General features: G+C 31.5%; 4 protein-coding genes across 5 annotated transcripts; 3 read left to right on the top strand and 1 right to left on the bottom strand.

The window, feature by feature from the left end:
* Positions 1-3091: 3091 nt before the first annotated feature.
* Positions 3092-18949, top strand: LOC140054944 (MOB kinase activator 2-like). Of its 2 annotated transcripts, none has more exons than XM_072100085.1 (5): positions 3092-3232; positions 12595-12749; positions 13552-13648; positions 14142-14266; positions 15360-18949. In XM_072100085.1, exons 1-5 carry the CDS (start codon positions 3216-3218, stop codon positions 15629-15631), a joined length of 666 nt encoding a protein of 221 aa, XP_071956186.1. In that variant the 5' UTR covers positions 3092-3215; the 3' UTR covers positions 15632-18949. The 2 variants fall into 2 exon arrangements, with proteins under 2 accessions (XP_071956186.1, XP_071956185.1); XM_072100084.1 differs by lacking the exon at positions 3092-3232 and adding an exon at positions 9870-10017.
* A 571-nt stretch (positions 18950-19520) lies between these two features.
* Positions 19521-28008, top strand: LOC140054873 (uncharacterized). Its single transcript, XM_072099972.1, has 2 exons — positions 19521-21808; positions 26294-28008. The coding sequence occupies exons 1-2, from the start codon at positions 19928-19930 to the stop codon at positions 26501-26503; spliced, it is 2091 nt and encodes a 696-aa protein (XP_071956073.1). The 5' UTR covers positions 19521-19927; the 3' UTR covers positions 26504-28008.
* Positions 28009-29505: 1497 nt separating this feature from the next.
* Positions 29506-38675, bottom strand: LOC140054416 (uncharacterized). The gene is made up of 5 exons (XM_072099392.1): positions 38524-38675; positions 33231-33374; positions 32475-32559; positions 31972-32015; positions 29506-30750 (listed from the first exon to the last, which is right to left on the bottom strand). Exons 1-5 carry the CDS (start codon positions 38585-38587, stop codon positions 30554-30556), a joined length of 534 nt encoding a protein of 177 aa, XP_071955493.1. The 5' UTR covers positions 38588-38675; the 3' UTR covers positions 29506-30553.
* A 153-nt stretch (positions 38676-38828) lies between these two features.
* LOC140054343 (lipase maturation factor 2-like) lies at positions 38829-57310 on the top strand. Its single transcript, XM_072099295.1, has 14 exons — positions 38829-39002; positions 42186-42445; positions 42836-43087; positions 44392-44544; positions 45069-45198; positions 46371-46502; positions 46960-47065; positions 48069-48168; positions 49558-49743; positions 49983-50037; positions 52910-53023; positions 53919-54009; positions 55445-55556; positions 55982-57310. Exons 1-14 carry the CDS (start codon positions 38909-38911, stop codon positions 56129-56131), a joined length of 1935 nt encoding a protein of 644 aa, XP_071955396.1. The 5' UTR covers positions 38829-38908; the 3' UTR covers positions 56132-57310.
* Positions 57311-63791: the final 6481 nt, after the last annotated feature.

The following is a 63791-nucleotide window of genomic DNA, read 5'->3' on the forward strand; positions in this document are numbered from 1 at the left end:
AACTAATATAAGAAACTTTAACAGCTTTAAAGTTAAACAATATTGTATATTGTTTAGAGCCGCAAAATTTACAAGAAATTAAGTCACAACACTTATGGAAAAACAAATTTATAACATCAATTGAGGGAAAATCTCTATATTTCAACACCTGGTTAAACTCTGGATACAAAAGAGTAAATTATATAGTCGTTAATAACAGGTTATTGACTGCAGCAGAAATTATTCCAACTCTGTCGAATAAACAGAATGGATTAATTGAATACTTTGCAACAATAAATGCAATACCTGATATATGGAAAGAACAAATAAGGTTGGAAAATGCACGCATAGATATACAATTAAGAGAACATAATATATTTCATAATAGGATAAGATCGTCTTACGATTATAAGCAGTTTATAAATGGTATATGTATTATTCCAAATCCACAAATGAAATTGGGAAATAGAATTTATAGATGAAATTATTGACCGGAATGAAATATGGAATAGAAAAGTATGTAGAATGAAACACATGGTAAAAGTAGCTCAATTTAATTTTAAGTTGTTACATCAAATCCTTATATGTAAAAAAAGACTAAAAAGATGGAAATTATCCACAACAGAAAAATGTAATAAGTGTAAGAATCATATAGAAAATGAAAAACACTTATTAATTGCATGTAAAACTATTCAACTGGTCTGGAAAAAGTTTAAAGATATGCTGGTTCAGTGTCTTCCAAATGAGGTTACAGTACAGCAAGACTTCCCAAAGTGGGTTAGTGTAATTTTGGGAACAACAAACAAACTTGTAAACGAATTAATTTCAGTTTTTACTTTTTGTATATATAAATCCTCCATAATATTATAAAGAACTAGAAACGACAGAAAAAAAAAAGAATCTGCAAATATTTGGGGGCTATTTAAACCTCAATTATAAACCTCATAAATAATGAGTATTGATCAGAAATGGAAAAATAGTAAAGACAGGATATTTGACCTATTGAATTATTAAAATATATATGTGCTGGAGATCTCTATCCCTACGTTTTACAATTGTATTTTATATTAGTGTGACATATGCTGTATAAGTTTTAATATAAATGTGTAGCCATTTTTTATTTCAAGTGATTTTAAATGTAACCCATGATTATGTTTTTAGACAATTTTAATAACTTATATGAAATCTGTAATTATTGGTATTTATTTTTTAATATTAGGCCTATATATATTTTTCTATATTTGCAATATTTATATTGTATACATGTCAATGTTATCTGCATGTATTTGTATTTCTCCAATATATATTTTTCTATATTTGCAATATTTTATATCGTAAATACAAATTGTAAGTAGTAGTTGTACCAAGGTGACATCGGGTATGAAGCGTCTCACATACGCACAGATCCAAAATCGCATATTGGACTTGCACAGTGTAAGGACTCTAACCTTATGGTTTTCATTAAATATATCATTGCATGCTATCATTCTAAATATCTAACTTTCAAACTTTTGCATTTCTCTTTTTTCATTTCATCCTTTTTATCTTGGTGAAAAGGGAGGATACTACATTTTCCTCCCCTGGGGGTATAGCCTCTCTACTCGAACACAAATAAGATCACAAATAAGATAGTTTAACAAGAAAATTTTAATCATGTATTTTACCGCCATTTTTTATTTTTATATTTTAATTAACATCGTATCTAAAATTTTAATGAAAACAAATATGGTTAATACTGAATTCAAGCATCTTATTATGTAAATATACATGTATTTTGACTACTTTAAACACTTACATTTATTTGTCACATATGTACTTATATGTATATAATATATTCACCAATGAGAATTTAAATAAACGTGAGATGAACTCACACAAGACAAAAAAAAAAGAAAACCTATTTATGACGTTTTTAAAACGTTAATATTAAAAGTTATTTAACACAAAAACGTTATAATATCTAAACAAAGACGTTTTTATTATGTTTCTAAAACGTAACAATTAATCGTTTTTTAAACGTTTTCAAAACTCCATAAACGCGTTTGTGAAAAGTTATATTAAATCATAATAAATACGTTTTAAATAACGTTTTATTGGAACAATATTGCGTTACTTATACGTTTAAAAATCGTTTTTAAAACCTTTCCATAAAACGGTTTTTAACGTTCGCAAACTTGACAAATCCATGTTATTAAAACGTATAATTATAACTTTCTCAAAACCAAACAAATACTTTTTGTGACGTTTATTTAACGTTGTATTTTCGTAACAATATAACGTTATTTACGGTATACGTTTAAAAATCGTTTTTACGCTACGAAAATACGTTATTATAACGCTTGCAAATCTCCACAAATTCACGTTTTTAAACGTATTAAAACATGTTCAAAACCAACCGGATACCTTTCTATATCGTTTTTTCAACATAAAATTGTTAGCTGGGGGTTGTCAAGATCACCTATTACAAATTAAAACCTAAAGAACAAAAGTCATTATGATTATTTGTCCCACAAAAACATTAAAATGAAGATTAATAAAATCAGATTTTTAATAATTGTGCAGTTTTAATAAAGTTATTCATTTCTGTAAAAAAAACCCAAATAAATAATTATTTAACTTATAAAATGACAAACGAAACGGTTAATTTTAACCAGAAACACCAAATTGTCTGTATTTTTGCTTTAAATTACATTTTGTTTCAGGTAGACCTAAATAAATTTTTTTTTCGATCCAGTTTTTGGACTAAGTGAATAACTATATTACGTGAAATTAAAATGGAATATTCAACAAAATATGTGGAAAAAATATGGTGAAAATTATATCTTGCAGGTAGGCCTAATTGGTTTTATTCAGTTACGCTAAGCATGGCTCCGGCACCGTATGCAGCAAAATAGTATAGTAACTATTTCAAGATGACGATTTGATGACATGGAAGTTAAAATTCAGTTTTTGTGAAAACTAAACATTTAAAAATATTATTAATGGTCTTTCCTCCCCCAGGAGTTTCATTTATTTGACTCAGTCTTTCATGAACCAAACGCTAACACAGAAGTCAACATACGTGCCACACAGCGGCTGTACACATCGATACTACCAGCTACCTTATTTTTGACCTTCAACAACAATAAAAAGTAAAGTCAACAGAGAGGAGACGGAAAAGGGAAAAAGGGCCATCAAGAGTGACATTAACTAGTGTTTTTAGACTCAATATAAATCAATCAATATAAAATAAACCAATGATGGACTGGATATGGTAAGTAATGCCCCAATATACTTTGCTTAACCCACCGTTTGACCAACTTCGAGTTATGCCTAGCCCGGCCGCCTACGTACCTCTAGCCTAGTAGGCTAACTAAACTAGGCTAGGCCTAGGCTAGCTAGCCTAGGGTAGAGGCCTACGCCTAGTAGGTAGGCCGTAGGCCTAGTAATACTAGGCCTAGGCTAGGCATAGACTGCTAGTCCTACTTCGTACAGCCTGGCTGCCCTGACGTTTGAATAGGCCTTCTCTTGATGAACCCCGGCATAAACTTTGATTGACTGAGGTGAAGTCTAGGCCGGGCCTAGCTGGCAGTATGGTATGATTCTGCTGAGCCATATGACCGGTTGGGCCGCCGACAAGTTGAGCCGCCGGTAATTTCTATGAAACGGCCAGTGCGTCTTTTACGACATTTCGCGTAGTGATTAGAGTGTTTGTCCTAGTACATAAGTTCATGGTCTTTAAGTTTATTTATTGTGTCATGAAAATAAATAATATATAATTACATACTACAATTTTGTTGGCTTGAACCGCAATAACAACACAGCAAAGGAAAGTACAGTAGTCATATTTAATAAATTAATTGTTTTAATCTTTCAAGGTAAAAATGTGTAGCGTGTAGGCCTACCACGTAAAACTCGCGTTGTCTCTCACTCAGGACTAATAGAGTAATGATATTCTTCGAATGAGGTTAAATAATTATTATTTTTTATCTATCGGTACTATCTTTTAATAAAATAATATCATATTTTATTGAATTTTACAATGTTAATACACAAAATATTTAACTAAAAAATGGTGATTTTATGTAATTATTTTACCGAAAAATGGAGTAGGCTAGTTCATACAACTGCCGCCTGAGGGGGCAACATGTTTACGACATTTTTGGCTAAAAACGATCATTTTCGGTGATGTTTTAGGCCTTATATTTTGGAATCTACAAGTCAGATTTTCATAATTATTTCTTTAATTGTAATATTTAATAATATATACTAAAAACCGTGATATATAAACTTTTGAATATACATCGTTATCCCTAATATTAAATAGAAACGAGCACCGGCGAAAGTTAGCATTTGGCGTTTCATAGAAAATAACGTTTTTTTGGCGGCGGCTCAACTTGTCCTAATCCTCTGCTGATACCTCCTACACAATTCATGACAGTTTACATATTTTCTTTAAGGTCATAATGGCAGAATCTTTTTCTGTGTGAGCATTTTTTTACATACATGTTTGTCGCAAATTAAAATATAGTTTTACTTTTAAATACTAATTAATTAAAATGGAGTGGCTAGTAGAAGAGCGAGGATAATCATGTCACATGGTTTTGCTTCTGGTTTGACTTTTTGTTAGGCCACTTTTCATCTCATTAATGATTGAAATTGTCTTAAGGGAATTACTCAAAATTGTTAATAATTTAATAGTCAACTAGCTTTGACTGTGTTTACATGTGTTGTATGCAGTGCGCACAGTAACACCGACAGCACATGTTTGGACAAGAAAACAGTATTATTCACGTAATCAAACTGGTTGATAGCAGTTTGAGCATTGAATAAATAATGAAAAACAATATTAGTACTGGACCTTTATAGACCTACTGAACTAATTTAATTTCAAAAAAACAATTTTATTTTATTGCTTTTCATAACTTCACTAAGTAATGCTCCCACATCGCACCAGCATGTACCCCACGAGCTACTAAAAGTAAATTTGCATTTAATGTTAAAATTTGGTAAAACAAGATTGACTGTAAAAAAATTACATTAAATTTTATATTACTCAAAATAATTCCTTGCCTAATGCTATAAAAAGTTCCAGTATGGAGGAATTTATTAATTGACAGGGATATCTTTTTTTGTCTATCTCTATCCTAATAGTCTTGGCTGCACAGTCAAAATATTTTAACCAAGATAACATTTCAGACATGTACAGTAGTTCTGCCTTAAAGGTCGCATGTTTCGCCCTCCACCCAAACCTACAGTAGGAAGAACACTGAACTACTAGTCCTACAGTATTAATTTATTATTTTAAATAAATAAATTTTTTTTTTATTTTTAAGACACACTTGTATGTTTAAACTACAATGTCTTACATAAATATTAGCATTAAATCCCGCTATGTTTCCAAAATACCAAAAAGTTTCCACTGAAAAATATTGTCAGCACACTCTTCTCTGCAATACGATCATTAATAATATTTTATTTCGAAATTTAAAAGAAATTATAATTATTAGGAGTTTAAATAATATTAATAATAACTAATTAATTAATTCACAATACCAAAAGTCATTAAAAGAATTCTCAGAAAAAATGTGAATTGCTTACTGTACTAAGTCTCCTGGTAGGAGTTTCTAATTGTGGAAAATCCTGTCTTTATCTTTGTTTCTGTATTTTTGATGTTTTTCAAAATAAGTTCAAATCGAATTTCATGCTGTGGGTGCAAATTTCTCTGATTGTTTTTTAATAGAGAGAAATGGCGAACCCCGATGACGTCACTCAAATTTCACCGAGTGGGTATAGATTGTAAACAAACCATTTCGCCACATGTTTTTGTATGGGAAATTCCGATGGGTTGAGTTAAAAAAGTAGGTAGAAAAGAACGTTTAAAACACACATAATAGCAGTATCTTTTTTTTTTGCAACCCCTTAACAATTTTAATGTTATATGGACAAATCTTAACATATTTTATTTTAATTTGGATTGAATTGAATTAAGACGCGTTTTTGTTATATACAGTACCCAGCTACTAGGCCCTAGATAGTTGGCCTGTATATGCTGTAGTACCTCGAGTACTCGAGCCTAGCACGGATCAGGGATTATCGGTTATTATAATAATAATAATAATCATAATAATAATAATAATATTGGAAATTCGTTATTGCATACTGTACTACTACTACTACTTTAGCTAGGGTGCTGCTAAGCCTCTCCTACAGTAGCTAGGTAGTAAGACTAAATAGAGCATCTCTAGTAGTAGATGTAGGCCTAGCATTAGTTTGGGTAGTAACAAAGTGCGAGGCAGCGAGGCACGCGAGGCAGGGAAGGCATGCGAGGCAAGTCAGAAATTTTTGCGAGGCATCGTTTTACCATCATCAAAAAATGCGAGGCATCATTTTATCATTTCTCAAAATTGCAAGGCAGGAAATCACCGAAATTGAAGTAGCCTAGGCCTAGGCCCGCTAGGCTAGTTTCCTTTTGCACCTGCCTTGTATTTTAACCAACTTTATCCTGAATACCACAGCTTAGAATTAGTAGGCCTACTTTAATGAAGAAAAATCACATAAAAGTAACAATAAATCCATTAAATTGGTGATTTTACAGACGTTGTTTTTCTCGCATTTCGCACACTCAATGTTCAATATTTTGGTTTCTATGGAACGCCAAAAGAGCAAAATTAATTAGAGGGCTAAAAACTCTGTAGAATCCATTTATATTTAACGCATTATTTGGTGAAAATCAAGTACAATTTCAATAGATTTTGTCACTGTCAGTAAGGAAAAATGTTACTGTTGATAATGTACACGGTTTCGTTAACCTTTTAAAGAATAAAATAGAAAAAATTCATCATAATATCCTTAGTAGGATGCCCTAGGTCTAGACTAGGTAGTTAGTGATGTTGATTTAGGATCGATTATTATTCTTTGAAAACAGAACAGTATCAGCAGTAACATATTACAGCATTTTTATTGACAAATTAACAAATATATTGAAATAAATTTTCACCAATAAATGCATGAGAAATTGACGCATTCCACTGAGTTTTAGTCCTCTATTATCGTTGCTCTTTTGGCGCTCCATAGAAACAAAAATATTGAACATTGAATAAGTGAAATTCGCGAACAGTGTGCGAGAAACACGCCTGTAAAATCATTAATTTAAGGATTTATTTGTTACTTTTTATGTGATTCTTTCATTAAAGTACTCATGAGGTATACTTCTAAGGTGTGGTATTCACACGATAAAGTTAGTTATCAAATTTGGAGTAAAAATACAAGCGAAGGAAACTAGCGCCAGGTTTATTAGTACGTACATGGACAACAATAAATAAAAATCGTTCGTAATATACCTAGCTTACTAAAACAGGAATAGTGTATCATTATTAAATATTACACCAATTATTATTATATCAAAATTGATTAAATTATTTTCTACATAGGCCTCTTATCTAGGTTAGGGCTAAGCATATTAGCTAAAGTTTAATTTTAGGCCTAGTATTACAATTGTCGGACGTAAGTCTTTTTTCACACGCGCTCCAGAATTCTGTCGCAATTTTTTTCTTTGCGGCATGTTATTGGATCGCCATATCAGTTACCTTTTATTCACCGCCAGTTATTGAACTTGTCCTGGCAATCGCTGTTCACCTTATTTGCGAGAGAGGTACACGTGTTGTTCCTAGAGAATGGAATGTCAAAAATGTCTTTGGCACGCCGCTCAGAGAGAAGTCTGTGCGTTGCTGCTGAAACCACGTGCTATAGGAGGGGAATGCCCCACAATCCTCTGAGCTAGCTGAGGGCTGAATCATTCCGCTACCTGCTAAATAGTAAAGAGGGATTTTCCATCTCTCGGGTCTACCCGATCTAGGCGCAGGGGTGTGACAAAATATTACTTTCACTCTGCTATGTTCGAGAGACATGTGAGTGAACACGCTCGAAATGCCAACAAACATTGCAGTCATTTGATGAGTGTGTCGCTATAACAATTATTGTTTATCGAAAGTTGAAGACTGTCGTTCAGATTTTGGAACCGTAGTTTGGGCACTTTTGTAAAAGTAAAATTTGACACGATATGACTTGAATAAAAAAACAATCGTTACATAAAAATAAACAACATGATGAGTGTATACACGAATCTATTTAGATACGCTTGTATCGATTGATTATTAGGCCTATAATATAGCATAATAGCACGTTAAGATATGCCTCGCACCTTTTTGAAATTGTAAACTATATGCCTCGCATGCCTCGCACTTTTGGAAATGATAAAATGATGCCTCGCACAAATATTTGGCATGCCGCGCTTGCCTCGCGTGCCTCGCTGCCTCGCACTTTGTCAACACTCCATTAGTTTCAGCTTGACAACTGCCATTTTGTTATGTGGCTAGTGATGCTTCCTTCCTGCAGGGGGCTATCGCCAGTAATGAATACTTGATAACACCATTCTACTATAATACTATAGGCCTAGTCTAATCATGGAGGATACCTCCATGGTCTAATGTAGACCTACAGATATGAGATATTTTTAGGAATATGATTGTGAATGATGGATGACTTTTATACATAACAAGAATTATGAGCGTTACACTACAGCAACAACATTGGTTAGACGACGCCATGATTCACGTGTATAAACATAGGAACGGTTTGTTATGATTTTATACCCACTCGGATTTTAGACGCCGGTTCGCCATTTCTCTCTATTGTATATCCTGACAGACAGGACTTGAATTTACCCTTCTTACAGTAGGTAATACTAGCTACTGCTGATCTTTTGGTTAACTAAAGGCCAAAAATGCATTGTTATGACACTTGCCATCAGCATGTCATGCTTGTCATGCTTGAAAAGCGCCTGACATACCAGTTATTTGCTACTAGTACTAGATACTGTATACTGTAGGTTTTAATTTTCCATAGATTTTGATTTAATAGCGCCCTCTATGTTTGGATGTATTTTGCAAAAGCTGTAACAGTAACAAAAAAAGGGTGTTACTAAACACCCTTTTTTTCTTACCATTTTTAATGAGGGTGATCCATCCAGCAATTGCTGATCATTAGGGACCCTCAGAGGTTCACAAGACAAACATGTACAGAAGATGCTCTACATAAACAAAGTCTTATTACAAGTCTTTGGGAGTGGAGTTGTAATTTTGTCCTTAGAAAAAATCCTGACATGTGACAGGACTTCAGCATGGTAGTTAAGCATCATAACCACCAAGCCACAACTCCACTCCAACCAACCTTCTTTATTATTTATACTATTATCTATTGATATGCTATTATCTTTGATATTTTCATTTTTTCCAAGTTGGGACCTCTGCATACAGACTGTATAATTGCTTAAAAAATATACTGTACAACAATATAAATTATAATTATAATAAAGCACAAAAAAGATAAAATATTCTCAAGAACATCCTAGGACTTTACCCATATAATATTACAATGAAAGTCAGGAAATTCATCTCTAAATTTACGTCAGATTTCTACCACTGTAGCATTGTATTTCATGAATTTATTTATCAACTGTAATCATCCATTTACAAAGATATTCAGAAAATACTGTTATTCAAGATATTAACTAAGTGGCAAAAGGAAGAAAAAAATAACCACCCACTTATTTTTATTGCACTGCTCTAACTCCTTAATTCAATTTGTAACGCTCTATTTCATAAAGTCAATCTGCCTTTAAGGAAGAGAATTAAAAAAAAAATATGGCTTAAGTTATGTTATATCACTGTTATCAGTGTGAGTGTTTTAAGGATACAGAGAAGGAAACAAATTGGAAATGCACTATGTCATTAGAATTCATTGGCTGTGCTATATTTATTACAAACCAAAGCTTTTAGTTGACTATAAATTGCTTGCTTATTGCAAATTCACTTTGCTATATTGACTAAAGCAATGTGAGATACAGTCAATCTATACAATACAGTGACTTGCTTTGAAATATACGGCTGTTTCATTGATTTTTGGTTGTCTGTATAAAATGGCAAGAGCCATGAGATCGGTATATGATTTGTATTCCTGTTGGCCATTTTCTATTCACCAATTCTACATGAGATATAGGTGAGTCTAGTTTCCTTGGTATTTGGTTTAGTAATAGTATTCAGATAAATAAAAATTCTAAATTATACAACAAGGAGGTCAATGAATATGAGTATTGCTGAACTGAGTGTGCTTCTTTGAATATGAAAATAGGCATTGCATAAATAATTTGTTTTCCTTCTGAATAATTTCCACAAACTAGCTTGAATTATAGTTTTTCTATTTTCTTCGCCTGTGCTGTGCCTAATAATTCAGTAGAAACTATTGATTGAAAATTTAAAATTAAAAACATAAAGGTGACTTACTGTAGTGTAAAACCTTTTTAAAAATAGCCTTCAAGTTCAAGTATTGACTGTCTATCACACATGTTTGAGTTTAATCCCAACCCCTAATTTAGGCTAAGTTCAGTTCAAAAAGGAACTTTATGGTAATTATACAATCTAAGAATCCCCACACTAATTATCTCTAATTTTCCAAAATTGTACCTCTGGGAGTGGGACTACTGTACTACTGTACTAAGCTATCAATGTCTAATTAGCTAATTTACAGTATAATTTAAATTCTTCCAAAATTGGAGTGCAAACCTTCCTCGCGAATGGTTTAAAATAAAAAAATCAAAATCTTGGTCTAGCCACTTGTTAAAACGAGTAATGAGTATTTTATATTGTGCAAAAATGGAAAAAATAATTTCATTTTGCGAAAGATTCTATTTCACCTCGTGGAATTATTTTACCATTGCACTTGTAAACATTCATTATTTGTGTATTTAATATAATAATATCTTTAATAATTTTATGTTATGGTCTGTCTTACTCTTATGTGCCAAATAAAAAATAATCATTTCAATTTTAACTGCTTTAACTGCTTGTACTGTACATGGTTTTAAATATTAAAAAATGACTACAATTAGTAATTTTTTATCAGGGTTCATAATTGAGATTTAATATTCAATGACTGATGAGGAAGTCTCAATATGACGGTAGAAATAATCAAGATTTCTTACAACTCTGAATAAATAATCTTTTTCATATCAAGATTACAGTTTTATTGATTCTGCAAAGTACAGATGTTTCATGTTGTATTTTACCCATAAAGTACTGTAGTGTTCAGTAATTGCACGATTCAGTATCTGAATGAACAAGATAATTGAATGGCATATAGTACTGATAGTATATCTTGTGATAAATGTTATGATGCAGTATAGTTAGTACACATTCCAGTATTGAACTCTATCATTATTTTGAGGATTGCTATAATACAGTTAAAAATGCTTCGTATTTTTTGGTAAGTACGCCAAATTTAGGTTTATACAGTACTGTATTCTGGATACAACATAATGCTTGCTATTATGCCATATTGAAATTTGCCCAACATGACTCATAACATAGTGACAGTCATGGTATTCATCTGGACATAACATTTGAAAGTCTTGAACTATCTCAAACCCCACCAAATGAAATGTTTATGACGTAGTGTACAGTATTTTAAAGTTTGCAATATTCCAATCATAATTCTTAAAATACCATACAGGACAAATTATATTTGTTATTATTTTTCTCCATTAGAAAACGAAAATATAATAATTTATAATATTATAATTATTTATTATTAATAATATAATAATACAATATTAAAGATACAGCAACAAAAAGTTGAGAGCAATTTTAAGGGGATAGCTTGACAGCTTTTCATGGGGATTTTCAAGGTTAAAATACAATATTAATTATTATGTTTTCTGATTACCTTTTAAACTGTATTTATATTGTGTATTCATTCCAGATTTTTATTGTATTAAATTATTATAAAATTTATTTGTTAATGAGAAATTTTAAGCATTGTTTAATACCTTGATATGATAAATTCAAATTTACATTGATTCAGTTGTTTTTTTGTTTCTCAGCCGTTGGGCTGCCTTCCGTTTGTACTATTTATGTGTTTTTTTATGAATAAAATACCTATATTATATTAAAGTACAGTATACTGTATAGTTCTCTGTCATTCTTCACATAGACAGTTGCTTTTGATGTTTGTAAATAAACCACACTCATGTTTTAATTATTAAATTTATTGTTTATCAGAAAAACTGCAGGCTGGTTACATTCACATGGTATAATTCAGTTGTTTAAATCAGCACCTTTTTGTCGGATAAAAAGAATTTTGTATAAAAGTTTTTCATTATAATTATATAATATTGTACAAAGTCTATTTTCTTTTTATTAATGTTTTCAGGTACAGTAATGGAGAGTTTTATAATATTTTTCTTGTTTTTTAACTGTATTTGTCTTTTTGCATTATTGAATAATGTTGTTACTGTATGTTTACTTTTTTTAAACAAACAAAAATAAATGGTTTGTTATTGTTGAGACTGAAATAAAGCTATTTGACTTTGATTGCTTGAAATCAAGCTTTCGTCTATTATCTTATGGGAATATTGTGTTGTGATGTTTGATATTATAGCCTAAAGAAGAAATTGCTTTATCCTTTGAGATTACAATTAATGAATGGGAAAGATTTCTTGAATAAATGATCAGAGAGATTCTTGTCTACAGTAATGGAGAAATTTGTAAAATTTTGTTCGCAATATTCTTTTTTTGATAGGCGACCGAGGAAGGAGAAGAAGCCAACTACGGTGGAGGAAAAGAAATTATTCTTAGAGCCACAGTATACGAAATCACAGGTTATTGACCTTGATATACGAGAACTTGTCAGGTTGCCCAAAGGGTTAGAACTTAACGAATGGCTTGCATCTAATTGTAAGTATGAAAATCTGTTTGTGATGCATGCAGCGCTCAAAATAATATGATAATTATTAAACAAACTTGAAATGACATTATGAGGAAAGATTTCTTCAGTCGCCTGATAATGTTCTGAATTTTACCTATTTTCTTCTAAAGGAAATTACTGTACATTTACTGCAAACCATACATTAATAATAAATGTACGCTTATGTTGATGCAGAACGCCACTCAACTGAAAGTTTGTGCAATTCACTATGTTGAATTGAACTAAAAAGAACTAAATTGAAGGAATGAATGAGCGCTTATGTCGGCACTGGAAATGAATGTAACTAGTCCTGGTTAACATAATTTGTGCACGTGTGACGCCATTCAAAGTGAAATGAAAGGAACTTTTTTATCATATTTTTTGCGCCTGTCAGTTGCGTTCAGTTGAGGTCAATTGCATGTCGACACAGTTGAGTTAAATTCCATTTCGACATAAGCACACAAACACACACGACAGAAAGATTGTATGAAGTCGACCAACTATTTTACCCCATTGCACTGTTGAAAAATAAATACTATCAATTGCTTTAATTTTCCTTTTGTTTTTCCTTCCTCTGTTAAAAACATTTTTGTTGCGCCTGTCAGTTGCGTTCAGTTGAGGTCAGTTGTTGTCGACACAGTTGAGTTGAGTTCCGTGTCAACAAAGCACACAAACACACACGGCAGAATGATTGTATGAAGTCAACCAACTATTTGTGACTCCGTTCCTCTGTTAACAAATAAGAAATACTATTCATTGCTTTTATTTTGCTCTTGTTTTTTTCTTCCTCAGGTTTATCATTTTTCAATAACATCAATGTATTGTATGGAGTGGTGTCTGAATTCTGTACTAATGAAACATGTCCACTAATGGTCGCTCCTTGCAATACGTAAGTTTGAAACATTATCATTACACTTTTTAGTAAAAAATAATGCAAAAAAATAAAAAAATAGTGGGTCATACAATCAACATGTGCATAATCTAAGATAAATTATGTAAATTGTTTCGTTTTTATTTGTAATGTTTAAAAAACATTGTCTACAAAAAATATCAGAGACCATCTGAAAATCATGTGAGCGTATCAATTGTGTCATCTTGTCCTCTCTCATTTTATTATTTCGTTTCTAATAAACCTACTGATTGTTTAGCCTGGATGCTTAAATTGACCCTCGTAAAATATAAAAAAAAGCTATTGTCTTGTTATGTTGTTCAACCAGTTAGCATTTCGATATATTTGTCTGGACACCTGATTCCAGCCCAAGTATTATACATATGAAAGGCCATGTGTGCCAAAATATTTATCTTTTCATCAGTATTACAGTAGTGAGACACAGCACTACATACAAATGTTTTAATATCTTTATTGAAATGTATATTTGCAGTCAGTACTTTTGGTATGATGATAAAGGAAAGAAGATGAAATGTACAGGGCCACAATACACAGACTATGTCATGAGTTATATACAAATGAACATGAAGGATGAAACAGTGTTTCCTGTTAAATATGGTGAGTATGCATCTGATGCCTAACTAAATTATACTAAAATGCACAGTTCTTAGAATCTTAGTGCCCAAAAGGTTCTAAAAGCGAGCGATAGATTGACAAGTTTACACTCATATTGTCAGAAATGTGAAGATCTAGTGTAAAGTAACTGGCACTTTAAAAATAAATTTAGTGATCTCATCATAGGTAGCTCATAAGATTTACTCTCACAATGCCATTTACCACATTGCTAAAAGTATACAAGAATGACACAATATTCAAGTCAAGTAAATTTATTGTCATTTGTAAACGTATAAAAAACATTTAAATTGAAATGAATTTGAACGTAAAGTAAAAACACTTTCAACTATTGATTGATAGAATGTACTCATCACTTCTGATCTAATACCAAATTGTCTCAGTCTCTAGTAAGAAAATAATAATAATAATTTATAACTTCAATAACATCATAATTGTTTGCTAACAAAAATAGAACAAATGTGATGGTTTCATTGCAGATGTAATTCAAATTTAATTTCTGAAATAAACCCTAACCCTAAACCCCATAATTTATACAACTATTGAGCAGCTATATACTGTAGACATTTAGCACTTGTAAGCTATGTGGTCTATAGGTAAATAAATAAGGCACCTAATTTTGTGAAACATATAAGCACTGTATTACAGAGTAAAAAAAAGGTAAACCCAAACCAAACCCAAGAATTCCAGTCTAGTGAGCTGGAGGTCATTATGGGTCACAGCACAAGTATAGTTGTCACCAACAACATACTGAAACCATAATGAACATAAGTGTGTGGCACACTGCATTGGACTACTGATTGTGAGTTTGAATCCAACGCTTGTCACATTGCTTGTATCCTTTAGGCACAAGACACTTTTAAACTTAATTTGCCTCTCGTCACCCAAGTGTACATAATGTGTACCTGGTACTGTAGGGTCAAAACATGACTGCGCTGATTTTGGGAGTATGATTCCACATGTGTTTACTGTTTGATTAAAAAATAATCGCGGTGATAATGTGAAGCTCTTAGAGGCAAAGTGCTATTTAAGAACTACCTATGTTATACCTATATATAATTTTGATTTTATTTTGCAGGTCAAGTCTTCCCTAGCAATATCGAGAGCATTATGCATAAGATTCTACGATACTTATTTCACGTTTTAGCTCACATCTATCACTCGCACTTTGAACAGCTAGTCTTCTTCCAGCTTCACCCCCACCTCAACTGCGTCCTCGTACAACTTGTTCTTTTCTCATATGAGTTTCACCTTTTGGAATCCAAAGATTTCACTGTACTAGAGGATTTAATCGCAGAATTAGATATATCTGCTCCTTCAGATTCTAACAAAGCCGCAGACAACTCGTAAACAATAAATGCATATTTTATAATTAATATTTTCTTGAATAACATGTCTTATTATTATGCTAAAATCATCTGTTTGAATTTACAGTAGTATAAAATATCACGTTTGTATGCTTTTTCTTATTAAGTATTTACTTTTTAGTGAATATTAGGTTTTAATTTTTCTAATTAATTTATTTAAAAATGTACTAATCATTTTGATATCAACAATACATATACAACAAGTATTTTATGGTAATTTTTAACCTACAAAACCCAATGTGAGCTACATAAAAACAGGGTTGGGCATGCGTTCATGTGGGTACTGTATGGTGTTTCTCAACATGAGTTTGTACTCTATTTCAGCTGTGCCTTTTTATGTGACATGCTGATATCAGCATTGAGATTCTTAAAAGGCTCCACAGTACAGTTCATGTGTTTCTGTGCTCATTGTGGAAGAAATGTAAAACATGTTCAACTTAAAAATACCATAAAATAGTTTCATACAGACAAATACAGAACAAAAAAAATAAACATACAAGAACGATGTGGAGAATTAGCAAAGAAAAACAATTAGATTGAGAGTGTTGATTAAATGTGGTATTTTTATGTATTACATTGTGCATACAAGGCATTTTGGTAAACTGTATTGGTAACTGTATTGGTAAACATTTGTTTGATATGGTCTAAAGCTCTGTGTACTGTACACTATCAAACTTTATGTGACAACAAAATGTGATGTGCCCATATTATATAGACATGATGATGTCATATCAATACCATATTTGGGCACATCACACATTTTTTGATGGTGTAGACAGAGCTTTAAAACATGTTAACTCTTCCATTTGTGTACATATTAATTTTCACTCCTAATTTAAAGAACAATTAATACCATGTTGGCCTCATTGCAAAGTTTAGTACGTCCAAGGTAGAATTGAATAGTAAAAGAAGCTTTGATTGATAACTTGCCATAAAGTGATCGTGATCATTAACTCTTGTGTGGAACCATGAGTTTTTCCTTGTTGTTTTTTATCATCACACTATAGTCTATTATGTACGCTTAAGCTGATCCAAATCATCTTTGAGTTAAGCTGGTTTTCCATTAGGTGAATTTAATCACGCAAATCACCAGAATAATGCTCATACATATTCATAATTCCAACACATTTTTGTGACTCTAAAAATTGTACAACCAATCAGAACTCTGGAATGTTCGATTTGCGCGAATATTAAGTGGTTGTGTTAGCAATTTATTCTCATATACAGTATGTCCTGTATTGTTCACCATGATAAATCTGTTGTGCCTCTGACATAACACAGTATATTGAGTGTTTAATCTGTTAGAGGAAATATATCATTATCAATTAGATTAACATCTTTTAAAATATTTTTATCAACTTTGTTAAAAATTTTGATGTGTATAATAAATAATTATATAATTTATACAAGTTATAGTAGGACTGTTTCAGGTTGTTGTGGAGATTATCATTTATATGATTAAGTTAAACACTAATTTATTATTGCATTATTTATGTTTATTTTGTATTTCAGTTTGGGTTTTCAAAAAATAATAATAGAAATACAGGTACAATAAAGAATTTTAAATGTTGTCTTTTCTAAAAGTTGTTTCAGACAAAAGCAATATATTTTGACCCCAAAGACTGTTCTCAAACATATAAGATGTTACAATGCTCAAAGAGTAAAACAGGGCAAATAAGGTCTCAGATTCAGGTGTCATGGCAATTTTTTTTCTTTTAAATGTCTTCACCTTAAACTTGATTTGTATTGAAAAGGTCAACTTGTGTTAAATTTTTATTTGGGATATTAATAGGTTGCCTGTCAGGGTGGACATTTTTTCAAGTTTACTAACTAATATCTGATGTTTATAATCAATTCATATTGTTTAATACGTAATGACTTGGTACCTGATATTTCCAAGTTGGGTGGTCAACATAAATAAATTATTATCTTTAATGTGGAAGCATTAATATGCATCAGGTATTTTTCTACTGTAGGCATAATGTCATTTGTTTCTGCCCAGCAGCCATACCATCATGATTTTCATGTTCATCATGATTTTTTAAATGAGAATGGAACATACAGATATTTTATTTTATTTAATAGTTGAGTTTTTTTTTAGCCTAGACTTGGTTGTTATATTGATATTTTTAAGCTCTGTTTTGTGGACAGTTTTGAGTGCAATAAAATAACCAGTTTATAGTTTAAAATGCATACACTAGTTGGAAAAAAGGCAGATGTACAGTATGAACATTTACACTAATGATGTTTTGAGTCTGAGATGTCCTGTATAAATGTATAAATAAGTGTATGAAATATAGAAAAGAAGGAATAATCATATAATTGTAACGTCTGTTTTAGGTGACTGTTATATTGTAGGCCTACTTACGGCAATACACCATTGTATAAAAAAAAAACATTCTTCTAATTCCTGTGATTTTTTTATTTGTTAAAACAGCTAATTTCATTGCATTTAACAAGTTGCAGGTACCAATGTGAGATCGGTATCAAGTAGTAATCTTATTTTATTACATTTATTGGTTTTTAGTTTTAAATATATTAAATTAAAATGGAAATATAAATTACTAATCATATTTACTTATTATCAATAAATTGTATGATTAAAATATCATAAATAGAAAACACTTTACTATTTATTTAAAAATATAATTAACTAATTGTAATATAAATTACTAATCTTATTTACTTTGACAACTTTATACTGATTACCAATACATTTTATTATGATTGAAATATCATAGAATACTTTACTACTATTAAAACAGGAACACTTTGTCACAAATGATAATTATGACTAAGCTAAGATTCCCTTGTATAGTATTTCTTTTTTACTATACCTAATAACTATACCTGGGCAGATTTCTTGTATTCTTGATCACCATAAGCAAACATTATTTGCCTCAAACCTCCAGTATTTTTTAATCCCACCTCAAATCTGTTACATTCTACCATGGAGATGTTATCTCTATGGTTATACACAGGCCTACACAGTGTCAATAATCTAACTGGTGTTTGGTTAAAATCATATGTAGAATCAGAATCATATATTCATGATGCATTGTTCACGTTTAGTTAATTTAAGTGTATTTTTAGTTTATATAAGATTATATTATTTTTGTTAATAATAATAGGATGTTAGTATGTTTGCCTATGCTGATTTTAAATGTGTGAATTTAATTCAGAGCTTACAATTACATTAAATAGTGGTAGTCAGAATATATCTCTCCTTGTTCTAAACAAAGAGTTGTAAAATAATATAAACTCTCTGATCTAAATGAAGATTACAAATAAATGCAAACACATAAACTACAAAAAGGTGTTTTCCTTGTTTTTATACACCTACAGAGAGTGTGGTCATCTAAAGTTGGGAACTTGGGAGAGTTAGTGAACTATCTCTATGCTGGGATCATTCAAAAAGTGAATGAAACTGAATATAAATAGATGAGTTGATATTGATGGGCCATATCAACCCAACTATTTAAAAAAAAGCGGAATACATTCTTTTTTTGCAGTGTTTTTAGTCAATGATCGAATACAGTACTGCAGTTCAGCAGCACGTCAACATTACCATTACGTCATAAAATGAGCTAAAAATAGCAGATTATTATTCAAGACGTCACTCTAGAACATAATTTATACTCTACTAAAAATTACGAAAAATATGATTTTAGTTGTTCAGAAATTCAGTTGTGAATATTAAAAATATTACATGACCCTGTTTGGATTGAACCGATAATACTTATTAAATTAATTACATTTTTTTTTTACGTTTCGTCATTATTTACTCGAAAAAAAAGATGATGCAATCAGTTTCGAAACACCATCGAACGTTTGGATAAAGAGCCTAGGCTAGCCTTCCAAAAAACCCATCTTCTCATATTCACCCGACAGCATACACAACAAGTAATAATTCAAGGGAAGTGCGTTAGGAAAATGGATAATATAATGTTTTCAGAGAAAATTATCAGTTGTAAAGAATGTATATGGGAATGTGAAAAGTACTGCAATTTGACAAATGTTTGTAATATGCGTATAGTGAACAATTGTTTGTGTTTTTTACCTGCCGATTCACCGCCGGCGGCGGCTAAGTATTGTGACTGTCATTATAATTATCAATTCATCCACTTTGGTGGTAGTAAGCATTGGAAAGCCAAAATGTGGTAAAGGAATAATATTATTAACGACTATTATTTGATCGCTATGCTTCGCCATAGTATAGACATAGACTGATATTGCATTGTAATCTACAATGGGCTTTTATTTTAACCTTTGAGCAAAAATGGATCGAAACTTGATTCAAAATGAACACGAGCCTTCCGTATGGCAAACTTTTTTTAGGCCAACACATTGTGCTAGGCCTAGCGTGACGTTAGTAGCGACCCACCTGGCGGGAAAACCGGAGGTTCCCGACCAACATGTCCACTTACAGAACCGGCGGATAAAAAGTGGAACTTCGAGGCTTAGAGTAAATTTTTTACGGCTTAATAGCCAGGGAGAGGACAGCAGAAGCCCACCTATCTTTCCTAGTTTTGAATATTCATTCAATCACTCTGAAGAAAATAAGGAAATGTCAATAATAAAGACAAGAACAGAAATAAATAGGCCTCTCACTCTCACTGCTGCTGTTAATTCTACAGCTCTAGGCAGAGACTGCTGGGAAAAATTTAGTCCACCAACTATTAAACAAAATAAAAGTATATTACCAGCAAATATGTATGACTTGATCACTGAAATGGAAGAAGGTGGACAGCCAGAAAATGTATTTCAAATAAAAAAAAGTTTGGAATTAAATAAAGTGTTTAAACCAGAAGACTGGGTTGTGCCAAATGAAAATCAAATGCTGCACGTTCAAACTCAAAATAAAAGTATTTTTTCCAATGTTTTACCATTAACTAGAGGTCTGCCATATTTAAGGCCAACAGTTCCATTTGGCTTGAGTGCCTCAGCTATGTTATTTAGAAGATATAAAAAACAAGAGCCATCTATTGATTCAACGATGAAATCAAAGATAAATTCTCAAGAGAATAATGAAAAAGATACTCAAGTTCTCAATAAATCATCAATTTCATTAGCTAAGTCTGAACTTGCGAATTTGATAGTAAAAACTTTAACAATGAATTTACCTCAAGATGTAGAGAGTATTTCCAAACATAGAACTGTAGACAATGACAGTAAAAATATTGAAATAGAACAGCGAAAGGAACACATAAAGGAAAATAAAGAACTTCAGTCTGCAATTGATATGGAAAATGACAATCATAAAAAGGATTTTGAAGCATTTTCAAGGATTGTGCAAGTTCATGATTGTGAAGCAGAAACGAGCTCCTGTTATTATAGTTCAGAGGTCAGTGATCAAGAGGCTGGTCACCAAGTTGACAGCGAGAAAGATTCTGATGAAGAATATAGTGATGAAGAAGAGGATGGAGGTAGATATAGCGATACTTCAGGGTCGTTATCAGATTTTGAAAGCGATACTGAGTCATATGACGCATCAAGTGAATATGAAACAGATTCTGAGGTTGAGAGTGATAATGAATCATGGGCTAGTGATCTCAAAGATCCTATCCCAGTTTGTAAAAATGACATTGTCTCTTTTATCTTAGGCCAAGGTAGTGATGCTACTGGTGGCAAGGACAGTGGCTTTGATGAAGGTGATGAGACTTCCATTGATGAAATGTCCAAAAAACAAGATCATTTCAATGACGACCATCTATGGCAGTCTCTTCTAAAGTCTGGTGATCCATACAACCCAATCAATGGATGGAAATGCTACCCTAGCAGTCAATTCCATAGCAAAGACAATTCAAATCGAAAAGCAACCATCGACAATTCTGATAAACAGTTACAAATGCTAGAAACTGAACTTCAAAATAGCTTGATCGATGTTACACGTGAGAATGACTTTCAGCCAAATATCAATTTTGCTACCTCTTGTGAACCAAATAATGATATAGCACCTAAATCGGTTGCAACATCATGTGCTGTTTTTAAATGCCTTATTAATACTTGTGCTTCAGCTTCTAATGAACCCAAGTTAAACAGTGAAGTTAACAAATATAAAAGTGACTATACAAATGCTGCAATTGTTGGAGGCATAATGAACTTTTCGAAAAGCTGTTTTAAGAATTGCAGAAAACAAAATGTCAAAAACACAAAGAGAGTAAGTACTGTACAGCCTATAGTTTTATTATTAATTATAACTACTAACAAATAACTTAATAACAAATAACTTAATAACATTTTTGATCAGTCGGTAAAATTGTTCTATTATTTCTATTTTCATTTCATCATCATGAGTGATTTTGATACAGAACTTTTAACAACACAACACATTCAGCATCATTATCACTCTTTTCATTCATCATCATCATTCATCACCGTCATCATCATCACTGTCATCAATATCATCATCTTTTTGTATCAGAAAACCTTTTTTCTTTATAGCCACACACATGGGTCTAATTTAAAATAAACAGATCACTAATTAACTCGGACAGCATCGTATGACAAGGACTGACGAAACGTCTTGACTCGTCGGTGCTGTCTGAGTTAAATCCTGATGAGACAAGTCATCTTGAGATACTGTAGCGTCGGGCATAGTTTTTAGGTTTGTCGGGAGAACTTTAAAATTTAAATAATAAATTTAAAATGGACCTGAAATGGATTTTCGATTTTTTTCATTTTAGAATGATGTTTTTGGGGCTATTAGATGTTGCTAGAATGTATGTTGTTACAAAATATAAATTGGCCCTTTTGGGGAAAGCCCCATTTGAAAATCAAAAAAATTCGCGGGTGACGTCACTTTGCGAATATATTCCTATCCCTCCAATGAACAATTTGCAGTTTTTTGGCTATAACTCTTGAAATCTATGGAGTATTTTCTAAAAAATGCTTGTGCATTTGCAGAAACGTATTTAGAATTTTTTTAGATAAAAATATTACCGTATAAACGGTTATTCATCGAGTAAATGACGATTTAAAATCTTCAAATCAACTGTTTTTTTCTGGCAATACCGAAGTTAGCCTGGCAACGTTGTCCGGGATACAGCGCCGTGGGCAATGATGCGTATCCATATTTTCCGTTCGTGTATTTTGTATATCGTTCGTAATTTATACTGCTAAAATTTCTTTAGTTTTTAGTTTAGCAGAATTAAATTAGTAATATGAGATGATAATTTATTTGTCACGAATCAGGCAGTTCGAAAACGAATTTTATTCATATTTTACTTTAACTTGACAATGAGCGCAGCAAGTTGTTTATATCGCTTTGGTCCTTGGGGATGCACCTGAAACGGAGCCTCGCCGCATGATGTGGGTGGTGGGTGGTGGATCGACTTAGCGCGCTGGATTGGGGGCCTAGGCCTACTAAAGGTTTGGGAGGTAGGCCTTCCAAATTTGGGATTTAGAACAAACAAAGTAAATTTTAGGGACCTATATTTCAACAACATTAGATATTGAATAAATTAGTATTAGTGTCAACGCGTATCTTTCCAGGCCGTCGATCATTCACTGACTATATGGCGGCATACACGCTCTCGATATCGTCGTGTGTGTATATGTGACGTCGTGAATTTTCGCTAATTTATTAAGGTATCTTAAAATTTCGTTTTTTCTCAAAATACTATACATTTTGTTTTTATTTGTATGTTAATTTGATACATTTAAATAACATGTGTGAATTTCTTGAAAATCGAAAGTCCATTTCATCAGGTCCATTTTAACAAAACATAATTTTCTAACTACAGTACAAACTATATTTATGGTAAAAACGTTCAACATACTGCTACTGTACAAAACTAAGAACATTAAACTAAAATTAATAACAATAATACTCATTGATAATTACAAAAAATATAAATATCTTTTTTATAGAGAAGGGTAGGGGGAGCATGTACTGTACAGTACATTCAGAATCTCATCAGCTGTAATTTTCATAGCTACTGTACAGCCCTGGGTGGCAATAGTGAAATCAGTTAAAATCCTGTTTAAAATCACTATTTTATTACCTGTACACTATACACTCTGGTTTTATAGTATTACAGTATTAAGTCATGGTAGTAACAAAAACCTTACACATGTTTTATCATTGGACATTGCTCAATGACTATACTGCATTGCACCAGCCATACTACAGTGGTGATGACACACTCTGCATGTTGGCCAGTGTTTAGTCACCATTCAACAATGTCTGTTTACCATAGGGATATTAGTGAACACAGTCTGTATTGATGACTGTTTTTTCTATTCAATAATGATTACCTTAGTTTGAAGAAAAAGTTCAGGTTACAGTGTGATATTACTGTACCTCATCCACCCTTGTTCTGTATGCCATAATCTTACTTATATTATAGATTTTCATAAATTCTCTCTTTTTCATTGAATCGGTAAATTCCATGTACTGTATTGAATTTTATCTAATCCACCTCTTGTAGTGTACAAAGATTGTGACTATTGTATCAGGTAAACCCTACCTATAAAAGATTTGTTGATACTGATCCATTCTCTAAACTGTACAGTAAACATACAGTACAAATAATGCATTTCTACAGTATGGTGAGTTTAATGATGATATTATTTTATGAGGTGAATGAATGACTATATTTATTTAATTCTTTTTTCTATCAATACAAAATATTTATTTATTTTAATATAAGTTATAACCCACAACAGTTCGCTTTTTACATCTTGATTAATTGTGTCGAAGTCGACTGTAGGCAGTTTAATTTTTTAGTACTGTAGATCACATCACATTAATTTTAACTTGTTTTATTTAAATATAAAATGAAGACTTGGCTACTGTACCTACAGTACAGTATTGTCAGAGCTAGGCGCTGCTTACAGTATATATACAGTAGTTGGCTATGCAGAAAATTAGCCAGTGCAGAGTCGACAGTAAGCAGTTGTATCCCCCAGTTTCTAGCAATCTGTGGTGATCAGATACTGTACTGTACAGTAGTAGACATTGAAAATAAAAATGGTTTATTTACCATTTAGCTCCTTCCACCTTCCCCCCCCCCCCCACACTTTTGTTTCCAGAAATACAACCACAATCATTTTAGCCTTGGTAATAATCATACAATACTCATATTCAAAACAACTGTGTTCCGGGTAGTGTTTTCAGTATACTGTTCTATTCTATTCACTCTTGAACAATGGTTTATATCAATTTATTGATCAATGATATTAGGGAAAAATCCCTACATGGATTTATGTTTCTAATATAGACAGATTTACAGTGGGAGAGCATTGTCATGTACTGTTAGTTTCAGTTTCACTAGGGATTATTTGTTATGACATAATTTTGTTTACCTACTATAGCAGCTTACTGTACTGTACACCCACACGGTTGTTACTGGTAGTGTACAGTAGTACTGTACTGTACTTACTTTATACAGGGTATAGTAAGTATTAGTAAAAATATCAAAGACAAGAACTAGATTTGAACTTTGATGAGTTAGATCCGCACAACAAACACAATGTGCACATGTTCAGTACTTTACGTAAAAATGACAGCTTGCATGAATTATAAGTTTAAATTTATCATTCGGAGGAACTGTAAAAAGATAAAAATATACTGTATTATACTGTACAGGTAAAATTTAGTGACCCAAATTATTAATTATTATGACATCATTCAAATAAAAATATTTTTAACTCATGTGAATGAAAGATACAATAATTGAATAAAGAAAATATTAAAATCTTGAGAAAATGGAGTACGGATAAGCGAGATATGTCCTATTAAAAGTGACGGAGCAATATCGAAATGTACAAAAATCCTATATTTTATATCTATATGTGGAAGGCCATTATGACGTCACAACATCCGAGGGTTAACAATTTTACATGAATTAATTGTACTATACAACTTTTAAACAGGTATTCCACTCTTGGGGGTTCATCGTACAGTCTAGTAGTATCTATCATATTTAAAATAGGAATGAGATTGTGTGTGTATGAGCGTAACCCTTCTGTGAAACATGCCATTTTTACTCCACAGAAAGTTGGCCCACGATTATTCAGTGTCAATAAAAACTTTCTGGTTTTATCTACTGTTTGAGCAACCATTGAAATTAATAAAATCGTGTGCAAATGAAGTTCCTCTGACGGATTGATTGTATTTGTTTAATGTTTTAAATTTGCGCAAAAAAGTTTGTAATGAATACAAAAAAAAAAGAAAAGCCTTTTCAGATCACAGGTATACAGGGTTTACCTGTGGAAGGCACCTTTTTATGACACTGACTTTCATTGGACAAAATCTCAATGAACAAGATTACAGTAGGGTACAAACCTACAGTACTGGACAATACAAAAATACAATTTTGACTGCAATCAATCAAATTTACTTTTGTATTATCAATGTTCATCCCAATTTCGACACTTCATTTTGTATTAAGGAAAGGGTTTGTTTAATTGTCATTGAGTCTAAATACTTTGCTTTATGTTGACCCTAGAAAGGTCAAAAGGTCATCACAGATTTTGAAAAAGTGCAAACATTTTAGGCAGGCATGCAGTAAAAAACTGTACTTGCCCTAATGTACTACAGTATAATCATAACATTATCATACAAATAATAATTAACCATTTTTTTGAACATGAACATTAAAAATATTTATTTTAAAATTGTATTTTATTTTGTTGTCAGGTGTCTTTTAGCTGTAACGATGTAAGCTCTTTTGAGAACCCTGAGTGGTGCGATGATTATCGGGAAACACGTAAACCTTACTGGGAGTCATTTGCTCGTGATCGATGTCGTTTCCGAAAAAGGATTCAAGAAATTAGTGATTCCATCAGCTATTGCTTTGACCCAGACCACCGAAAAAAGATGATGGATAAACTGAAAGTTAACGTTTGATTTGTAAACTGAATTCAGTGTTCTCTCGAAGCTTGTTTTTGCGAAGGAAATTTATCGAAAATTGGATCCCGGTATAAAGATTGTGTAAACAAATATTGACATAAAATAAACACTTGCCTAATACAGTATACATATTCTTTGCTTTGAAAGTTTATGGTAAAACTATTGGTTGAGGCGCCTGAAATAGTAGGACCTGGTTAGCCCTACTATTTCAGGCCCATACTGTACTTTATAACCATGAGCTTGAAATATGCAAAGAATATACTAACTGTATGGCTCAAACATTAACACACATCTACAGTACAGTACAGTACCTACTGTTCTTTTAGTAAAAGTAACATTTTATTAATTTTGTTTCCATCTATTTTCCAATAAATATTTTCAAAGGAGGCTAGACAATGTTTTTGTACAGGAGTTGTAGGTGGTGCGCTTTTAGAATTCTGTACAAATAATGAATGATTATGAGTTAAATAGTACAAGTAATTTCATGAGATGAAAATTCTATTTTCCAGAGGCGATAGCCCAGTGTAAATTGAATTTTATGTTTCACCGAATGAAATTATGTGTACCATTCCATGTTGAATACGTATGAAAATATAAACGCATTCATTATTTGTTTTATATACTATTTTAGGCCTAGGTAGATTCATTATCATTTCATTCAGATTGAATGAAAGGTACTGTACATTTTATTCCGATTAAAAGTTAGGACATTGATGGGAAATGTCTGAGCTAATACTGTACTGTAATATTTAATATTATAATCTTTAAGAAATATAGTTTTTATATTTTGATTTTTTTTTTTACTATTCTACAGTTAGTATATGAAGTATCGCTTATATTATGTAATATAACAATAGCTCTATAAATTCTACTATATATCCTAAAAATTAAAAAGCACAGATTTTAAATTTAAAAATATTGAGCTCAACTTGATTGACCATGTAACTGTTTGAAATTCAGTAACATTTAAGAAATAAAGAGATTTATAAAGGTACCAAAGGTTAAAATGTTATTTTAAATTGTAAATAGTTTTTAAAAAGAATTCTTTAGTTTACCCAGAAGTTGGCTAATTAACTGGTAAAACCTAATCAAGAAGTTACAGTAGAAAAAGAATTACTGTATTTATGATATGCATGATATATGAAACACACTTCTTTCATGATACAATGTAGATTGCACTATATAATCATACACTAGACTCACTTTGTTAGAACTAATGTAATATGGTAATTGTATTCACTTGCACATGGGAGTATATGCCTAACATGTCTAACCAAAGCCATGTAGTTACTATATATATTTAGGAAGGAACTAAACTGTTTAATCCTTGCCAACTGTTAAACAAACTAATAATAATTTATATATACAATGGTTTTGTTTGTTCTTTCCAGTACTAAACATATACAGTATTGTATATAAACGGTTTTATATAAAAATATTAAATTAAATATTATTTTGTTGGTAAATTTTAACTGTTGCAGGTAAAACCATCTGTATTTTTTCGTGCAATTTAATAAATATACTTATAATCGAATTATTACTTGTATTTTGTGTAATAGCATCTCCAATATTCCCCATCCCCATTTCCTCACAGAAAAGTACAGTAATTAATCCTCGATGGCACTGGACTTAAAATTACTGTAAAACTATACTGCGTGAAAATATGAAAGTGCGAACGACGATGGTAAAATCTTCTGGTGACATTTGGTAAAGCTACTGGTTAAATTTACCAGTCCAGTGCGAACAGGGTTTTATTGTTTTCAATTTAATTCGGCCTTGTGGGAAGAAAATTAAATGACGAAAACGAACGGTGTATGAAATAATTTACAGAGAACTAATGTAGGCCTATTAATCTATATGCACATGCTTAGTAATGTCCAAGTCTATTACCTGATATATATATAAACAAATCAGGCAAAGAACATTAATTCTAAACCGCCTGGTAATATACTGAAATTTAATTTAGGCGGGATCTCCAAAGAGATACTTTTATATGTTCATTGCCTAATGCGTTTATATACATAAAAGTATATCTTCGGAGATCCCGCCTCGTGAATAAATACTGAAAGATGAGGGCGTATCAATTTGATCTCTGGTGCGCGTGCGTACAACTGAGGACTAGTGCTGTTCCGCCGTACCACGCCGAGAATGTTAAAGAGTCGCTTTTTATTTTTGTATCTCCATTGAGATCCAGCCACTGATACCCACAGCATTGTCATTTTTTTAAGTAATTTGCCTTTGGATTTATATATATATATATATAAACACATCAGGCAATGAACATTAATTCTAAACCGCCCGGTGATATACTGAAATTTTAATTAATTAATTTGAAACGATAAAGATGAGGAAATCTGTGAGAATGAGAAAAAGTCGCCCCAACCGAGACTCGAATATATTCCGTGCCTTACTTATCTGGATAAACCGACAATAGCGCTGGTACAAGATACTCGAATAGTAGAAAATTCATTGAACACCCCTCTCCATAAATGATAAGTCTTGGAACCGAGTCACTTTTAAGCGTGGCGGTGTGCCGCTAGTATTATTAATTAGTAAATATTTCTTAGCAAAGAAGTAGTTTAGAAGTCAAACAATGCATGTTTTCGAGATACTCGAACGTCGTTAAAGATTTTCGCTACCTACGGTGTTCAGATCACCACATGAGCACATGAAGCCTTAATTCCAGGAGCAGAGGAAAGTAGATACTACTATATTTTTAGTTACCTAGATAAACCGCCCCCGTCTTCTCACACAAGAGGTCTTGAGAAATTATATTGGTGGTTTGTGGAAATGGTCCCACAAACCACAGGGCGTTGTTTGTGAACTGATCATTATTTTACTGACTAGGGTTTCTTGTTTGTGTGACTTATGCCCGAATCTCATGCATTTTTTTAAATTTCTGTCCAGTAGGCCTAAAAGCACCTTAAACTCACCGACAATAAACATGCGGAAATAAATTACGAGTATCAAACAATGAAAGAATATACCTTTATTGGCAAGTACAATCAAGTTTTTATTAATTGAGTACAATCAAGTTTTTATTAATTGAGTACAATCAAGTTTTTATTAATTGAGTACAATCAAGTTTTTATTAATTGAGTACAATCAAGTTTTTATTAATTGAGTACAATCAAGTTTTTATTAATTGAGTACAATCAAGTTTTTATTAATTGAGTACAATCAAGTTTTTATTAATTGAGTACAATCAAGTTTTTATTGTATTACTAACAAACATAAGTGTACCCTTTCCGTCACGTTTCATTCAATAAAAGTTGTCTTACAAGGTTAACAAACAAACATTATTTCCTGTTTTTGTTCTCAAACACTTTGACAAACTACAGTAATTGACTACAACCAGGTAGAGCGCCATCTATGAAAAAAGGATTTGCATAAAATGATCAAAACAAAACAACATGCATTGCGTCAATTTAAATCTATTCAATTCTTATTCTATTTTTCATTAAAATGAGTTAAAAATCATAAAAACATACTGATTAGTAACATTACAACAACAAATCCTCGGTTCATAGACAAAAATAATCAACCGAAAACGATTGATTATTAATATCTTAACTCTTAAATTAGTTGAACTGAACAACAATTCAAAACTTTAATTTGCTGCAGTTTAAGCAATGAGTGAGTGGCCATAATTTTTAATGTAATCTAAATATCATTAGACCTAGGCCTATATTTTTATTAAAAACAAATATATTGGATTATTAGTTTAAAAAAACTGGCACGTCACTAAGTTTCTACGTGCGTAGAGTTAAATCCTCCCCCTGTCCCACCTTCCTCAAAATAATACCAAAGCTACTCGATCAAAGCCCACATGAGGCCAAATAGTTATAGCAGAGAAACCGTATACTGTGGACAAATTTTGTATAATCTCTAAATAATTAATGACTTTTATGCATTTTTTGCCCTCAGATTTTTGTAAAGCTGTTAAGTCCTATATTGTTGCCTGATAGAAATGCTCATTGCGTATCATCCTGATAAATTGATACGATAACTACTTCTTTTCTTGGCTAACACCTCTTCTGAAACCGGTTAGTTCCTGTTCCACCTCCTGCTATTTCGACGTCTATAATAATAAGCGTATGTCCAGTCGTAATGATTGTTTCCCTTTACGGCAAGATACCAGTATTTACGTGGCATACAATCACAACTCTGGCATCCGTTTGTTTCCACGCGGTATCCATAGTAACAAGGCCATGGACATGATCGTTCCGGACAAAACGTCTTACCTTTGAAACAAAAGTAATAATATATACATATTTAAAAATACGAAACTGTTTTGTCAGGTATTTTGATTCCCTGTGAATTTCTGGAGTGGAGGGGCGTTGTGTGTTGGAAATGTTTGTGTTTTTGGGTAATGTTTAAACAAGGGAGTAAATTACAATTAATAATTTCATACTTCCCTGGTTTGAAGAAATAATAATCGGGAGTATCCCTAGACAGTTGAGTTGTCACCAAGCGTACGTGGGCACACTGTAAACTACAGCCATAATATCGGCACATGTTCAAAACACTTCTCGACCATGACTATTCTAGTTCTCAAATAAGGCCTTAAAACCCAGTGTACACATCTGGCTCGTGTGTACTTACCTTGGTTCGCACTAGAACGTACCGCAAGGACGTAAACGCAACGCAAGCGTTTTAACCAATGACAAGCGAAGTTATAGACAGTATAAAGCTTGGTTCCCACTAGAACGTAACGCAAGGACGTAAACGCAACGCAAGCGTTTTAACCAATGACAAGCGAAGTTAGCAAAATCACAAGCGAATAAGCCATCGCTTGTGATTGGTCAATTCACTTGCGTTGCGTTACGTCCTTGCGTTGCGTCGCTAGTTGGAACCACGCTTTAAAGAACCCCTGTGCAACTTTCGGAAAGAGTAGTGGTTTGGTTTAATGTTGCGTTTGTATGTGGTCCAAAACTGGATTATTAAGGAAAACACTAATGATCCCATATATCACTTACTCAGCAAAGCATAAATGTTGTAAGTGTGTTTCCTTTAATCATAAGTCACGTAGAATGTCTTATCGTCAGTATTGTGAAAATGACAATGCTTTCCTCTGTGATCGTTTGTGCTATTGTCACGTATATTAAATGATAGAGAAAGTACAAATAAAGTACAGTTTGTAGATTCAAATCATTTTAACATTAAATTTACAATGATTTCCATCCAGATCCGTACATGCTTATCCCCTAAAAGTCACATCATGCTGCCAATTGGCCCTCTTGTCTGTCCACGACAGTGGCTGTGCGAGCTAAAACGGGGGTCCCTACTCGTGTCGGAAGGTGCACACGAGAAGACTCGTTCTATCACCAGAACTATGCTGCCAGCAGTTGGTCTCGAATCTAATTGTCGATGTTATAGCTACGTATATTACGCCGCTGTCTTAACCACTCGGCCACTACTAAAATGTCAATAATTATTGAATTGAATCCAAATCCATTACTAACCTGGAGTACACTGTGAACAAGCCCACACTTTGCCGACACACGTACTGTAATTTAAAGTAAAACAAAATAATAATTTTAAAAAAACCATTATATATTTTAGGAAGATGTTTTGTTGAATGAAAAATACTAAATTCATTATCCAAAGTGACACAAACTTGGATCTATCAGCAATCGTAATATATTTCCAAGATAGAATAATGATAAGAAATTGAGTTTATCATATCAATTACCCTTCAGATGTGTGTTTTTATCTAAAGAATAACAGCAAACATAATATATATAGCGTAAAAAGTCTACACAAATTTGAACCATTGATATTTTGCATTAATTCCGAATATGAATATCGGACGGTGACGGTAATCGAAACAAATGTGTTATATTATTTAAAGCTTGACTCCCACAGATTAGGATCAAAATAAGTTATTTAAGGTAAAATTTTAATTGGAATTATATTATTAATGGAAATGCTAATTAAAAGCAGAAACAAAAATATGGACTTTTACCATTCTTTGCATGTCCTCCAGTTCTCCTTTCTCTCATTGTACTTCCACCATTTTCCATCTTCATTGTCGTAACAGTCTCGGCTTGCTAAATAGAATTAAAGGAATCGGCAAAAATACCATAAAAATACAACAGAGGTATTCATGATTACTTGGTTTTCGCAAATCAAACATGAATATTGTCGGTAAGTCCACATACGTTCGATATCTGTGGTGGAACTGGTCAGCGGACAGCCATTGTAAATGGGATAATGGTAATCATTGCTTTGTTGATACTGTGACATGTTAATTAAATTTGACAATAAAATTATGCCTTGTTTTTTTTATTCAGTATTTTACACAGAGGCGCCTTACAAGATGGAACCACCGTAGCTTCAAGGGGCCTCTTATTAACAAATACAACAAATGTTATGCCTAGTTCGTTCTGTGGATGTGGATGTGGATGGATAACTTTAATTTAATAACTTAGAGAGACGAGTTAAACAAAAACGAAGTAATTTGACAAAATACAAAAAAAACTTACTGTCTGTGGACTTTCCAAGTTTTTAGTAAAGATTGTTAATTATACGGTTAGTTGTTCAAATTCACTTTCCAAGTGAATTTGTAACAATTGGCTCGTAAGTTAACTCACAGGGAAGAGAAAATAGATGTCAATTACCAATATCAATAAAAAAAAATATTTTAGTTAAAAATTATCCTTAAAAAGTTATCATTTTGCTCCGGTTTTGGGTGTGACATGTCATGCATCTTGTTCATTACCTCCACATACTCCCCTATGATGTACAGCCAAGTTTGAATTAATACATCTGCGATGATTATGAAACATACACATGTTGCTGTATGTGACACCATCGAGCGCACATACCGGGTGATACGACAAACTGCATGGTATAAAACATTCCACTAAAATGAAGAAAATGATTAAAAAAATTGCGATGTATGTTGTCATCATAAGACAGTTTAAAATTATCATTGACATCACAAAAAAGGCGTTGCCGTTGTCATTTTGCATCTATCATATTGAGGCATATCTCGACATTCGCTACTACAGTTCTAATTGTCTTTTTTGTATAAACACCAATTTAGTCGTTCGATTTTCTTCATTGTAGTCTACTTGCTTGTTTTGTTGTGATTTGTAAGAGTGTCTGTGTCATCAGTGGCATTTAACTTGGGATATGCTTACTAATTAGGCCTATGTTTATTTACAGGATATTATCTTAGTAAAGTCAAGTTATATTATGTTGATTTGAATTTTCTAAAAAGATAACTTAATGTTTCAGGCAACTCAAATTGAATATTAATTTTATCGATTTAATTCGTGAACATTATTTTTAAATGACGAGTTAACGTTTGCCAGCATTTCAACTGAAATTGATTGGATCCTGCTAGACTGGTCACATAATTGTGAAAACCGCCGTTTTCACAAAATATGGATAATTTAGAAATTTAGAACTCATAAATCGAGTCAATCCCAAAGGATAAGTATAATTTGCTGAGACACTGATAAGTTGCTTTCTTGAATTCCGGTTAATTATCAAACTATTAGACAACTACAATTCATCATCAATATTATTAAATTAGTTATTATGTAGTAGTGATTTAGCAGTATCAGAAGTGTTTACACACATTACCAAATTTATTTTGATGTGTGATCTAACATTGATATACAGATTCTTAACGATGATTCGTCGCATAATGTATGTCAATAACTCCTTCTTTGAAAGGAGTATAGTCAAGAAAAGTACTTTCGACTAAAATCTTGTTAATGTATAGGTTATAATCAACAAAAATGTACATAAGACGGTTTATTTCCACTTATATATCTGGATGTGCTTTCCAACACTCATTGTACTACAAAATCAAGACAACAATAACCAGAATAGGGTTAGGGTTAAACATTAAAGGCTTATTCAGAAACATTTATTAGAAAATACTTGTATATAATTCACTACTTTCCGTGATGTTCTTAACAACGATAGATTAAAACTTGGTTTTAGAGAGGCATCAGTAAATGTTGGAAATTATAGTTTTTGGTAAAAACGTCCTTATTTTATTAGCCCATAAAACGGTTACATGTCTATATCAAAATCAGTAGCAGAATAAGAAACAATGAAAACAATATGAAAACTTAATTTAATTTTTACCTTGGCAATAAAGGGTCTGTGAAATAAATGTTAAAGCGCACTATTATGACAATCGGCACGTATATCCTAATACTGATTAAATTACGCATTAATTCAATAACTTCCTATCGTTGTTATAACAGTATAGCTATGGCCCATAGGAATTCACCTAGGTACAAAACACAATACTATAGTACTTTAAAAATGTTTTTAAACAGTCAATGTAGTTGTCAAGTTTGATACAAAACTCTGTCGGTCTAGACTGAAATAACAAGAGCATGATGGAATTGTAGTTATATTTCAGTTAAACAATTATATAATTTTCTCAAAAGTCTTTCCCCTATAATTTATAATTATGTCATACTTATATTGAAATGTAAATACAATGTTTTACTGATGATGGTCTGCTATCTGTGACTAAGATCTCCTTCTAATCAGCTAAATAAGGGTATAGTGCAATTACGCACACATGGTTAGATTCTCAAATGGAAAGAATTGAAGAGACTTGTTGGATTTGTTAGAAGAAACACACAAAAAAAAGCAACTCTACAAAGGAAGCCTGAAAGGAAAAACAGGTTAGAAAAACAAATATCAAGAAGTCTTTGGCATTTGAGCAAAACGGTTTCAACTTAAACTTTATGAAATCATATTTCGAAAAACACTGTAAAAATAAACTAAAAAATAAACTATTTTTTTATTTTTTCCCTCGTTACCTCGTTAATTTAATATTAATATAATGAATAAACACAAATGTTTTCAATGTATTCGTTGTTTATCATGCTTATATTACACCTAGTAACTGTGTGTGTTTGGAGAACCACGCGTAATTGATTTTTTAATTATTTGAAACAACTGCAACTCTACGTGTTTGTCAGTATAGACCTTGAGTTACTGAATAATAATTTCAGGAAAAGTTCCTGAATGAATATTAGTCGAAAAATTAAATTATTTGTTCATAACATTTAATCAATATTTTAATTACTAAATAAAACGAGTTGATAGTGGTTGCGCAGAGGAAGTACAAATCATTATTTGGGTCAATTACAGGTCATATTGAAAATGTTATTCAGTTTGTTGGAGAGAAACAGGTTATAGCTATTTTCTAAAATATCACGTTTTATACAGCCCTAGTTATGTGACTTCATGGTAAGTTGAATGAGAAATAACCTTTTTTGTATGAGGCAGTCTATAACCGTTTGGTCAGTGAGGAGTGCAATTACACCCTCTGGTTTGGGCGTACATTCTGATTAGGCCTAATACTACTATGCTGTGTAACCAGGGAATTACTTCACTATTAGAGCATCTTGAGAGAAGAGAGCATGTCTATTATACAATTTTATCTTTATAAGAACACATTTTTTATAAGAACGTAGCTGAAATACAAAGAACAAAATAATAATAATTAAAATTAGGCCTAGGCCTATATACAAACACAATTTTACTTCTTGAAAGTTTTTGTTTTATAGTAAGAACCAAACCTTCACTTTTTGGAAGAGGCACATGCTTCGTAGCCTACCGTCTCTTGTCGTGTATATGATAAGCCTAATGTAATGGACATAATTTTCTTTGATCACAATTAACCGTGGTTATATTATTAATATTTTATTAATTCACTTACAAACAGGAAATATAAAAGCTAATGTTTTTTAACAAACCAACTGAAATTATTGAACTGTTAATCATTTATAATAATTATATTATTTATAATTATATTAAATATATTTTTTACAAAACAGGAATGTTATGGTTTATACACAAGAAGCAATAATATTAAATAGGGATGTTTTTAGCATTTATATTGACTTTTTTTTGCAATTGACTAATTATCTGGTGATACGGATTAAGAATGTTTTCTTATTCAATAATGAAAACATTTTTAACGCTGTTAAAATAATTGAATGCGTGTTTTACACACACGTGATGCTGTTCGAATTTGTTCAACGGGCCTTATATAGGCCTACTCTGTTCCTTTCCCTAAAAACACACGGTGGCAAGTCATTCAAAGTGATGTTGTTTATAGTCTTAATTTTTGTGACTGAAAAAAGATGATTATTTTATGTTTAGTATGGCCTGCAACAGATTTGTTAATTAGTAACTTCCGAATATTCACTACGGTATTGAATTGAATTCATTTGTACTTGAGTCGTTTATAATACACGATATCATGTCTAGGCCTACTAACTTTGTTATTCAATTTGTGCTGGCTTATAATTTCTACTGTCGTTGTTCTACTTTTGATGTTTCGCGTAACACAACTACTATGCTTTCTTAATGCATTATATCTGTATTGTCTCTGCTTAGTTGTGTATTAATTAACTTACGGTATTACATAGTCACATACATTGTGTGTATCATTGTCGATTAGGTCTGCTCTCATTTTGTAACAGGTGTACTAAAATGTATTCACGCTATGTATTGAGATGCAATGTCAAGTTTCGATAGATTCTTTGTTGTTGTTTCAAAGAGGCCTCTGTTGCCTGTTCATCATTATTTAAAAAATTAATAGAAAGCAGAAGTCCATCAACGAATAATTCAATATGGAATGTACGGACGTTTTGGATGAAATCGCTGTATACATTGTAATATTGAATGGAATAGGGCTACTAATGCGTTTTCAATTCAATTTTTTTTTTTGAATCGCTGGTCCATGGAAAATAACATAATTACATATAACTAAATAGTACGCTCGCTTCGATCGCGTACCATCTAGGTCGTTCCCACAATGATGCTTCTCGAATACACAGTAATTTCAGCGTAAAACAAGGCCAGTCGCGTTCTCAAGTTTGAGTTAGTGTTTACCGACCAAACGACCGACCGACCAACCGACCGACATGATGAGCTGTAGAGTCGCGTTGCAATCACGCGACTGAAACTGTTAATGTACGTAGGCCTACCACAGGACTTTAATACATTGTCGTTTACAGAAAGGAATAAATGACACGATTATTTATGTAGGCAAGTACTAAAATTAGCAACATGGTGAATTCTTCCGAAAGAAAAACTTGTCACAAAGTGAGTCCAAATTGTTGATTTGGACTCATATAAATAAATTCAATTTGTGTTTTGTATATAACATTAAGTTGAGGGATGTGGAAGAGGATAGGTACAAAGAGGAACAATTTTTTAAATATATTCTTTATCCACTTTAAATGATTAATTTATACAAATGTTGAGAAGCAATATGTATACTATGAGTTTATGTAGGGCCTACCCACACTTTTTATTTAAAAAACACAAACCCCGCAGTGTATATATCAATGTCTTATTAATTTAACCCAAGTTATCGTTTTTGTGAACATTCATATCATTAAAAATTCACAGAATATCATTGGGAAAATAAAAATAACTTTCTTACGTCTATGAACACAAATTAATTTGGTTTTATAATATAACACTATTTATTATAAATTATAATATTTTTGGAAGAAGATATACAAATCACAAAATTGTTTGTAGAAAACATCACGTTACCTTTCTTTGCTTCAAAATGGTGATACTAGGCTCTAATTAAAAAACTAGGCCAGAAATAAATATTGTGAATACAAAAATACAAAATAAATGTCTAGAAAGAGGACGATGTTCTTTAAAATCAAGAGCATGCAACAGATGACAAAATGCGGCATCACCATTTAAACTTATTTTAATTTTAACCGGTAGCCATGACTTAAAGTTTGTTTAAAAAACTTATTTTGGCCTCGATCCACACACCACCTTATCCTGATTTTGTTATTTCAGTTATTGAATACTATACTATCATGTGATTGTATTTATTTGTGTGTGGAAAACCAATAAAACAAACATAACATGAAAACATACAGATCAAAATTGAAATAACAAAATAAACTGTAAATAAAACTAAAAATGTTGACTGACATCTGGGATTAAATACTAGTAATGAATGCCTATATTACTGATTAAACCATACCTACCTTGTTGTTGAGCAGCACATACACTAAGGAGACCCAGTCCCACAAGGGTGGATATGGCGAGCATGTTAAACTTCACAACGTTCACAACTCTACTGTACGACAGTACTATAACTTCACAAGTTGTTGATTATGTACTTTTTACGCCTACGGACTTTACAGTTAGTCTGAGAAACTCAGTGGGTTCGTAAACAAAAACAGTAAAAAGTTAGTCAATAATGAGTCTAGAGAGGGCGTTTAGAAATAATTATTCCCAGAGCAGCATCACTATACGTCACCGTTGGTGGCTCTCTTCATTGTTGTTGTTTTAGATCTGAATGCACAACATCATCGCCGGCATTGTACACGTTGTGTTTTGGCTTTTCATTTGCATGTTTAAAAGTTAAATATGTTATCCATTTCTTTTACCAGAGATGCATTCTTGTGGTGCATGTCATTAGTATATTTAATGGCATTTGCCTCAATTTATCACCAAGCGCCAGGTAAGCTTGTGCAATGTGTCTAGGCGTATTAAGTATTATAATGGGTATAGGCCTATAGGCGCGCCTACTACTATTCTAATAAATAAGTAAAGTAGCTAGGTCGGCATATGACCGTTTCGGCCACAACATATTTCTATGGCGCGCCATTCACGCATTAGACCGTGCTATATTGTTTTTGCTATTAATAATTATTATTTATCGCATCTCATGCTTTGTTGTATAGTATTTTTATGACTATTACTACACATTACAGTGTTATCATTCTTAACGTTATTCCACTACAATTTGCATTTATTAGATTTGTTGTTTCCAGTTTAGTTGTATCATGGAGTAAATTGTATTTTATTAGTTTGCTTGACGTCTTGGCGAAAAACAAATTCAACTGTCAGTGACACAGTTAAATACTCTCTTAGTACAGACGTATTAATAGTTTGGCTATGAAAGAAGAAATTCTAAGAAAAAAAAAAGAAATTTAATTAAAACGTTTTTTCCTTCCATTGCTTAGGTGACCTAAGGAACAAAGAGGAATATCAGGAAAAATGTACATGACGTTAATAATTCTTTACTGAAAACATTTAATTATCACTTTAGTAAATCTTTGTTTCTTATATTATAAATCATTTCTATTGTACCCTGGTGCATACAATTAGTATCACTTAGGCCTAATTCAATTCATTTCGTTTATTTGTAAAAACTATACATTTTAATTTTCACCGTATTGTATTTTTTGTACTCTGAAATATTCGTTTCTTATCTCATCATGCCACCTACTGTAGCTACAAAATACGTGTTCGTATTTTATTTTCATTATTAATTTTTAATTGCCAAGTTTGTCTGTGTCCATGTTTTCCTGTGTAAAAACTAAAGTAAAACACAATGAAATCGATAATCCTGTATTACATTGTCGTGTCTCATTTTTCTCTATCAATGGCACTATCTCCTAGTTAGTATAGTTTATTTAGGCCGGTGGCAGATCATTTCGGTCGCGTTTTAAATCGGTCGCGCTTCGAATCGGTCGCGTATATGGCATTCATCCAAACCTTTCGCGACATATGATTCAAGGGAAAAAAATAGGTACAAAAACAAATTTGTTGTTGCAAACCGTAAATATACGAAAATGCGATATATATAATTATTGGCCCTAGCCTAGGCCTAGTAGGTTATTTACCCAAAATATATATTACTATTAATATTCTGATAATATAGTAATATTTATTAATTCCAAAATATATAAATTCACTGATTCCTGTTTTCAGCAGGATTTTCCAACACATGTTTTATTCATAAAATAAAATGAGTTGAATATAAAAAGTGGATGTACGATCGTTGTTTATTTTATTGACCTACGTAGACTATACGACATCATTGCGTCGAAACCATCCATCTCTGACATGCATAGATTTAAAACGGGAATCCCCTGGATTTGATCAGTAAAACATACGAAAGAGGAACCAGCTGAATTTGTCACAATGCGCAGCTCGTAAAATCCAACATGACAATGTCATTGTAATGATGTAATTTTTTAAGTATGTGTGTATATCAGACGTGGATTTGATTGGATGTAGTAACAATTTCTGATGGAAATTATAATATACTGTAGATAATCTACTCTTTTTCATTTGTTCTCAATATTTATTCTTTCAGATGCATTATTACCATACACATTATATTTTTAACAAATAATCAAAATCAAACAACAAATACTATAGACTGTGTTCTATTAGATTTCAAACTAATTATTATTCTTTCTAAAAAATGTTGATGTATTTCATATTCTTAGTTCTGTAATGAGAAAAAGTCCATTACAAAATTAATTATATAAAAGAACGTAATAAATACTATAGTAAAAGTACTCATACTATCAGCTAATTGACATACAAAGTCAAGCGTCAGTCATAGTGCGTGTGCCACTAGAGCTATACATTTCAATCTGATTGGGTAGTGAATGGCCGTAGGACATCCTGCCAGCGCTACTGCAGTTTGGCACTTAAAACTAAAGCATAAGACTTCTTGGTCACTCACCATCACCGCCGCTCAGCTGACCTGTTCAGCCTCCTTCCCTGCTACAAGTTTTTGTAGCAGCCTTAAACTTTTAACTGTAGCATTATCATTATCCTCAAACAATTAGGTTATCATTCTGGATAAACCGACATTATCCCTTTTGCTAAAAAAAAATGAATTTTTTAGTGGAATTCAACTACTATAATGAGACAGTCCACCTTGGTACCCTCTAGTGGGAGCGTACCAACGTCATCATTTCTAAAGACCTCTTGTCTGAGGGGGCGGTGGGAGGGAGTTCATCCAGGTAAACGCAGTACTCATAGACTACCAACACCATTTTTGGTTTGTGTAGTCTGTAGTCCTGCTTACCTGGTTAGCTACAGTAGTCGTTGGTGGGTGAACAAGAACTGAAAATTATACAAGGCTGAGGTAAATTATACTGAAAATATGTCTTCAACATTATGATACTGTACTCGAGCTGTTCAACCGGTTTTCAGCTATTAAAAACAATTATCGTAGGAGGAGATAGGAAAATGCGAAGCATCCTCGTATTATTGTGTGCAGGTAGTTTTTATGAGGACATCCATTAAACAGTGTATACTACGGTCGGAAAACACCCCTATTTGGGGAAAATCGTTCAACCTAAATTCGTTTTAATTGTCAATAACTAATTATCTAACTCAATTTAATTAGTAAACAGGGTTACATCTGGTGGTTTAAATCAGTACCGAGATTCTAACCAACTTTATATACCATCGAGTAAACATTCTAGAAATAACGTGCGATTTACCGAATTTTGCCCTTACGTAAATTTATATATAGATATCTAGACATGTATTGCAGTAAATGGGAAAAACAATCCAGTTAATTTGAAAAGAGGTCTCTACACAAGAAGGATTAAAACTGTATACATACGGTTGGCATCTTCTGTTAATATGTTTTAATACAAATAGAGTAGTTATCTGGGAAATAAATGTTGCAACAAATTTCAGGATCTAGTCAAGGTCCAGTCAGTATAATAAACATTGATCATGTTTTAATTCAAAATCAATATTAAAAATTGGCTTATTATATTTTACCTTTTTCACTCACAAGATAGGAACATCTGAGTCTGCAAACATTGATTACTTAAAAAGCAGACTAAATGTACATTTAACAGAATTGTTCTTCTCTTTATCACAGGACTATACGGCAATGATGGAATTTTACCAATTAGAAATAAGTTTTTCCAACTTCAAGGAATGGATACGCCTGAAGAAGCTTTTTATAAGAATCCCACAATACTCTGGCTTGTTTATCGCATTGGTTTAAACTTTCAAACAGGGTTTGATTTTGTTTGCCTTCTTGGAGTTCTCTGTTCATTCATCTGTATGGTGTCAAAAGTACTGCGAGACAGTTTTATGTTTGCTGCCCTCTGGTTTTTATACTACTCAATTTACAAGGTACAGATTCTCATAATTTTATTGAAATTTATTAACTTCGCAGGTCGTTCTAGAATAATAATATTTCAACAATTTATAAGTAGGTGGATTTTTACTGTTGAAAAGAAGGGATATTTCTCCAATCTCAAAAGAGATGGAGTGAAGAGAAGCATTTTAATATGAATTTTAATCTTTTTGACAAATACTTTTTTTAATGTTGAAATTGATTTTTTCCAGTTTTTAAATATTCCACATTGTGGCCTTACACTACAATACAATTATAGACCCAAATTCAATATTATGGCACAGTTTCTTTTTAGTAACTTGTACTGGAGATTTGTATGGTTTCATAGGCTGTCATCCAGACATGACAACTAATATTTTATATATATCTTTTTATGTTTTCTTTAGGCTGGTCAGACATTTATGTGGTTCCAATGGGATATATTACTTTTAGAAGCAGGATTCCTGACAATTATTGTTGCACCTATTAACATCTTGAAATGGAAGGATCCGAAACCAAGGCAACACGATGCTATAACAATGTGGCTTGTGAAATGGCTGTTATTCAGACTGATGTTTGCCTCTGGTGTTGTGAAATTAACAAGTCAATGTCCAACCTGGTGGGGACTTACTGCCCTTGATTGGCATTATGAATCACAGGTACAGACTTGTTAAAATTTTTATTAAACAAACCCTTGTACTTTACAAATAAAGATAAAACTCTCACCAAATATACAGTAAGGTACTAATAATCCTATTACTATTTGCTTGTTCAAATTCAACAAACATTTATTTTGAATATCATATGGTCAATATCAATTCTGGTATTCCTAATGGTTAAGAAAAAGACATTTTAACCTCAGAACTCTGGTTTTAATACATTCAGTTTATTAAAACTGTTTTTTTATTTAACCTGTTCACTGCGTATACCTGGTACTACCGGGTATAAACAGACGTCGTTGAAATACGTATACTCGGAAATACCATGATTTAATCATATTTGCCTCTAATATATAGCACCCTCTATATTTTTTCGATGAACTTGAATATTTTTGCAAGTCATTAAAAAAATTTTCCAGCCAAAAAAACTGCCCTCTATAGTTTATTATCGTCTTGAAAATAATGCGCCTCTATAGTTATATTATATATAGTATACTGTAGTATATATAATAGTATTTTTATCTTGGAAAGTTGTTTTGAGTAGCGTAATGGCGGCCATTTTAAAACCAACACAAATTTACTAGCCCCAAAAGATCAACATGGTGTTTATCACAACATGCAAAAAAAAAAATTCTGAAACAATTTTGTACTACAGTATAGTGAATTTTTGGAAACTGTCATTATTTTCACGATTTTGCCCCAAAACTTTGATTTGTGCATAATTTTTATAAAACAATAAAAATAATTCATTTTTTTTAAATATTTTTATTTGTTATACGTATCTTCATCAATATCCATTTGGAAAAACGTATTCCATAAGAATTGCTTATAGAAAATATAGTTTTATCATTGATTCGATAAAAAACATGATATCCAAAATACCTGTAATGACATGACGTCATCAATATGCAAATTACTTTTTTTTTATACCGAACTGTAGACTAACCCTCTGCCTATCACACATCATAAAAATAATTACACAATTATCTCAATTAGTATTTTTTTGCAATTTGTTAAAATGTCATATGTTTTTCTTAAATATATATTACGCACAGAGGAGGAATAATGCTCCGCAGTGAATGTTTTTCTATCAATTCTGGTATTCCTAATGGTTAAAAAAAAAGACATTTTAAACTCAGAACTCTGGTTTTAATACATTCAGTTTATTACAACTGTTTTTTTATTTAAATCAGATTTTTATTTCCACTATATGTTTATGTTGATAGATGTAACTTTGTTCTTTTAATCAAAGTAAAAACCATGTCATTGTCAATTAATTGCAATAATATTTGCTTTTCTTAAAGTGTATTCCGACACCTTTGGCTTGGTACATGCATCACTTACCCCAATGGTTCAATGCTCTCAGTACTGCTGCCGTCTATGTCATTGAGATTGTTCTGCCATTTTTGTTCTTTTCACCAATAAGAAACCTTCGAATTTTCTCAGCACTTATGCAGGTATGGAGTTTACTGTGTATGTATATCTAATTCTGTACTTTTGTGACACAATGTAAACACCATCCTAGTTTTTAATTTTATATTACTTTTACATACTGTACACAACATTCACTAATCTAAAGTGACTGAAACTAAACCTTACTTATTAGAAGAACCATCAGATGAATACCAACATTTTATTCACACTAAATTTTTAATTGAGGTTTTTGATAAAATTTCCATAAAAACAAAAACAGGTTCAATATAAGTGAGCCTTATGGACTAAAGTGAAAGTTTTTAATTGGATTTTCTGACTTTGCTGTTATTGATGAATGCAGCTAGTGGAGTTTTCGAGACAGTATGAGTACTTTTGTGGTGTTTCTCATCATACAGTTAGTTTGTGATAGAAACAGTACAGTATGTCCTCTACACCCACCCTTTTAATTTAATAATTCATTATTTAACCATGATTAACTATTTATAGAAAATAGTGTAGTTTGTCTGTCACGTCAGCTTTATTTATTTGATACATTGTTTTATTTCAGATAAAGTTGATGACTTTAATTTTCCTAACTGGAAATTATAATTTTTTCAACATTCTGACTGTTGTGTTAACTATTTCACTATTGGATGATAAATTCTTTTCAAAAGAGCAACATAAGAAGACAAAGATAGGTACCAATTTTTGTTTTCTCTTGTAAATTTTCTACTTTTAAAGCCATTTTTGTTGGAGTATTTTATACAGTTTACTATCAGAGAGGGCATGTACATGACATCATGTATGTAAATTATAGTATTATTATTAATAATGAACACAGAGCCAGGTTGCAGACACAGGTATACTTGGTTGACTTGTATTCTTTGTTTAAACATAATATATTGTCCTCCTACAGAATAAAATAATATTTGCAAAGAATATATTATTATATTCAGACTCTTGGTAAACCAATATTTGATACTATAGTAGAACGTCTAATTCCTGAACGTTACCTGGCATGGTACTACAGTATTAATATTCCTAATAACAATCATGAATAGTAATAGGTACGCACTTGTCTGGCACTGTCTCTTTGTGCAAATCGTTTGACATTATAACTCTATAAAGTTGGCCAGCTCATGCATCGATATCTGGGTCATGCTATATCCAGACCAAAATGTGTAGTTATTTTTCAAGTGGTTTTTCCCTTTTTTATTCACAACTATAATATTATGTATACAACAAGTCTGTTCCCCACTTGACCTTGTGAATTTGGCGAAATATGGAAGTATTTTTTAAAAAAGTAATACTAATTTAGTAGGTTGAATATTCCTAAAGACACCATTAAGAAAAGACATTCAAAAATTAGGTACCGTGCCATCCTTAATATTTATCATGAAAATAGTAATATTGACAAAGTATTTTGAATTGTCATCTTATTCTGTCAAAATACAATCATATTTTCTCTGGAAGACAACCTAAATTAATGTCAATGTTTTTTCTGGCATATTTATGCTGTATCAAAGTCATCGTAAATGTGAATATAAACAAATATAAAATAGTTGTTGATAGAATAGATAACATTTTTTTTTGCAGTTAGACATATGCTGGCTGTTATTGGAAAACGATGCTGATTATAGAAAAGCATGTATTAGACATTATCATGATGAATTGGTTATCATTGTAGGCAATTTTTCTAGAAAATACATTTGTAGTTGTTCAAAATGTTGATGACTATTCAGAGATGCATCGTATTGTGCAATGTTTTACAATATACCAATAAAAAAGTAATGCATTTTATAGCATCCATAATCATAATCATCCACATAACATTGTAGTAATACCAAAAAAAAACCATTTCTTTTTCCAGTTAAAAATGAGCTAACCAGGATTTTATCATTATGCGTTTCTTCTGTTGTGTATATTGCAATACTATATGCAAGTATTTATTATTTTGATGTAAAAATTAACTCAACAAACTTCTCAATTAAAAGTCGAATCAGTAAGTAAATATTACACTTTTTGTTTTATAAGATTTAGATAATATTACATACTGTATATTTAGTTTTGAAATTTATAAAATAATTTTCTTGATTGTTTAAATCAAAATTAACTGAGAACATAATATATACACATCAAATAGATTGGCATTTTATGTGTTGTTTCTAGTTCTATTTGTGTTTTCCATTGCTTTGTTGAAAACAAAGAGTAACAAGGAATCTGCCCTTCCAATTTGTATAAAATGTTTACAATAATATATTGTAGCACTAGTTTATCTCCATATCTGGGCTTTACAAAATGAATAATACACTTCAAAGTTAATGCATTATGTTTACTTCGATGAGACTGATATAAAATACATTTATATTTTTACAACATGATGTGGTCAAAACTATCAATGGTTATGATTTTTTTAATGCATACTGTACAAAAAACGTTATTCTCTTTTTTAAAAATAGATTTTACAGAAGCGACATTCTTTAAATGGTTAAAAGGAATTATGCCATTTACCATACACTTAGCTGTGGTCTCTCTAATATCAGAAATAGTAGCAGCTCTATACAGGTACGTTAAGAAACTATTCATGGTAATATTTACCATTAACCCTTGCCTTCTGGAATTGTCATACATAATTACATTTTTTTTCTTTTTTAATGAGATTATACATTTAATGTAGTTTGTCTAAAAATGGTTTACATTTATTTTGCATTTTCGTGTATTACACAAATGTATAAATGTCAATAAACCGTCCTTATAAAATAATTATTTATTTATCTGAATCTAAAATTTATATTCAACTAGGTCCCCACTATACCCACGGATCCACCCTGGTTTCTTAAACTTTGACATTCTTTTCAAGATTAGAAATAGAAGATAATTTGACTTCAAAAAGTTTTTATTTGCAGAGTTAAACATTTACTTAAATTAAAAAAGTAATGTTCATAGTGAACTTTAAACCCGGAAGAAAGATGTTAATTACTTTTTATTATCAAATCGTGTTACAGTAAACTTTAATTTCTAATATACACAGTATAAATATAGTTCTCTTTTCCACACAATCAATAACTATAATACAAAATTTCTAATTGTTGATTATGTATAAATACAATTTAATGTCTGGAATTTTTTCCGTAAATGTCTTTTTCGACAATACCTTTTATTAGTGTATAACAGTAAATTATAATTTCTATAATATAATAATATAAACTGAAAATCAATAACTATGGAATATAACATTTAATTGGTATAGAAAGATACACTTAACATCTTCATCTGTTAGTATGCTATTAAGGCATTAAGAATAAAGATAATATTGATTATTTTAACTACAACAGAACCCCTCTTAGAGGGACACCTTTAGGACCAAACAAAATGTCTGGCTACAATAATAATAAATACTGTAAGTACAGTTAAAGCAGTGTGCAATAAAGTGTAATATTATATAGCCTATATTTATATGTAAACGTGATTGGTCAAAATGGCATCACATGACTACCGTTGCAAGGAACATCAACGTTATAGAATAAAATTGCTTATGATACTTCATGATATCAATTTCTTGTTACAGGTGTATAATTCATGAAAAATCTTTAGTAGCTAAGATATGGTCAACAATTCAATGTGTGCTCATCTCAGCTGTGGCAATTTATATGTTTACAATAAGTTTAGTAAGTTAGCTGTTTGTTCTTGAATCTATATTCATTTACATTCATTCAACAACAATAACTGGAAGTAGATGCGAAAACATTTCCAAAATAATACATATGATACATAAAAAAAATGATATACAACAAACAAACAAAAAATATACAATTTAATATTAGCACATCAAACATATGTGTGTTTAGATGATTAAAGGAAACATACAGATTTTTGAAATATAATAAAGTTTTATTTTTATAGAGAGATTAATCCATACAGTATTTTAGAGCCAGTTATTGAAACATTATTTCTAAAGCTCTGTCTACACTATTAAACTTTATGTGACAAAAAAATGTGATGTGGGCATATAGACATGATGATGTCATATCACTACTATATTTGGGTATATCACTACCATATTTGGACATACCTTTTTTGTCAAACTAGTCTGATTGTGTAGACAGTTAATCTTGTAAAAGAAACATTAAAGTAACATTATATTCATTTAGTACTTAAAATTACTTTTTATAACATACAGTGAGGAATAATATGCCTGAATTGAACATTCCTCATCAGTTCTGATTGTTTGCACCAACAGGATTTAATCTTATTTTGTGTCAAAACATAAACTTTACTCTTAAATCAATGCTCTTTTCTTATCCATTTAAAAAACACCATACAGTAAATCTTTCGCCATCTAGGGTACCGTTATCTTTTGCTCTGGCTGCTAAAGTTTTGGTATTGAGAAGATCGGGGCTCCACTCTACTGATAAGTTTTAGTCTTCAACTTTCTTATATTCTCTAGTCGAAAGATCTGTCTACACTATCAAACTAGTTTGATGGTGTGTGAAGTGTGATGTACCAAAATGTTGTAGTGATATGCCCAAATATGATTGTGAAATGACATCATCATATCTATATATGGGCACATCACATTTTTTTGTCATCACATTTTGTTGTTGTCACATAAAGTTTGATAGTGTAGATAGAGCTTTAATATACTGTTCGACCATGCAACTGACTAAGAACATCATTGGTATAAGCTGATTTAGCGTACCGTAGCTGAATTATGGATTACATTATAACATAAATCTTTTAATATCCCATTGTTTTTTTTAACCTTATCATTGGTTTGAAACCAGCTTCTACTTGCCGTCCATCAGTGCCAATCTCTCAAGCAATTCAAGTCACTTCTAAATTCTCAAAGGTTTCAATAATTGTTGTATTGTACCACTGGGACAATCAGTAAACAGCACTTTATAAACTTTTACTTGTATTGTTATTATTATTAAATACCATGCATTACAGAATCATTGTCCTTTCATAGTATTTTTATTTTCAAATTGAGACTGCCAGTCTGTCATAATCATGTGTTGTAATTTAACGTAAATATAATTGTTTGATTTGATCTCTAGGTTCCACATACAGCAGTTGAGAACACAGCTCGTAACAATCTTTGGCCAGTAGTATCCGAGTGGCATCAGAAGACAGATTATCTACAAATTACAAACAGTTACGGATTGTTTCGACGGATGACTGGCGTTGGAGGAAGACCAGAGATTATTATAGAAGGCAGTAATCATGAATTTAAAGGCTGGAAAGTAAATATGATGATAGAGAGAAGTTTTGTGTTAAAGACACTATCCCTACTATTTTTGACGTTTTGTAAAAATGATGCAGTAATTTAAAAACATTAAACCAGGTCATTATTTGTCTTAAATGTACCCTTTATGGTAAATTATGATAAAAAGAGAGAAAAAATGCAAAGTAGTTTACATTGAGTTTCCTCTTGTGGACTATCTTTAGGCCTAACCTAGCTAGTTTTCTTTATTTCCTGTAGGCATATGAATTCCATTATAAACCTGGAAACCTAAGTGTTGCACCACCATTTGTTGGTAAGGAGAATTGATACTTTCTGAATAATAATAGTAAAATGATGGATATGCAATAGACGTTATAATCGACGCTAAATATTGCGATTATTGAAACTTTACAAATAATTAGTTATCCGCACATTGGTTAACTTAGTCAACATATCGACATTTATGTGAAGTTGTGCACCTCATGTTTTTAAATGACATCAGAGTTGCTCAACTTGACTTTATTTCAGTAATTTATCATAGATTAAAAACCAAGTAATTTTATATTGACACTTTATTTCATAATAAAGGTCAACTTTCTATGGATTAAAAATTGTGTTTCACAAAAAGTGCATTTAAAATGTTAAAATCCAAAAAATGTTTACATTTCAGGAAATGTTGAGCATTTCTAAATTTTACAATTTGTTTGCGTTACCCACACTTATTCCTGCGTAAAGCACCTAAGTGGCATAGAAACACCATTTTTGCAATTAATTTCTGTTCGGTATACCTTTTAATAGATTTAATTTATTTTTATAAAGTTTAAATGCAAAATAACAGCACACATGCACATTACACTTTAAAAATCGTGCACATAAAAATAGCTAATTTAATGCACATTTATGAAAAAACATGCCTATTTTGAATCCTTAAGATGGATTATGACCACCTGTTTTTTTTTTACATATTATGGAAGCCAATGTGTTGTAAATATGAATTCATGTAACATTTTTGGTTGAGACATCGTATGGCCACTCAAATATTTTAAATAGGGTTATTTCTCTTCTGTGCTCAATTAAGACAACCTTAATCCACAACCGTATGGCAAATGTTTGAGACTCTTGCTCCATTGTTTTGGTGTTAGAATGAGTAAATCGTATGTCCTGTGTGTCACGAAATGCTCATGTGTACTTTAAAGAACTTTAATAGTACATCTTTTGATACGAGTAGGGGGTTACCCCGGTGAACTATACAGCCATTGTAATGCATCAATGAAATTGTTTGTGGAATGCGTGTAATACATTAACATAAAAAAATAATGTGACGCACATACAGAATTTGTTAAAGATACTGAATGAAAAGAATGCAAGATACAATACAGAATCAGTTTAAATGAAGTTTTAATGAAATGCTATTTTCCATTGATCTAATGGCTTGCATGACATGATTTCAACACTGGAAAATGATACAAATTCTCTCAAATTTAAATCGATACACTATAATTCATTTAATGTGGTATGTTTTATGGCAATTCATTACAGATAATGTTACCTTTTATGTTCATACTCAATGTCCCTAAAAAAGCAAACGTACTATATAAATATATGTTATATACAACTTATATTATAATAATCATAATAAAAATTATTATAATGGGAGAAAGATATCAAATAATCAAAACTAATTTTAATGGTATTTCGCGAGTATATCTAATTTCAATTTACAGTGGATAATTTCATTATATTCGTCGCTATGCAACTTAGGCAATTTCATTTTCTCGTTAGATTTTTTTTTAAAAAGAATAAAAAAATAAATTAATATACCTGTATAAACAACTAGAATAAATGCCCAACCCCAGAACCTGTACCTCTGTCCACTTGTTATCATGTTGATATCCTCTCCCAACCAACCTACAACCCCTCCAAGATAGTTTTCAAATGTAATTTAAAACATTCCCAGAACAATTACGTTTATTTTGATACCACATGGGTATAATATTAAACATTGTTCTTATATTGCGCTTCATATTATACGCCGTTACCCATTTGTACACCTGAGCTAAGAAAGGCGAACATAAGTAAAATGTCATGCCTACAGTAAAGGATACAAGCAATGTGATGAGGAATAAACTCAAAATCCCGATCTTGTGATTAGAAGTCGAACGTCCATCATACTGCACCAAAGGTTTTTAATGTTTTCGTAGGAAAAAATTAAGCAAAAATGTATTTAAATAAAAAGATGGCTATTGTAGATTTCAAATGGATGTCTTTTGTAGATTTTAAATAGATGCCTATTGTATATTTCAAATGAATGCCTATTGCAGATTTTAAATAAGCGTGCTTGTGTTTTTAGGGCTTTTTGAAAAATTGTGTATAAATTAGAAACTGAAGCTAAATTGAGCTATGGAATTAAATAGCAATTGCATTATTTGAAAATGTACACAAGTTAATATTGATTTGGTATAACAAAAATATTTTTTCCTTTTATGTCAACCTGTTATTGTACTGCTAATAAAACATCAGGGAGCTATTAATCTAAAATGATGTAAAGAATTACAATTTTTCATTTGACATCACAATATGTTTGCAACAATTGAACAAAAGGCAACTATGGACATATTAAATATATTGATAAATGCATTTTTTCAATGATTTTAATACAGTATTTTATATTACAGTTTGTTATAAATACAGATAATGATAATTTACCTTTACAAAATGTATTTATAACTCTTCTGAAATTCATAAAACGTTTAAGGAGAGAAAAACAAAATATGACAAATTAGATCATTAGGAAGTTTTTTAAGCCTATTTTCCACTATGCATGCAGATTAATGTTTTCATCTTACAAACCTTCTCTGTGACAAATTCTACAGTTTTTTCTACTTTTTGCGAAGCTAAAACAAATCGCAACCAAACAGAACTTAGGAAATAAAGTATGAAGCGTTCATGAGCACTCATGTAAAACAAAACGCTCATCAGACACGCGATGGAAATGAAAATCGCAGCTATTTGTTGAAAAGGGTATCACAAATTTGTTTTCTGCGCTAAACAAATTTGATGTGTGGAAAACAGGCTTTAGGGGCTTACTGTCAAACCAATAGTCGTAGGTTAAATTTAACCTCCATAGCCCTTATCTCTACGCACTGTACTCTAACTTTCTAGTACTTCTAATTTATATTTTCTAGCTCCACACCAGCCTCGACTGGATTGGCAAATGTGGTTTGCTTCTCTTGGTAGCTATAACTACAATCCATGGTTCTTGAATCTCGTCTACCGACTATTACAAGGGAAGCCTGAAGGTAAAATTCATATCTATATTTTTATCTCAATTGGTCCATGTAAACTTATCTGGAAACGAAATCTTCTAATGTTTCCTTTATTGAAAGAAGAAAAGAAAATATTTTATTTGGTTTTTATTACATTGATAAAGGTATGAAATCAACTATAAGCGAACTTATACTTGGCGGTCTTATTTTATTAACTGTATTGTAACAGCAACTTCCTCAGTTAATTAACCACACAGTGGGAGGGTTAATACAAAGATGTAGATGGAGAAAAGATATGCAAATTTCCTTGATTTCTAATATTTTTATAATTTTTGTGAATAAGCCACACTCCTAACACCAAATATGGTCCAATTGAGAAGGCAGCTCTTCCTGATGATGCTAAATATGTACTATGATAGTTTACACCCATGTGGCCATTTTAAATATAAACATTGAGGATTATGCCAGGCTGGGTCATGAATGTTTTTTACCTATAGTCAACTGAATGTTGCTGCTACGGTTTATGTTTTGAATATCATGTGTAAATTCTAGTAATTAGTGTGGAATGCGTATTTCTGGATAACAAGGAACGCTATACTGCACAGACCCATTCTCTCAATGGATCAGCTTTATAAATGCAATATCTTTTCAAGTAATTTAAGAAATTTTGTTATTAAATCAAATATTCCTTGATAAATTACTTGATTCAATTTATATTTGTTTCAATCATAGCTGTACTCTTAATTTCAATGTTAAATTTTTCTATTCAAGCATATATCCTTAAATACAATAATTAATTTATTCAATCCTAAAGTTATAGTTGATTTCAATAAACTATTTTGCATTGCATTATGAGAAAATAGTTTACTTAACAGTTTCTATTTTAGGCAAAAACTAATAAAACAAAAATTGCTTTTTTCACTTATAGTTATGAATCTAATTGGACAATCACCATTTCCAGATAAGCCACCAAAATATATCCGTGCCAAACGCTACACATATCATTACACTCCCTACAAGTAAGTAATATTGTTTGAACTTTCATTTGCACTGAAAAAGTGTTATTGTTGTCCCATATTTTCTTTTTCTGCAATGTTTTTTTAATTTCTAGGCTACATTCTTCTAATCTATCTCATAAAATTTTAATTCTACATTCTTCTGTTCTATCACATGATTCCTTGTTTCAATGCTACATTCGTCAATCTCATACTTATTTGTTTTAATGTTTTATTTCGATTCTAGAAATTCTTTTCTTTCAATGCTTATTTACTGTATTCCTAATTCCAATGTTGTTTCTCTTTATCTTGTAGTATGAGGTTCCATCTATAGTATCTTAACATTTTTAGTAATATTCAAAGGTTATTGTTTCATAAGCTGTAATTGTAAGCTTTCAAGGATTATTAAAAAAAAAGAATATTAAAAAGCATAATGGAGTGCCATCCTTGACTGTACAAAAGCCATTGTACTCATAACAGCCGCAAATTCTAAGGAGCCTTCCATAAGCGTTTCATTTTAATGAATGTCTTTAGAAATGTAAGCATACTTTACAAAGCTTGGTAAATAATAAAAGAAATTTAACCTTATAAGTCCATACTAATGTCTACAGTAGTCTCATATGACTTGTTTTTAAAATACAGTAGAAGCCTTATTTAGGGACCTAACATTTTGTCCTCTCAATAAGAGTTTTCGTGAAAAAAAAACCAAATGAATTATACCAAATTGAACAGTAAGGGTGACACTAACAAAAACTGTAATTGTCTCCTTAATTGGGGTTTTCGTGAAAAAAAAAACAAAATGAATTATACCAAATTGAACAATAAGGGGTACTGACACTAACAAAAAACTGTAATTGTCCCCTTAATAGGAAAAATGAACAGGACTCAAGAAATTAAGAATAATTGAACATTTAAAAAATGAAAACTGTCAAACCAGAGAAAGTATCATAATTATTATCATATAATTATTTATGACATCTGTAATAATGGTGATATTAAATTAATATAATTATTTGGTCTTTTTATTGTTTTTGTGAACAAAAATATTGTCCTCTTATTGGGGGTTCAATCAATCATTTGGCACACTACAAAAGTGTCCCCTAAGTAGAGGTTGGCCATAGTGTTAAAACATAATTATATATTCCCCTTGTTTGGCGGGGAAAAGGGTTCCCTCAATAAAACAAATTATAATAGAACTCCATTTTTTGGGACACCCATATTCAGGGGACATTCCAAAGAAGGATTCTACCTTTTGTTTAGTAATATTACATTTTAAAAGTATAATGTTACTTGTTTTAAACCAATAAGACATCCTTACCAGAGTTTAAAAATATATATTTATGTACTACAAATGTACTGTGTAGTGAGAAACATAATTAGAGAAAAAATACACTCTACACAATCTGGTATCGCAAAACAATGTGTTAAATGTGTCAATTTTAAATGCTTTCTCATTCAGTTCAAGTAAAAAAGATTGGTGGACAAGGGAAAACGAAGAGGAATATCTTCCCATAGTTCATTTAGAAATGAAACAGTTCACAGATATTCTTACACAAACTGGATTAATTCAGGTACTGCATTAAAAGCATAATTTATTAGCCAAAGTTATTGACAGTATTTCATCATAATCTTTAAGACACAGCAAAATACACACTGAAATCAGTGTTGATGCCAACAATCTGAAATATCACCATGGTAGAACAAATTCTTTATTTACAACACAATAACTGTTTCATATTTTGAGAAACGTCTGTAAGTTTCGTATAATAAACTCTAAAGAACAATTCACAAAATATTTAATAGAAACGAAATGCATTTATTTTAACTATTTTATAGCTTGTGTTTATCTTATTGTGTGACTTTACTTTTAAAATCTGATGTGGTCATATATGGACACGATGATGCCACATTAGTTTGACAGTGTAAACATAGCTTTATCCACTTATATAAACGTTTGTCTTACTATATATTATTTATATTGGTGTTTTTTTTTCAGGAGGACGTTAGTAGACCATTAGATAGTGGAAATGACAACATATTTCTGGTGAAATTATTATCTGTTACAAGAACGTATGTGGAGAAATTGAGCGCGTCATTGTTTGTAAATTCGTTGGTTGTTACAGGGGTGTGCCTAAACTTCTTGTAATATCGATTGTTGACATTTAATGTAATAAAGGTTACAATGGTTGTTGTATTTTTTTTTTGATTCATTGTTTAAATGATTTTATTATTGGCACGCCATCGTTATCACGGTTAACGTAATGATCAACTTCTATTTAACGGTAGCACGTCATCGTTATCACGGTCGACGTAATGATCAACTTATATTTAACAGTAGCACATCATCGTTATCATGGTCGACGTAATGATCAACTTGTATTTAACGGTAGCACGCCATCGTTATCATGGTCGACGTAATGATCAACTTGTATTTAACGGTAGCACGCCATCGTTATCATGGTCGACGTAATGATCATCTTGTATTTAACGGTAGCACGCCATCGTTATCATGGTCGACGTAATGATCAACTTGTATTTAACGGTAGCACGCCATCGTTATCATGGTTGACGTAATGATCAACTTGTATTTAACGGTAGCACATCGTTATCATGGTCGACGTAATGATCAACTTGTATTTAACGGTAGCACGTCATCGTTATCATGGTCGACGTAATGATCAACTTCTATTTTACGGTAGAACGTCATCGTTATCATGGTCGACGTAATGATCAACTTGTATTTAACAGTAGGACGCCATCGTTATCATGGTCGACGTAATGATCAACTTGTATTTAACGGTAGCACATCATCGTTATCATTGTCGACGTAATGATCAACTTGTATTTAACGGTAGCACGCCATCGTTATCATGTTCGACGTAATGATCAACTTGTATTTAACGGTAGCACGCCATCGTTATCATGGTCGACGTAATGATCAACTTCTATTTAACGGTAGCACGTCATCGTTGTCACGGTCGACGTAATGATCAACCTCTATTTTACCGGTAGCACGTTATCACGGTCGATATAATTATGATTAACTTTATATTCGACGCTATCACGTCATCTTTTCATAACGGTTCGGCATAATGGTGAGCTACCGATAATAACGTCAAGATCATGATTGGCGTGTTAATTAAAACGGTTGGTACACAGTAGTACGTAACTACTATATTTTCACGGAAGCAAAATATTACAAATAAACATTTTAACATCAAACATTTCCTCATACCTAATTTATTTTATTGTAATGTTTTCCATTTAGTAGTGTTACTAAGATACAACTAATAAAAAGATGAATATTCATAAATATGGTTTAATTTAGAGAGTAATACGGTTCAATGATGTGTTTGTGACTGAAGACATGTTTCCACAATACTATCAATAGGTAATTATTTTCATGTGTGCGTAGATTGAACGTTGATTTGTCAATATACCTATTTTTATCAAAGATAATTATCAGACAATCACTGAGGGATATTTGAATATGCGCAGAGGGTCCCCTAGCCAAACGCTTCATTAAAACTCCTAGTTAGTTACGCCCACTAGTTACATGCCATGCCAACAAAGCTATATGCAATTATGTATAACAAAGCATATCTGCTCCTGCCTACTTCACTTAATATACTGTATGTATTGTGTTAGTAATAAATCAGTAATATTGATTGTGTATTGGGAATACAGCAATCCAATTAACAGAACCTATATGAACAAGTAGAGCACAAATCGCACAGTCCTAATAAAACTCTCATATCTTTTAGGTTGAAATTACTAATTTGCAGGCATTGTCTTATAAGAAAGGGTACTTTATAGGTATCGTCAGCATAACAATATATCGGTATACTCAAACGTAATTTTGAATAACGAAATGTATAGTATAGTATACTTAATATATTACAATATTGATTATATACTTATATACCGAAGAGTATGGAGTTAATAAAATATAGTGAATTTGTAGGGGTTGTAGAGGAAGTGTATAGCTCTGGTTTTTTATTTGATTTGATAAAGGTAATAAGACTAAGATACGAGGAGATTTTTTGGAAATGACATATTTTGGCCGACACAGGTTAAATTCCAACTATAAAGGATAGCAAAATTAATTAATTGTTGCACTTTATATAACACCTTAATATTATTAAGTATTTCTTTGGACGATTGTTGATCACATGACGTGTAATAGCCGGTATAGGAAATTCTCGCTTTTACGAAAAGACAATCTACGTGAAATCCAATAGCAGCAGCAACCAGTCTGTTTTTCTGCGAACGGAAGCAGCGACGCACACAATGAACATTTGCAAAAGTCTCCTTGTTCTTATTGTTTTATTAACCTCATCAAGTCAAATAAAAACCCAGAGGTATACACCTCCTCTACAACCCCTACAAATTCGCCATATTTTAAAAACTCTATACTTTACTGTTTCTTCACAAAAAGATCAGAACAATGGCAATGACACGAATCTACTTAGAATACAAATAATGAATGTTTTATATTCGTGCGCTGTTAGAAATAATTTTATTCGGTGAAATATAAAATTCTATTTTGACTCTGCCTTCGCCTCGTGAAATTATAATTTCATCTTTCACCTCATAAAATTATTATATAATTATTAATTATGTTCTTTATATTTATTGTTTATTTTCCTTGTTTTATGGTGTAAACTGAATAGAGGTTGGGTGACCCCAATTCATTTTTTGTTTTTTGATAAATCTAAATATAAAAAAAGACCAAATACATAATGAAAAAATGCCAGACTAATATTATATTTACAAAAACAACTCAACGTGTTTTTTTTATTGAGGCCATATAATTAAAACTACAATTCTAGTATCCTTATGGAATTATAGACTTACGTATACACTTTTTGATATTAATTTTTTGTTCTACTGTACCGTGAGTTCATTTTATTTTAATTGAAAATGCCTAAGATTATGTGATAACTTAACACAACCATACAATAATACATTATATCTGCATAATATATCTAAAATTAAAATTAACTCTGTGCTTCAATCTATTTTCATCATCATCGTCTACTTAACTAGTTTTTGTAGTGTGTCGGTCTGATCCCGTAAGAAACAACGTGTTTATAATATGCAATAGAAATATACATACACTTTTCCCCTCTATATCTTTAAACGAGCTATAACGTGTTTTGCTTTTATTACGATATTGAATATTACTAAAATAAATATAATTGAATTTTACAATGTACAATTTCTGATCACCTTATTTGGAATGTTTCTATTATTCACTTGTTTTACCGTTCATTGGTAGCTAAAACTTATATCTATCTAAAAAGCAACATTCATAACTGTACCGTTTACAACAAATAATTAACAATAGGCCTATCCATTGTTTTTGTCACACAGGTCTCTAAAGTCTGTATGTTCTTTTCTTCCAAAACCGAATATCATTATATATATTACTTGCACCGATGTTTTGCTCGAAAGGTCTGGCTGTTTTACTTTATCGTTTTGATTTTTGCTTATTTTATTTGTATCTCCATCCAGTCACTGCTGATACCATCAACATTGCCATTTTCAGTAATTTGATTTTGGATTATATATATATTATATATATATATATATATATATATATAGGCCTATTATTGTAATCGTTTACAATTAGTAATCGAATTCTTTTTGTACGCTGTCGATAAAGCAGTACGGTCTGTATAGTTCAGTGTCCAACCAGTAGCTATATAACTAATACTCTATAAGAGATATTTTGTGACATAACCACTACTGACAGTCTTTTAGTATCCTTAGTTCATGAGCAGACGATATCATTATTCCAAAACATGTATAGTATTATATTTTTAAAAACTGGGTTGTCGTTGAGACTTTACAATCTATATTAAAGACTTTGGTTTCCGTAATTTGTTGATGTTACGTAAGTTAGAGGAAACGCCGTTCTTTAAAAGAATGAATTGGATCTTGATTTGACACGGATGGATTTCCTTATAGTTTACTCGATTCTGCAAAGTGTTGTCTCCACATACTAATACTAAATAATCGCCAAGTGTTGATAATACAGCATTTCAACCCGCGAATATCAGGTGTATAGTTACCTTTAGTTCATTGTCACCATAGGCATGGGATTCCATCTTTTTTTTAGATCATTCCGTTTGCCAAATGCAAGAGATTAAAAAGAACAACTGTTTTTACTGTTGCCGTAATGTGTGTAGAGATGTTCATCCGTGTTGAATGCAGTTCATTTGTGCTGTTCCAGCTGCTTCATAATCTTGCTAGCTTTTTTTGTATTTTTACTACAGATAATAATATCCTTTAGTGTAGTAGTCAAACCCAGGCATATAATCTAACGGAGCTGGTGGTGCAGTCACATTGAAGATATAACATAATCTGTCAACGTTCTTAAAAACATACGACTTGCACGCTGTAAACCAGTGGCATTCATACGCACATTTTTCCAAGTCTGCAACACGAACAACAGTTTTTGAAGTATTATGATCTAGAGAATAACTGTACGTGTGCGTAACGCTTGGGTCAACATTCCAGTTGTAAACGGCCCCTGCTCCTTCGCAGAAACTCTCATGCGAGGCAACTGTGTTTGATGCAAGAATTGTCAGAAAACAGTAAAATAATATTTTCCACATTTCCGTGTTGGCTAGAACTACAACAAAGTTATCGAAATGAATATGTTGCAATCTACTCTGTCATAACTAACCAATTTCCGAAGCTTATATACTGCAATTAGTACACAGTAAGACCAATCATAAAAATAAATGGTTTTTATACAACAAAAAATAATGATTCTATATGCCAATTATAACTTAGACTTATTGCAGTAGTGTTATTACTGTCGTTAAAGTGAGATGCGCATACCACTACACTAATTGACTGCGCATCATTAAGTAAGCAATTATCAACATTAACTTTCTTGTATAAGGAAAGTATTATTTATATTGTGTATTGAAATATATCATTTATAGTAGGCCTATATCACACTTCAATTTGGTATTTTTTATCCTATTAAGTGTATAACCTTACTTCCACTAGGATGTAATGCAATAAGTAATTTCACCGGTCACAAGCGAATATTGTGGTAGTTAAATTACTTTCGTTGCCCGTACGTGCTTTCATTGTCCTATGTAGAAGTCCGGCAAATTAAGCGAAATACCGAATTATTGATATACTATATACGATGTAACTAATCTAATAAATACAAAGAAGTCAGATAATGTGTACTATTTCTATCCATTGACAATAGCTTCTGGTTGTGTTTATTTGATGTATAATTTTTATTACCGTTTGGAGTCGATTTAGTCCGGCAAATCTTTCTGGCAAAACTTGCTTCTGATTGACACTGATTATAATCATGATTATAAATATTATACTATTATGTAGGTTATATTTTTGTATGCGATATTTATTTGTTTTTGTGTGGATATGTGTTTGTTAGCAGGAAAACGTGAAAACTAAAGACGGATCCTTACCAAATTTAAAAAACTGATATATACCATAAGACTCCATTTGATTTTGGAGACAATTCAGACTTTGTAATATTTTACTTTAATTTTAGACGGATATTTACCAAATTTAAATCAATAACCATGATCCCAGTCCATACCCATTTTGCTGTGGGATGATGGTCAACTTTTGATCTGTGGTTACCAACTGAACAACATACTTTTTGTATAACAATAAACATTAAACTCCCTGTCTGATCACACGTTAGTTCGGTATTTTAAACAATAAAAATGTAGAAACGGGCCTTAATTATTTTTAATTTTGCAACGTAGCGCCTGAAGGAGGTATGTAATCTTCGATTGCTGTTTTTATTATATACTGATTTCAAATAGTAGTTAATTCTACAATTTAAAAGTTATTACTAAGCCTATAGTAATTAAAAGTAAATTGTACAATTTCTGATCAATCTAAAAGGTATTGCATATTGCATTCAATTACAAAATGCATTGTAGCCTAAGCCGAAATCACAGTCTTCGCCTATTTAAAGATACATTGTCTCCCAAAAACATGGAAAATAAAGATTATTAAAATCGGACCAAAAAAGGTCATTTTCCGGGTTTTTTTTAAAGTTAATCATTTCATTAGAATTATGATTTCACTTGTAAAGGACAAAATATACGGTTAAATATAACAAAATTCCATTGTCTGACAAATAATTTGACTTATTTTTCTTTAACTTACAGTTTTTCAGATGAAATTGAATTATTATGTGACATTAAAATGGCATATTAAAACAAATTTCAAGAATTATTTTTCAGGGTAACAATACATCTTTAGATAACAAAATTAATTGCTTCCGGTCCTCTCAAATGAGTCTGCATATAACGCAGGAATGCATAGTTTGAATCTCATCTGATGTAAGTAATTAACATATGTCACAAATGTACCTTGTATAAATTAATATGTTCAACATAATGCTTGGCTGTATAGACTATCTTTGCTTCCGAATATAAAATAATAACAATTGACTGCTAGATTACAAATCGATCTGAAAAATTGGTAGTTGGCTTATCAACCATCTTTCTTGATGTCGGGCTAATAGCAAAAGTTAAAAAATAATACTTATTTAGAAGTAGTAATAGCCCTTAGAATAGTATGTGTAGCCGGGCAAATAACGTAATACTTCGTCATCAGAAGTTATCGCAAATATATAGCATAGAGAAGTTCTTTCCTCGTAGACATAGGAACGGCATTCGGGATACCAGTAACAATCGTAAGCGCAGTCTTCAACTTTTGTAACCAGAGCAATTGTCTTTGACATTCCATGCGGTAAAGAGTAACTTTCATTATGCGGAAAAGAATTGTTGATTGTCCAGCTGTAAGTAGAATTTGCTTCACAGTGATTCCCACTAGCAGCTAGAATATTATTTACCATAACCATTGTAAAGCAGCAGAGAAGTTGCTTTTCCATGTTGGGAGTTGCGTCTTTTATAAATCCAAGTAAATGTTGTGTCCAAGCGATAACTCAACGTTATCTATGTGAGCCAGTCGACTACTATGTGATGAGCTATGAATTGCAAAAACTCTTAATAATAGTAAAATCAATTATCATCCGGGTGATCACGTTGAATGAATTGATCTACCTATCCTCCGCCTTCCACACAGAAAGCTTTCTGCAAGAATGATTGAAACACCGCTGAACTGTAATGATTGCGTGCAATATAATGCGTATTGTAACGGGACTAATATCCGGAACATTTTATAAATCTGTGTTTTTGTTTAATTTTAGATTATGTTTGATTGATGTGGCTTAGTTTACATTCTAATTTCTTGACGTAGGCCCATTTGCTATTAATAAAAATATAATAAAGACGTATACTGTTATTCTAATAAATCTATTTTTTATTTTTAGTATCGTTCACATGTTATGCCTTAAGTCATATAGGCCTATTTAAAGAGTAACTATTACGTTGATCATGGGATCTTTAATAGTGTGTGAAGTCTCTTTTTAAATTTGTAACGATATTGATAGTATGTATAGACTTTTATTGCCTTTTTACCATATTGTTTGTAGCTTTGAAGGTGTTCTCAATTTTTGTAAATGCTGTCTTCTTTCTTAGTAGGGTCTACGCTCAACACGCATAATTTGACCGCAATGCATACTAAACTAATTTGACCAATCACACTGATAGTGTATCATAATAATCCGCAATATTATATGTATGCCTAAATTTATCAGACCTTTCCTTGACGACCGACTGTAAAAAGACTTTACCTTTACTTGTATATCGCTGACGAGCAGGCTAACTTCACATAGTTGACAAAATGATTGAATATTTCATTAACACACAAAATAGCAATGTTTATAT

The sequence above is a fragment of the Antedon mediterranea genome, chromosome 7 (genome assembly GCF_964355755.1).
Source record: "Antedon mediterranea chromosome 7, ecAntMedi1.1, whole genome shotgun sequence".
NCBI lineage: Eukaryota > Metazoa > Echinodermata > Crinoidea > Comatulida > Antedonidae > Antedon > Antedon mediterranea.

Bases quoted from the DNA above. Each gene is read 5' to 3' on its own strand.
- LOC140054343 (XM_072099295.1), top strand. From the start codon at position 38,909: ATGTTATCCATTTCTTTTACCAGAGATGCATTCTTGTGGTGCATGTCA. The intron at 44,545-45,068 runs GTATGGAGTTTA...GTTTTATTTCAG, and splicing joins TTTTCTCAGCACTTATGCAG to ATAAAGTTGATGACTTTAAT. The intron at 53,024-53,918 runs GTAAAATTCATA...TTTCACTTATAG, and splicing joins ATTACAAGGGAAGCCTGAAG to TTATGAATCTAATTGGACAA.
- LOC140054944 (XM_072100084.1), top strand. From the start codon at position 9,938: ATGGCAAGAGCCATGAGATCGGTATATGATTTGTATTCCTGTTGGCCA. The intron at 10,018-12,594 runs GTGAGTCTAGTT...TTTTTTTGATAG, and splicing joins CAATTCTACATGAGATATAG to GCGACCGAGGAAGGAGAAGA. The intron at 12,750-13,551 runs GTAAGTATGAAA...TTTCTTCCTCAG, and splicing joins CGAATGGCTTGCATCTAATT to GTTTATCATTTTTCAATAAC.
- LOC140054873 (XM_072099972.1), top strand. From the start codon at position 19,928: ATGGATCGAAACTTGATTCAAAATGAACACGAGCCTTCCGTATGGCAA. The intron at 21,809-26,293 runs GTAAGTACTGTA...TTTTGTTGTCAG, and splicing joins ATGTCAAAAACACAAAGAGA to GTGTCTTTTAGCTGTAACGA.
- LOC140054416 (XM_072099392.1), bottom strand. From the start codon at position 38,587: ATGCTCGCCATATCCACCCTTGTGGGACTGGGTCTCCTTAGTGTATGT. The intron at 33,375-38,523 runs GTAGGTATGGTT...TCTTCATTTTAG, and splicing joins ATGTGCTGCTCAACAACAAG to TGGAATGTTTTATACCATGC. The intron at 32,560-33,230 runs GTAATGAACAAG...AATTCTATTTAG, and splicing joins TCATAGGGGAGTATGTGGAG to CAAGCCGAGACTGTTACGAC.